The following is a 72,089-nucleotide window of genomic DNA, read 5'->3' as shown; positions in this document are numbered from 1 at the left end:
GTTTGTGTGGGCAAAGTGCTTGCATCATGAATGCTATCAGAGTGCCAGCAGAGAGATTCACCGATTGTAGTTATGCAGATTTTACAAAGACCGCTTTCAACCAGGGATCGTGTCTGCACAATCCTCCAATTCCAGGGACAGTCTTTATGCTGGAGCACTGTGGGAATGGTGTGGTTGAAGGAGAAGAGAAGTGTGACTGTGGATCTGTAAAGCAGTGTAAACAAGATCCCTGTTGTCTGCTGAACTGCACGCTGAGGCCTGGGGCTGCTTGTGCTTTTGGGCTTTGTTGCAAAGACTGCAAGTTCATGCCATCAGGGGAACTCTGCAGACGTCAGGTCAATGAATGTGACCTTCCGGAGTGGTGCAATGGCACATCCCATCAGTGCCCAGAAGATGTATATGTGCAGGATGGGATTCCCTGTAGTGAGCGTGCCTACTGCTATCAAAAGAGCTGTAATGACCATGATGAACAGTGCAGGGAGATATTTGGTGAAGGTGCAAAGAGTGCATCCCAGAGTTGCTCCAAAGAAATCAACTCCCAGGGAAATCGTTTTGGCCACTGTGGCATCAATGGCACAACATACCTAAAATGTCCTATTTCAGACAGCTTTTGTGGGAGAATTCAGTGTGAGAATGTGGGAGATATTCCCCACCTGAGGGATCACTCAACTTTGCAGTACACCCGCATCAATGATGTCACCTGCTGGAGTATCGACTATCACTTAGGGATGAATACACCTGATGCTGGTGAAGTGAAAGATGGCACAGTGTGTGGTCCAGGAAAGCTCTGCATACACAAGAGGTGCGTCAGTCTGTCTCTCCTGTCACAAGTCTGCCTGCCTGACACCTGCAACATGAATGGGATCTGCAATAATAAGCATCACTGCCACTGCAGCCATGGGTGGTCCCCACCCTACTGCCTACACAGAGGCAATGGAGGTAGTGTTGACAGTGGCCCGGCATCCGCCAGAAGAGTTTTCTTGCCACTGGTTGTGACTCTTAGCTTGTCTCTTTTGCTTTTACCTTTGGCTGCTATATTTATGCACCTTCGACAACGTTTTGGGCCCAAGAAGACTACGGCTCATTCTTCAGATTAAGAACATGCCTGTAACTTAATATCCTCTACACGATTAAGTTTTAGTCTATTGGCAGTAGAAGTTTTACTACATACCTGACACTGAACCCATTTCTGACAGTTGACAGAAAAATGCAGAGAGACCTTCCCTTCTGTCAGTATCAGAAACTTTGCCATCAAGCAAAGGTAACCCCTAACACTTTCCTATCTACGGTTCATTGTCGTAAGCTGCAAATAAAGCTCCGTTTTCCCCCTGAGTTAGCCCTCTTTGTGTTTCTTGAGCGTAGATATGACTCATGGGAAAGACAGGAGACAGACATCTCAGGACCCAGGGCAGGGGGGCGGGGAGCGGGGAGCGGGGGTGAGTCTTGCCTCTCTCCTTTTATTCCCAAAGTAACATCTCAGAGGTGCAGAGGATGTGTCTGTGTGGTCCGCAGAGTGGATTCCATTTATCAGGAGTTGTGTTCTTAGGTGATTTTGACTGGGACTGGCCGTTGGAATCATGGCAATGTTTTCTCAATGAAGAGCTAGAACAGGCAAAGACTGCAAGGTAGCTCGTGCAATCAGGGGAACTCTGTAGACATCAGGTCAATGAATGCGACCTTGCAGAGTGGTGCAATGGGACATCCCATCAATGTCCAGAAGATGTTTATGTGCAGGACAGGATTCCCTGTAGTGACAGTGCCTACTGCTATCAAAAGTGATATAAAGAGTTCCCATTGTGCCACAGCAGAAACTAGGAACCGTGAGGTTGTGGATCGGTCCCTGGCCTTGATCAGTAGGTTAAGGATCCAGCGTAGCCGTGAGCTGTGGTGTAGGTTGCAGACATGGCTCAGATCTGGCACTGCTATGGCTGTGGTGTAAGTTGGCAGCTGCAGTTCTGATTAGACCCCTATCCTGGGAATCTCCATATGCTGCAGGTGTGGCCCTAAACAGCAAAAAGAAAAAAAAAGTGATGTAATAACTATGATGAACAGTTCAGGGAGATTTTTGGTGAAGGTGAGGCAGTACATCTCAGAATTGCTAAAGAAATCAACTCCCTAGGAAACCATTCAGCCCAAGTGGCCCTTATCTCCTAGAGGGCAGGAGAAATTGTGGCTGAGGAGCAATCATAGGTAGAGATAGAATCAAAGAGCTCTAAACTTCTACATGCTCATGCAGAGCAAGTCTGTTACATTGTCATGGCTCAGATGGGAAAGCCCAGGATCATTTTACAGGAGATGGTGACATCTAAGTGGATGCCCCTAAAGATATTGGCTGTGCAGATTGATAGGAACCCTTAAAGACTCTCCCCATTTCTCTTCCTGGCTGCCATACTTTATATCTGTGCTCTTGTGCCAGATCTAGCACAATCTGGTAGAAGATATACAAGCCCTGATAAGGGAGGGATGAGATTACACAGTCATGTTGCTGCAAGAATTAGGTAGCGTGTAGTGGCTAAAGACAGGACAGTATACCTGAGATTGGATGATGAGGCTGTTATTATATAAAAGAGTGCTAGATATAAATTGAGGTAAGCACGAATTAATTGATTTGGGGTGCTTTCTTGAGATGTGAGACTTGCCACCTTAGCAAAGATCCCACCCCAGATGAGGCACATTCACTTCTAGAGAAGTTATTAAATACAGGGAGAAAGTAATAGATCATCCTAAACAAAGTGGAAATGCTAAATTGGAAGAACAAGGCTGAGATTAGTGGGCATACCACATCACGTGTATTATGTCAAGCTCGAACCCATCAAGAATGCAGTGATGCAAGGAGCAGCAGCATATAAAAGGAGTTCAGTTTTATCTCTTCTATAGGATAGTTTGTTGATAGTACAGCTTATCGCAGAGTGGTGTCTGTTAACTTGGTCCCTTGATGTTATAGAAGCCAGGAGGCTATGCTTAACAGCCAGAAGCTATAGGACCACAATTACTATAGAGATTTCCAAGGTTAGAGAGGCAGCTAAAGGGATTTATATGTAGGGACTTTTGAGGTAGTAACAAATCATGGTATCTCAGGTTGCAAAATATGAGTAAACAAAAAGTATGTTGCCTGACATCTATAATGAGAAGGCAAAAATGGAAGAACAAGAGGCTAAGAATTGTGCCAATTAAAATTCATGATCCCTGTTCAGTTGGTGGAACAAAGCTGATTTTCAGATATGATTGACTAAGGAGATCACTAGGTTCCTAGAAAGGGCATTTCAACCTCATGTATGTATGTGTGTGTGTGTGTCTAGGTTCCTAGAAAGGGCATTTCAACCTCATGTGTGTGTGTGTGTGATGGTTCTTGCAGTCCTTTTACCCTTATCTATAACCATTTTCTTGGGAATCTGTGTGCTAGGGATAATGAAATACCTAGACTTTGAGAAGGTTGTTGGAACAAAGTGTTTGCATTAATAATAATCAGAGCTCCAGAGTATCATCTTGGACCCTCTTATAGTGGGAGCTTATGGATGTTATGCAATAAGTGGAGTTAGGCTTAAGTCCAGTTTATGGTGGGTTTAGTGGTCTGCAGTCCCACCAGTGGTCACTTCTCCAGGTCCTAAGGTTTTTAATTGGGATTGATCTCTTTGGTAGTTAAAATAACCTCCTCTTAGCATTTTGGCCTATGAAATAATAACTGTCATCATTATACTACAGGTGGGAGACTCTTCAGTGTCCTTCTTCTCCTGACAGAATAGTAAATCAAAGACAATAAATTGTGTTTGGGGTGGGAAGATGAACATAAGTGGCACCATTAAATGATGTGGCAGTTATTGTTTCTACCAGATCTCCATTTTAGATTGAAGTATAGTTGATTTACAATATTATGTTAGTTTCAGGTATACATCATAGTGATTCAATATTTTCCTAGATGATACTCCATTAAAAGTTATTACAAGATAATGGCTATAATCCCTTATGTTATAAAATATATCCTTCTTGCTTATCTATTTTATACATAGTAATCGATATCTCTTAATCCCATACTCCTATTTACCTGTACCCTTTCTCTCTACCTACTGGTAACAACTAGTTTGTTTTCTCTATCTGTGAGTTTCTGTTTTGCTATATATATATTCATTTGTTATTATTTTTTTAGATTCCATGTATAAGTGATATCACACAGGATCATTCTCTGACATTTCACTAAGCGTAGTATTCTGTAGGCCCATCCACGTTGATGAAAATGGAAGAAATTTCATTATTTTTTATGACTGAATAATATTCCATTCTCTCTATATACAATATCTTTATCCATTTGCCTTTTGATGAACACGTGGGTTGCTTTCATGTCTTGTCTATTGTAAATAGTACTGCTATGAACACTGGGGTCCATGTATATTTTTGGATTAGTGTTTTCATCATTTTCTGGATGTATACCCAGGAGTGGAATTGCTGGATCATATGGTAATTCTATTTTTAGAGGGTGTCTATAGTGTTCCCACACCAATCTACATTCCCACCAAGACTGTACAAGGGTTCCCTTTTCTCCACATGCTCTCCTCCATTTGTTATTTATAGACTTTTTGATGAATCCCATTCTGACAGGTTTGTGAAGTGATATCTTGCCGGAGGCCTGCTCTGGAGGCCAGGGAGTATACATCCCGATCGGAGAGGGACACGTGTCGGCAAATGTACATACGGAGACAGCCTCTTTGTCCCTTCTTTCAGGGCGCTGGACCGCTCAAATTTTATTGGCAACAGTGGTTGATTATATAGACAGTTTTTCACTACACATTACATCACAGTGTTAAAAGTACATTGGTTAACTATTACATGGTATAGCAGCTATACATCATGTTTTAAGATCTTTGTTTTAACTAAACTTAGTGGGTACAATTTAGGGGCAATTGGTACAATATATCATGTTTTAAGATCTCTATCTTAACTAAACTTAGTGAGTACAATGTAAGGGCAGTTAGGTACAATACATCATGGAAAGGAGGAGACAGTACAAGTCATCCCATGGCCAGCCAGTCTTTACAATTTGAAGAGTTCACAGAAGAATTTGGCACTCACAGATTTTGTTTTTAGACTGGTGCTTATCTTTAAAGCATTATGGCAGGGAGACAGTGTAAGAAAATATAAACCAACTTAACTAGATATCACTTAAAAGCTTCTATAACTCATAGCTGGGTGTCTTTTGGTCAAGAATAATATATGTCTAACTTCTATGAACCTCATTAAAATCCTAACTCTAAAGTTTACTGTATAACTAATTAATAGATAAACACTATGTTTTAACTAAGTTGGATTTAAATAGGGGAAAGTCCTTCAGGATGAAATTCTTATTATATTATTGTTGTAATTTTGTTAAATCACAAATCACCACAGGAAAATAAGAATGGGAAATAAGAATAATAAGTAAATAATCAGGAAAGACTGAGGAAAACTGAATATCAGCAAGTGAATAACAGAAAAGACTAAGTTATCCATGGAACACTCCCCACTCAGCAACACAAAATGAAAATTATTTCCTGGGAAATTTAGTTTTCCACCTATGTCAGCAGGCGAACCTTATTGTCTTCTGGGGCCTGTCCTCGGAATTGTGCCGTACAGGCAGGCATCCCCTTGTTTAGGAACCTTCCCTTGGAATTGTACCGTTCAGACAGGCCCCTTTTCCTGATTAGGAGCTTGTCCTCAGAACTGCACCGTTCAGGCAGGCCTCTTTTTCTGATTAGGAGACTGCCCTCGGAATTGTTCTGTTCAGGCGAGCTCCCTTCCTCAGCTTCTTGTATCTTCTCAGCTCCCCTCAATATCTTGTTTTGATTTGTATTTCTCTGATGATTAGAGATGTTGAGCAACTTTTCATGTGCCTGTTGACCATCTGTATGTCTTCTTTCGAAAAACATCTATTCAGGTCTTCTGCCCATTTTTGATTGAGTAGTTTTTTATGATATTGAGTTATATGAGCTGTTTATATATTTTGGAGATTAACCTCTTGTCAATCATATCATTTGCAAATATTTTATCCTGTTCAGTGGGTTGTCTTTTTGTTTTGTTGATGGTTTGCTTTGCTGTGCAAAAACTCTAGTTTAATTAGGTCCCATTTGTTTCTTTTTGCTTTTTTTTTTTTGCCTTGGAAGATGAATCCAAAAATATATTACTACTCTTTATATCAAAAAGTATTCTGTCAATGTTCTGTTCTAGGAGTTTTATGGTTTAAGGCCCTGCATATAGGAATTTCATCTATTTTGAGTTTATTTTTTTGTTTTTTATATGAGGAAATGTTCTAATCTCATTCTTTTACGTGTAGCTGTCCAGTTTTCTCAGCACCACTTAGTGAGGAGTCTATCTTTTATCCACTCTTTATTCTTGCCTCCTTTGTCATTAAAAAACTGACCATAGATCCATGGATTTATTTCTGGAGTCTGTATTCTGTTCCATTAAACTATGTGTCTGTTTTTGTGTGAGTACTTGCAGTATTGATTGCTATAGCTTTGTAGGATAGTCTGAAATCGGGAATGTGATACCTCCAGCTTTTTTTTTTTTTTCTCAAGATGCTTTGGTTATTCAGAGTTTTTTGTGGTTCTCTATGACTTTTAGGATTATTTGTTGTAATTCTGTGAAAAATGTCAAAGGTATTTTGATATGGATTGCCTAAAATCTGTAGACTACTTTGGGTAGTATGACTATATTAACAATATAAATGATTCCAATCCAAGAGCATGAGACATATTTCCATTTCTTTGTGTAATTTTTAATTTTCTTCATCATCATTTTAGTTTTCAGAGTATAGGTTTTTTATCTCTTTGGATAAGTTTATTCTGAGGCATTTAATTCTGTATGAGGCTATTTTAAACAGGATTATTTTCTTGCTTTCCCTTTCTGATAGTTCATTATTAGTGTATAGGAAAACAATAGATTTCTGTATATTAATATTCTATCCTGAAACTTTACTTAATTAATTTATTCTAATCATTTTTGGTGGAGACTGTAGGGCTTTCTCTATAGTATCATTTCATCTGTAAATAATGACAGTTGTACTACTTCCCTTCCAATTTGGATAACATTTTAAAACGAGACTAAAAATAATTTCACTATAGTAAATACTAAAACATACATAACATTAAATTTACCTTTTTATTTTTTAAGTTTTATTGAAATATAGTTGATTTACAGTGTTATGATAATTTCTGCTGTACAACGAAGTGATTCAGTTATAAATATATACACATCCATTATTATAAAATTCAGTGGTGTTAAGTTCACTCACAATTTTGTACAACCATCACCACTGACCATTTCCAAAATATTTTTGTCATCCCAAAGAGAAGTCCTGTACCCATTAGACAATAACTCTTCATTTTTCTGTTTCCCTCAGTCCCTGGTAACCTCTACACATTTACCTATTCTAGTGTTTTATGTAAGTGGAATCATACAATATTTTCCTTTTTTGTCTGGTTTATTTCACTTAGTATAATGTTTTCAAGGTTTACCCATGTTGTAGCATGTATGAAAGTGTCATTTCCTTTTATGGCTGAATAATATTTTATTGTATGAATGTACCACATTTTGTTTATCTGTGTGTCTATTGATGGATACTTGGGTTGTTTCCACATTTTGGCTACTGCAAATAACTTTACTATGAACCTTGATGTGTAAGTATCTATTTGAGTCTTTGCTTTCAATTCTTTTGAGCATATACCCAGAAGTGGAAGTGGTAGATCGTATGGTAATTCTATGATTACCTATTTGAGGAACTGCCAAACTGTTTCCCTTTGTGGCTATACCATTTTACATTCCCACCAGCAATGCAGAAAGGTTCAAATTTTTCTATATTCTTGCCCAGACTTGCTATTATCTGGGGAGTTTGTTTGTTTGTTTAATGTAATAGCCATCCTAATGGTTGTAAAGTAGTATCTAAGTATGTTTTATTAAAGTGTAGTTGATTTACAATGTTGTGCTGATACACATATACACATTCTTTTTAAAAATTTTCCTTTCCATTATGGTTTATCCCAGGAGATTGGATATAGATCCCTGTGCTATACAGTAGAGCCTCTAGATGTAATAGTTTGCATCTACTACCACTAAACTCCCAGCCCACCCTTCTCTCCCACCTCCACCCCGCCCCTTGGCAACCATAAGTCTGTTCTTGTCTGTGGGTTTATTTCTATTTTGTAGATAGGTTTGTTTGTGCCATACTTTGGATTCCATTTATAAGCGATATCATATGGTATTTGCCTTTCTCTTTCTGACCTACTTCACTTAGTCTGATAATCTCTAGTTGCATCAGTGTTGCTGCTAATGTCATTATTTCATTCTTTTTATGCCTGAGTAGTATTCCATTATATGTATATATTTCACATCTTTATCCATTCCTCTTTCAATGGACATTTAGGTTGTTTCCAAATATTGGCTTTTGTGAACAGTACTGCAGTGAACACTGGGATTCATGTATTCCTTTGAATTATAGTCTTGTCCAGGTATATGCCCAGGAGTGGGATTGCTGGATCGTATGGTGGTTCTCTATTTATATTTCTGAGGCACCTCCATACCGTTTTCAATAGTTGTTGCACTAGCTTGCATCCCACCAACAATATAAAAGGGTTCCCTTTTCTCCACACCCTTTCCACCACTTCTTACTTGTAGACTTCTTAATGATTTGCCAATCTGGCTGACATGAGGTGGTACCTCATTGTAGGTATTTTTTCTTTCATTTTTTTTTAAAGGCTGCACATGTGGCATATGGATGTTCCTGGGCTAGGGGTCAAATCAGAGCTGTGGCTGCCAGCCTTCACCAGAGACACAGCAATACCAGATCCATGACACATCTGTGACCTATGCAGCAGCTTGTGGCAATGCCAGTTCCTTAATCCACTGAACAAGGCCATGGATCAAACCCCCATCCTCATGGACACTATGTCAGATACTTAACCCGCTGAGTCACAATGGGAACTCCCCTCATTGCAATTCGGATTTGCATTTCTCTATAGTTGGTCATGTAGAGTATCCTCTCATGTGCCTATTAGCCATTTGTCTGTCTTCTTAAGGGAAATGTGAATTTGGGTCTTCTGCCAATTTTTCGATTGGTTTGTTTGGTTTTTTATGTTGAGTCTTACCTGCTGTTTTATATTTTGGAGATTAAGCCTTTGTTGGTAGCATTTTCTGCAAATATTTTATCCCATTTTATAGATTTTTTTTTTGGTCATTCTTTTGGCATGCAGAAGTTTCTAGGCCAGGGATTGAATATGCGCAACAGCAGCGACAAGGCTGGATCCTTAACCCACTGGCCCACCAAGGAACTCCCTTATAGGTTGTCTTTTATTTCTTTTATGGTTTCCTTTGCTGTGCAAGTTTGATTAAGCCCTGTTTATTTATTTTTGCTTCTTTTTACTCTTTTACAGCTGCACTTGTGGCATATGGAAGTTCCCATGCTAAGAGTTGAATCAGAGCTGCAGCTGCATGCTATGCCACAGCCACAGCAACACCAGAGTCAAGCTGCATCTACTTGCAGCAACATTCAATCCTTAACCCACTGAGTGAGGCCAGGGATCAAACCTACATCCACACAGAGACAACGTTGGGTCCTTAACCCTCTGAGCCACAATGGGAACTCCTATTTTTGCTTTTATGACTACTGCCTGGGGAGATTGGCCTAAGAAAACATTGGTACAATTTATGTCAGGAAATGTTTTCCCTATGCTCTCTTCTAGGAGTTTTTATGGTATCTTGTCTTATAAGTCTTTAAACCACTTTTAGTTTATTTTTGTGTGAGGTGTGAGAATGTGCACTAACTTCATTGATTCACATGCAGCTGTCCAACTTTCCCAGCACCACTTGCTGAAGAGACTCGCTTTCTCCCATCTTATGGTCTTGCCTCTTTTGTTGAAGGTTAATTGACTGGGTTTATTTCTGGAATCTCTATTCTGTTGTATTGATCTGTATGTCTGTTTTTCTATCAATAGCACACTGTTTTGATTACTATATCTTTGTAGTATTATCTGAAGTCTGAGAAAGTTTTGCCTCCTACTTTATTTTTTTCTCCCTCATGTTGGCCTTAGCAATTCTGGGTCTTTTATGGTTCCATATAAATTTTTGGATTATTTGTTTGATTTCTGTGAAAAATGCCATGGGTAATTTGATAGGGCTGCACCCACAGCATATGGAAGTCCCCAGGTTAGGGATCAAATCAGAGCTGTAGCTGCTGGCCGACACCACAACCACAGCAACACCAGGTCCAAGCCGTGTCTGCGACCTACACCACAGCTCACAGCAACACCAGATCCTCAACCCACTGAGTGAGGCCAGGGATCGAACCTGCATCCTCATGGATGCTAGTCAGATTTTTTCCACTGAGCCATGATGTGAACTCCTATCTCTATTTTTAAAATTTCCTTTCTTATCTTTATTATTCCCTTTCTTCTACTGACTTTGGGCTTTTATTCTTCTTTTTCTAATTCCCATAATTAGTAAGTTGGGTTGTTTATTTGAAGTTTTTCTTATTTCTTACAAAAGGGCTGTATCACAGTTAACCTCCCTCTTATATATGCTTTTGTCGAATGCTATAGTTTTTGGTGTGTTGTGTTTCCATTTTCATCACCCAAGGCATTTTCTGATATCCCCTTTGATTTCCTCATTGACCTGATGGATTTTAAGTAGCATATTGTTTAGTCACTGTGTGTTAGTTCTTTTCCATTTTTCTTCTATAACTGACATATTTTCAAAGAGTTGGTTTTAAAAAATGTTTGATATAGTTTCTAAACTCTTAAATCTGTTGATGCTTATTTTGTGGCCTAGCATGTGACCTATCCTGGAGAATGTTCCGTGCACCCTTGAAAAGAATGTGTAGTCTGCTGTTTTGGATGGAATGTCCCATAGGTATCTATTAAGTCCAAGTGGTCTATCATGTCATTTAAGTCCTGTGTAGCTTTATTGATTTTTTAGTATGGAGTATCTGCCCATTGATGTAAGTGGGGTGTTAAAATCCCCTACTATTGTTGTGTTATTGTAAATTTCTCCATTTATGTCATTAGTATATGCTTTATATACTTAGAGCTCCTGAATTAGGTGCATATTTGTTAATGAGTGTAATATCTTCTTTTGTATTTTTCCCTTTATCCTTATGTAATGCCCGGCTTTGTCTTTTTTTTTTTTTAAGTCTATTTTGTTTTATACAAGTATTACTACCCTGGCTTTCTTGTCATTCCATTTGCATGAAATATCTTTTTTCATCTCCTCACTTTCAATGTGTGTGCCTCTGGTTCTAAAGTGAGCGTCTTATAAGTAGCATGTAAATGGGTCTTATTATTTTGTCCAAAAAGCAACCTTATGTCTTTTGATTGGATCATTTAGTCTATTGACATTTATGGTAGTTATTTTTTAAGTTTCTTAAAAATTAATTTTATTGAAATGTAGCTGATTTACAATGTTTGTTAATTTCTGCTGTGTAGCAAATGATTCAGTTATACACACATACTCATATACTTTTTATGGTTTAATCATAGGATATTGAATAGAGCTCCCTGTGCTACACAGGAGGACCTTATTGTTTTTCCATTCTATATATAATAGTTTATATCTCCTAGTCCCAAACTGCCACTTCATCCCTCCCATCCTTGGCAACCACAAGTCTGTTTTCTGTGTCTGAATCTGTTCCTGAGTTGTAGATAGGTTCATTTTTGTTGTATTTTAGATTCCACATATAGTGATGTTATATGATATTTGTCTTTCTGTCTAGCTTACTTCAGTTAGTATAATAATCTCTAGATCCACCCATGTTGCTGCAAATGGCATTATTTCATTCTTTTTTTTTTTTGTCTTTTTAGGGCCACACTTGTGGCATATGGAATTCCCAGGCTAGGGGTCGAATCAGAGCTGTGGCTGCTGACCTATGCCACAGCCACAGAAATACAGGATCCAAACCACATCTGTGACCTACACCAGAGCTCACAGCAGTACTGGATCTTTAACCCACTGATTGAGGCCAGGGATTGAACCCATATCCTCATGGATCCTAGTCAAGTTTGTTACCACTGAGCCATGACAAGAACACCTATTTTATTCTTTTTAATGGCTGAGTGATATTCTGTTGTATATATGTATCACATGTTCTTTATCCATTTCTCTGTTGATGGATATTTACGTTGCTTCCATGTCTTGGTTATAGTAAATAGTACTGCAATGAACATTAGGATGCGTGTGTCTGTTTTTGTACTTATTTTTTTGTTAAAGTATAGTTGATTTACAGTGTTGTGCCAATTTCTGCTGTACAGCATAGTGACCCAGTCATACATATATATACATACATTCTTTTTCTCATACTTTCTTCCATGATGTTCTATCCCAAGATTTTGGATATAGTTCCCTGTGCTGCAGTAAGACTTCATTGCTTATCCATCCCAAATGTAATAGTTTGCATCTACCAACCCCAAACTCTCCATCCATCCCACACCCCCTCCCCCTTGTCAACCAGAAGTCTGATCTCTGTCTCTGTGAGTCTGTTACTGTTTTGTAGATAGGTTTATTTGTGCCATATTTTAGATTCCACATATAGGTGATACCATTTTGTATTTGTCTTTCTCTTAATGACTTACTTAATATGAGAATCTCTAGTTGCATCCATGTTGCTGCAATGCCATTACTTCATTCTTTTTTATGACTAAGTAGTATTCCATTGTATATATGTACCACATCTTCTTAATCTATTCATCTGTTGGTGGACATTTAGGTTTTTTTCCATGTTTTGGCTATTGTGAATAATGCTGCAATGAACATGGGAGTGCATGTATGTTTTTGAAACCATATGATGCAGCAGTCCCACTCCTGGGCATGTATTTGAGCAAAACTATAGTCCATTGACATTTAAAGTAATTATGGATAGGTATGTACTTATTACCATGTTTAAACTTGTTTTCTGGTTGTTTTCATAGTTCTTCCCTGTTTTTTAATTCCTCCCTTATGTTCTTCCCTTGAAGTTTGATGATTTTTAGTAGTATGATTATGTTTCTTTCTTTGTTTTTCTGTATCTATTGTCATCTTTTTATTTATCTTCTATGTACTTCTACCATAAGATTAGTATTTATTGACCTATAGCTTTGCATAGACCTATTATTTTCTACAAGTAGTCCATTAAGTTCAAACATATTCTTAAAGATCTACATTTTTAGCTCCCCTTTTCCATACTTTGTGGTTTTTTTTTTTTTTTGGCCACCCATGGTATGTGGAAGTTCCCAGGCCAGGGATGGAACCCACACCACAGCAGCAACCCAAGCTGCTGCAGTGAAAACACCATATCCTTAAACACCAGCACCACAGGAGAATTTCCCACACTTTGTATTTTTAATGCCATATTTTACATCTTTATGTTTATCCCCTTACTGTTTACTACAGTTAGGATAGTTGATTTTAGGATTCTGTCTTTTAATCTACATACTAGCTTAATTAAGTGGTGATCCTCAGTACTTACTGTTTATTTCCCTTTTCTAGTGGGATTTCCCAATTCCTATAGATTTTTACTTTGTTCCATTTAGAAAAGACCCTTTAACATTTCTTTTAGGGTAGGTTTATTATTGATGAAATCTGTTAGTTTTTACTTATCTTGGAAGTTATTTTATCTTTCCTTATATTCTAAATGACAGTCTTGCTGGATGGAGTATCCTAGGTTGCAGATGTTTCCCTTTCAGAACTTTGAATATATCATGCCCCTCCATTATGACCTGCAGAGTTTCTGCAAGTAAGTCAGCTGATAGCTTTATGGGGATTGCCCTAAGACTTTTTTCTTTGTATCTATAGAATTCTCTCTTTAATCTTAAAATTTTTTATTTTAATTATAACATGTCTTTTTGAGAGTCTCATTGGGTTCATCTTGTTTAGGATCATTTTTGTTTCCTGTAACTGGATGTTTGTTTCATCTTCAGATTTTGGAAGTTTTCAGACATAATTTCCTTAAATACATGTTCAATTCTCCTTTCACTCTCTCCTCTTTCTGGGACCCCCTATAATGCATATGTTGGTATGCTTAATGTTATCCCAGAGATCTCTTAAATTGCATTCATTTTTTAAAATTTGTTTTTCTATTTGTCGTTCTGACTAAGTGACTTTCATTTTTCTATTTTCAGGATTACTTATGTATTCTTCTATAACACTTAGTCTACTATTTGATCCTTTTAGTGTGGTATTTATTTCAGCTAATGAATCATGCATTTTTGATTGGTCATATTTTATAGTTCCTTGTTAAAATGTTCACTATTTACATCATTCTTTTCCCTAATTCAGTTAACATTTTTATTACCAATGTTTTGAATTCTTTATCTTGTAAAGTGTTTATTTATGCTTTATCCTTTACTTTTTCAGGGGTTTTCTCCTGCTCTTTTAATTGAGAGTAGTCACTCTGCCATTTCACTTTGCTTACTTTCTTTGCTTCTATGAATTTATGTGAAACAGTTACATATTGCAGAAGGGGTTTTCTTAAGTTGCAGCATCCCTATACAGGTAGCATGTGCCCAATGCCTTTGGTGGGAAAGCTGGATTTAACATACTCTAAAATCATGTCTTTCCTCAGGGTGTGGTGATAGCTCTCACCTTAGTAGTGGGAGAGCGGACCCAGATGTGAGGCAGGAGTTCCCCTCGGCTGTGTAGCCATCTCTGCCCTATTCAGAGTGAGGTCTGATCTCAAGTTGATAGAGCAAGAGCCATAAGGGTCAGGCCCAAACTAGCTCTACTCCTTTAAGCAAGTGCTTTACCTTTGCCCAGGACAGAGACTATTGCCTCAGAAAGGGGGATTGCTAAAGCAAGGGGGTCCCATGTGGGCTCTCTGTTTTGTTGGCCACAGACAAAATCCAAGCTGTCTCTGATTTGCTGCCTATATAGACACCCATAATTGTTTCCCTCATCCTGCTCAAATGCAATCTTGGGTGAAGACTCCCTTTTAACCTCACAGCCAGTTACATCCCCAGCCTCCACCACTCCTGCACTATTGTGGAGCTGCACTGCAAGGGCCTTCATGGACTCCTGGTGTACATTGGGTGTGAGCTGTGGTGGGGCAGCTACTATCAGAGTTCTGGGTTTCTTCTGATGTTTGCTTACCTATGCACCAACAGTGGCTGCAGTTGCCCCACCCAGATTTCACCCCAGGACAAGGTCACATCTACATCCCATAGTTAAGTTTTCTTTCCAATCATGGTATCCTGAGATCCAGTGCCATGCTGTGATGTGGACAGCTGGGGTATTTCCTTGACTCAGGCTAGGGCATGTACTGAGGTGGTTGTAGAAAACCTCTATATGCCCTCTCTGCCCTGCTTCAGAGGCAAACCAGCACTTGATCCTCAAAAGCAGAGTCCAGGCTTCCCACAGCTCTCCTGATACTCCTGAAAGTCCTCCATCCAATTAAGGGGGCTCATCACCACTGTGTAGTTCCCCAGGACTGGGATCCTCAATCTCTGACTCTCACCATTCGCTCCGTAGAGGGAGTCTCCACTAGTGTATCCTCCCTTTTTTCTTTCAGTTCTCTTCTAGGGGCACAGGTTCAAACCTGATTGCTGTTTTTCCCTTCCTACCAGAATATGTGTGCTTTTTCTTATAGTTTTTGTTGTACAGGATTCTTTCTGTCAGTTTCCAATTATTTTTCATTGAGAACTTCCCCACATGCAGATATATGTTTGGATGTGTTCATGGGACAGATGAGTTTCATGTCCTCATATTCCTCCATCTTCATTGATTCTTCTCAAGGGATTTTTGAATTTTCCTACAAAACTCTGATTTAAAAAAATCAATGCAGATTTAAGTAAATGGAGAGATGTTCCCTGCTCATGGGTAAGAAGACTAAATATTGTCAAAATGTCACCTCTTTCCAATTTGATCCAGGGCTCCAGTGCAACCCCAATTAGAATGCCAACAGTTTGTTTTGTGGATATCAACAAAGTGACATAAAGTTTATATGGAGAGGGGAGGACCCAGAATATTCAACATAATATTGATGGAAAAGAACAAAGTCCATCAAAGGATGAATGGATAAAGTAAATATATGTTATGGAATATTCTTCAGCCATTAAAAAATAGAAGTCTTACCATTTGCACCAACATGGATGAATCTTCAGGTCACTACATTAAGTGAAATAATTCATATAGAGAAATACAGGTACTGTATATAATCTCACATATATGTGGAATTTTAAAAAAACCCTCAAATTTATAGATATAGAGAGTGTATTGGTGGTTGCCAGAGGCAGGGGTTAGAGGGTGGGCAAAATGGGTAAAAGTGGTCAAAAGGTACCAACTTCCAATTGTAAGATGTATTACCCTGGGAATATATTATATAACATGGTGACTATTGTTAACAGTACTGAGAGAAGGATCAAGATAGCAGAGGAGTAAGAAGTGGCACTCATCTTCTCCCACAAACACATCAAAAAAAAACACATCTACATATAGAATAATTCACACAGAACATCTACTGAATGCTGGCAGAAGAACTTCAACCTCCAAAAAGGACAAGATACACTTGACATAACTGGATAGAACAAAAGAGAAAAGGAAAAAAGAGTGAGAGAGAAAAAAGGAATCAGGACCATACTAGCATTCATGAAAGGGAGCTATGAAAGAGAAAAGGAACCCACACCCTGGGAAACCACCCAGCTGTTGGGGAGATCAGCCGAGATGGAGGGACTTCCAGTCGCCAAGAAAAGCAAAGAAGCTGGACTGAGGGGGGCAAATGGAGCGAGAGCTGCACAGATCATCTGTACCACCACTCTGGACACCACAGTCCGAGATGCTTAGGTGGGAGTTGGGTGCTGAGACTCAGGCTCGAGAGGTTAGTTCAGGGGAGGACTGTGATTGGCTGTGTTGAGATAGCATGAGGGCTTAAGGATCAGTGTGCCATGGGCTGGGGAGCTGTGTGCCACAGAAGAGGGAACCTGGGAGGAGGTCTGGGCCCAGAGGAGAAGCAAGGTGCCATTATTGGGGAGGGTAGGAGGAGGGGCAGACCACTAGGAATCTCCCTGTGCACACAGACTCTCAGAGGGTGGAGTGTCTCTGGGGTAGGTTACGAGTGGTGAGAGGCCACTTGCTGGAGCTACAGGAGACTGGGTGCTTCTTGTGCGGGCTACAGGTGGCCAGACACCTCTTGTGTGGGCTCAGGGCAGCAGAGGCTAAGGCCAATGTGGTGCCTCTTGCATGATCTGCAGGCAGCAGGGACAAACCACAACAGTCATGGAAACCAGAGAGAGGCGTGTCCTGCCACCACTAGGAGTCTGTGAACAGGCTCCAGCTGTGCTCCAGTCACCTCAGAGGTTGGCAAAAAAGAGAGTACAGCAACCCGAGCACCATACATTGTTGCTCTCACTCCCTTGGGAAAACACCCACCCTGTTGCTGCCACTGCCAAACTCTCCAGACAATGTCAATACATGCCTGATCACTGTCCCTTCCCAGGACCCTACAACTAGGAGCAGCCTGTTCAGCACTTCCTACATAGGCTGTGTGGGATGGGGTGCTTCTTGCATGGTCTACAGGTGGCAGGGGCAACCAACACAGTTAGCTCTCCCCAGAGATGGGAGTGGCCCACCACCACTAGCGGTCCAAAAACAGGCACTGCTTGTGGCCCCAGTCACCTCAGAGGGCACCGCAGAGGAGAGCATTGCAACCAAACCCCACTGGTTGATGTTCTCACTCGGCTGGGAACTCACATACCCTGCCACTGCCACAGCCAAATGCTCTGTGCACCATCTAAATCTGCCCAAGGCTCATTACCACTTCCCTGCAACTAGCACTAGCCTGTACCACCTTCCTGCAGGTCCTTGCTACTGTCAAGAGTCCAGCAAACAGCTACCAACTACTAGCTCTGCCCATTGACTTTTTCTCCCTGGAAACACACTCAGTACCCTATTAAGGGGATAATAGCGCACACTGAAAAAAGAGACAGCAAGTAGATTGATAATAACTCACACTGAAAAAAGATACAGGAAAAAAAAACCCTCCAACACAAAAATAAATAGTAACCCCCTACAAAATACAAAGGGGCACTCTTGGATAGAAATAGCCCTCCAAAACTACAGTACTTTGTTTCCCTAAACTCACAGAAAAAGAAAGAGAAAAGAAAAATGAAGAAGCTTGGGAACCATTCCCAGTTAAAAGAAAAGGAGAAATCACCTGAAGCAGCAAACAATGAAACAGATCTCTGCAGTTTTATAGAGACTAAGTTCAAAAGACAGATGGTGAAAATACTGAGGAATTAAGGATGCATATGAAGGAATTAAGAGCAGATATAAACAGTAATGGAGATTATTTTAGAAAGGAACTAGAAAATATAAGGAGCCAAGAAAAATTAGAAAAATTCATTTGCGGAGACACAAACTGAGTTAAAGGCACTAAAGAGCAGGTTGAATAATGCAGAGGAATGAATTAGTGACTTGGAGGATAGGCTAATGGAACTCACCCAATCAGGACAGCAGACAGAAAACCAAATGAAAAAAACATGAAGGCAACATAAGAGATCTATGGGACAATGTAAAGTGGGCCAATCTATGTGTAACATGAATTTCAGAAGGAGAAGAAAAAGAAAAGGGAATTAAAAATATATTTGAAGATATTATGTCTGAAAACTTCCTAAATCTAGAGGAAACAGATATCAAGATATAGGAAGCACAAGGGCCCCAGACAAGTTGAACCCAAACAGGCCCACACCAAGACTTATTATAATAAAAAAGGAAAAAGTTAAAGATAAAGAGAGGATTCTAAAGGCAGCAAAAGAAACACAAAAGTGTAAAGTATAAGGGAGCCCCCATAAGGCTATCAGCTGATTTCTCTACAAAAACACTACAGGCCAGAAGATAGGGGCAACATATATTCAGTGCTCTAAAAAGGAAGAATTAGCAGCCTAGAATACACTACCCAGAAAGAATATCATTTAAAATAGGAGGAGATTAAGAATTTCTCCAACAAACAAACACAAAAAGAGTACAACAATACCAAACCCATTCTAATAGATACACTGAAAGGGCTTCTCTAAATAAAAAAATAAGCAAGATGGATGATATCACAATTGGAAATCAATCACTTAAATAAACCAGTATACAGATCTAAAAGGAAAAAAAAACCTATTGCAGAAGTGATGATAAACAAAAGAAAGAGCAAAAGGACAATCATGAGGATGTTAAAAAAGGACTTCAAAATCATAGACTGTGAGGAAGGAAAGTACGAAATTCTAGACTCTTAGTTTTTAATAGAATGTTTTTGAGCCTATATGACTATCAGGCTAAGGCAAGCTGATACAGGAAGGGGTTACAGGTACTGGAAAAGCAAGGCAACCACAAGTCAAACCAAACATTACATTCAGAAAACCTAAAAAGAAAAATGGGCACAAGCATAAAACAAAAGGAAATCATCCAACCAAGGGAAAAAAAAAGGAGGGAACAAAGGAGAAGCATAGGAACAACTGGAAAACAAGGTTTAAAATGCAATGAATATGTATTTTTCAATAATTATCTTAAATGTCAATGGACTGAATGCTCCAATCAAAAGACGCAGAGTGGCAGATTGGATAAAAAATCAAGAGCCTACAATACACTGTCTATGAGAGACTTACCTTAGGGCAGAGGACACATATAAATTGAAAGTGAGGGGATGGAAAAAGATATTTCCTGCCAATGGAAAAGACAGGAAAGCAGGAGTTGTGATACTCATATCAGACAAAACAGACTTTAAAACTAAGGCCATAAAGAAAGACAAAGAAGGACACTATTGAATGGTTAAAGGACCCATTCAAGAAGAGGATATTACACTCGACAGTATATATGCCCCTAATATAGGAGCACCCAGATACATACAACAAATACTAATAGACATAAAAGGAGAACTTGATGGGAATACAATAATAGTAGGAGACTTGAACACCCCCCTCACATCAATGGACAGATCCTCTTGACAGAAAATCAGTAAGGCAACAGAGATCCTAAATGATACAATAGAAAAGGTGGACTTAATTGACATTTTCAGGACATTACATCCAAAAAAATCAGAACGTACAATCTTTTCAACTGCACATGGAACATTCTCAAGGACTCACTGCATTCTGGGGCACAAAACTCACTGCAACAAATTTAAGAATATAGAAATTATTTCAAGTATCTTCTCTGGCCACAATGGCATGAAACTAGAAATCAACCACAGGAAAGGAAATGAGAAAAAAACTGACTACATGGAGACTAAACCACATGCTACTAAAAAACCAATGGGTCAGTGAGGAAATCAAAAAGGAAATTTAAAAATACCTGGAGACAAATGATAATGAAGGCACAGACATTCAAAATCTATGGGATACCACAAAACCAGTTTGCAGAGGGAAATTCATAGTGATACAGGCCTTCCTCAAAAAAGAAGAAAACTCTCAAATCGACAGTGGAACCCACCCCAGAAAGGAATTAGAAATAGAAGAACAAACAAAACCTAAACTCAGCAGAAGGAAGAAAATCATAAAGGTCAGAGAGGAAATCAATAAAATAGAGATTCAAAAAACAACAGAAAAAAATCGATGAGACCAAGAGCTGGTCCTTTGAAAAAGTTAATAAAATTGAAAATCTCTGGCCAGACTCACAAAGACGTGGAGAGAAAACCAAGTAAACAAAATGAGAAATGAAAAAGAAGAAATCTCAATGGATACTGCAGAAATACAAAACAAACGAACAAACAAAACAACCCATGAGAGGATACTATGAACAATTATATGCCAACAAATTTCACAACCTAGAAGAAATGGACAACTTTCTAGAGACATACTGCCTGCCAAAACTGAATCAAGAAGAAATAGATCAACTGGACAGACTGATCACTGGAAATGAAATTGAATATGTAATAAACACAAACCAAAGTCCAGAACCAGATGGCTTCCCAGGTGAATTCTACCAAACATCCAAAGAACTTATACCCATCCTTCTTTAACTTTTCCAAAAGGTTGAAAAAGAAGGAACACTCCCAAAGACTGTCTGTGAAGCCACCATCACCCTAATACCAAAACCAGACAAAGATACTATCAAAAAAAGAAACTTACAGGCCAACATCTTTGATGAATACAGACGCAAAAATCCTCAACAAAATTTTAGCCAACCGAATCCAACAGCATGTAAAAATGATCATACACCACGACCAGGTGAGATTCATCCCAGGTTCACAAGTATGGTTCAACGAATGCGAAGCAATCAATGTCATACACCACATTAACAAAAGATAAGTCAAAACCCACACGATCATCTTGGTAGATGCAGAAAAAGCATTTGACAAATTTCAACATCCATTCGGGAATAAAAACTCTTACCAAAGTGGGTATAAAAGGCACTTATGACAAATGCACAGCAAATGTAATACTCAACGGAGAAAAGCTGAAAGCCTTCCCGCTAAAATCTGGAACAAGACAAGGGTGCCCACTCTCACCACTGTTATTCACTGTTATTCATCAGAAGTCCTAGCCACAGCAATCAGACAAACAAAAGAAATAAAAGGTATCCACACTGGGAGAGAATAGGTAAAACTGTCCTTCTGTGCAGATGACATGATACTGTATATAGAAAACCCTAAGGACTCCACACAAAAACTACTCAAACTGATCAAAGAATTCAGCAAGTAGCAGGATACAAGATTAACATTCAGAAATCAGTGGCTTTTCTGTATACCAACAATGAAATATTAAAGGAATATTTAATAAATATTAAAGGAATACAAAAATACAATGCCTTTTAAAATCTCACCCCCAGAACTTAAGGACCTAGGAACAAACCTGACCAATGAGACTGACTGTATATGTAGTTACATATTGAGAACTATAAAACATTAATCAAAATTAAAGAGGATCCAAAGAAATGGAAAGATATTCCATGCTCCTGGGTTGGAAGAATTAATATCGTAAAAGTGGTCATACTACCCAAAGCTATCTAGGGGTTCAGGGAAGTCCCTATCAAATTACCCATGACATTTTTCACAGAACTCAAACAAACAATACAAAAATTTATATGGAATCATGAAAGACCCAGAATTGCCAAAGCAATCCTGAACAACAAAAACCAAACAGGGGGCATAATTCTCCCAGACTTCAGGCAATGTTACAAAGCCACAGTCATCAAGACAGTGTGGTACTGGTACCAAAACAGACGTACAGACCAATGGAACAGAATATAGAGAACCCAGAAATAAACTCAGACACCTATGGTCAATTAATCTTCGACAAAGGAGGCAAGAATATAAAATGGGTAAAAGACAGTCTTTCCAGCAAGTGGTGCTGGGAAAACTGGACAGCCACATGTACATCAATGAAACTGGAATACACCCTCACACCGTGCACAAAAATAATCTCAAAATGGCCTAAAGACTTAAACGCAAGACAAGACACCATCAAACTCTGTTGGAGACCATTGAAACTGCTGAACAATGCAGTACACAAATTTGGCACACATGTGAAAGAACAACCACTAAGAGATAGCTTTATCACTACCTGCACTGGATTTTGCTCATTAACCTACATCACCTTCCCTACCAAAAGTCATGAGGAGTAAAGCCTAGGGGGCCTTTGTTCTGCGGAACAGAGCGCCTCCTGGTCCCCCACTTTTCTAAACGTAAGCATCTTGTGTGTTCTGTTATACCATGCCATCCCTCTTCCAGGATCTCCTATTGCCCTGCAGCGCTGGATGCGGCAGAGTGGCACCCAACGTGGGGCTGGAAGAGAAGGTTTGCCACAAGCAGAGAAAAGAAAAATTAAGGTCTAAAATTAATCTCTAAAATATACAAACAATTTGTACAACTCAACAGCAAAAAAAGCCAACAACCCAATGGAAAAAATGGGCAAAAGACCTGAATAGACATTTCTCCAAGGAAGATATACAGATAGCCAACAAGCACATGACACAATGCTCAACATCCCTGATTATTAGAGAGATGCAAATCAAAACTGCCATGTGATACCACCTCACACCAGTCAGAATGGCCATGATTAATAAGTCCACAAATAACAAGTGCTGGAGGGGGTGTGGAGAAAAGGGAACCCTCCTGCACTGTTGGTGGGAATGTAAGCTGGTACAACCACTGTGGAGAACAGTATGGAGGCACGTTAGAAATCTATACGTAGAACTACCATATGACCCAGCAGTCCCACTCTTGGGCATATATCCAGACAAAACTTCCCTTGAAAAAGACACATGCCCCCGCATGTTCATTGCAGCTCTATTCACAATAGCCAAGACGTGCAAACAACCTAAAAGTCCATTGACAGATGATTGGACTAAGAAGATGGGGTATGTATACACAATGGAATACTGCTCAGCCATAGGAAAGACAAAATAATGCCCTTTGCAGCAACATGGATGGAACTAGAGACTCTCATACTGAGTGAAGTCAGAAAGAGAAAGACAAATACCATATGATATCACTTAAATCTGGAATCTAATATACAGCACAAATGAACCTTTCCAAAGAAAAGAAAATTGTGGACATGGAGAATAGACTTGTGGTTGCCCGGGGAGGGGGGGGGATGGCCTGGGAGTTTGGGGTTTGTAGATACAAACTATTGCATTTGGACTGGGTAAGCAATGAGATCCTGCTGTATAGCACAGGGACCTATATCTAGTCACTTGTGATGGAATATGATGCGGGATAATGTGAGAAAAAAGAACATATGTTTGACTGGGTCACTTTGATGTACAGTAGAAATTGACAACACTGTAAACCAACTATAATGGGAAAAATAAAAATCATTTTAAGAAGGACAAAATAGTGCCATTTCAGCACCTTGGATGGAACTAGAGACTCTCATATTAAGTGAAGTAATTCATAAAGACAAAGACAAACACCACGTGATATCACTTATATGTGGATTCTAAAATATGACACAAGGATCTATCTACAAAACAGAGACAGATCACATATAGGGATATCAGACTTGTGTTTTCCAAGGGGTGGGGGGGGGTGAAGGTGATGGATGGAGCATTTGGAAATGGTAGATGCAAACTCTTAAGTTTACAATGGATAAGTAATGGGGTGCTACTGTGTAGCACAGGGAACTGTGCCCAGTCTCTTGAGTTAGAACATGATGGAAGATAGTATCAAAAAAAAAGCAAGTGTGTGTGTGTGTGTGTGTGTGTGTGTGTGTGTGTGTATACATACACATTCACACACTATGCACACACATATATGATTTGGTCACGTTGCTGTTCAGCGGAAATTGAAGGAACATTGTACCTCAACTATACATTAATTTTTTTAAGCATAAAAAATAATAAAACTTGGAGTTCCCATTGTGCCTCAGTGGTTGACGAATCCGACTAGGAACCATGAGGTTGCGGGTTTGATCCCTGGCCTTGCTCAGTGGGTTAGGAATCCAGCGTTGCCGTGAGCTGTGATGTAGATTGCAGACGTGGCTCGGATCCCCGTGTTGTGTGGCTGTGGTGTAGGCTGGTGGCTTCAGCTCTGATTTGACCCTTAGCCTGGGAACCTCCATAAGCCGCAGAAGCAGCCCAAGAAATGGCAAAAAGACAAAATAATAAAAATAATAATAAAAGTAATGCCTAACTGTAAAGAAAACTATAACATTTAGAATGGATAAGCAATGAGGTCCTCTTGTATACTACAAGGAATTATCTCCAGTCTCTTGGGATAGATCATGGTGGAAGATACACTAAGAATGGGAAAGTACGTATACGTATGACTGGGTCACATTGCTGTGTAGCAGAAATTGGCGCAACATAGCAAATCAACTATACTTTAATTTTTAAAATGTCAAATAATACAAATACAGAAAAAAAATTAGAGTACTATTTAGATCAAAGCTAGTTGATGAGCACATGAGTGTACCTTTTATCACTCCCTTCACTTTCCTGTGTGGTTGCACACGAGTAATTCCCTAATAAAAAATAAAATAAAATAGTGAAGCAATACTGAAATAAAACAACAAATTGTGCGATCATCTAGGACAGAAATACTACATTCTTCCTCCGCATATGAGGAAATATTCCACATGCGTAGAAGGTATATATTTTAATGTATATACTAAATATACAATACAAAACAAACAAACAAGACTATAAAAAAATAAATGCTTGATAGGATATGGAGAAAAGGGAACTCTCCTTCACTGTTGCTGGGAATGTAAACTGGTACAACCACTATGCAAAACAGCATGGAGTTTCCTCAGAAAACTAAAGGTAGAACTACCATACGATCCAGCAGTCCCACTCCTGAGCATATACATCCAGGAAAAAAACCCTTAATTTGAAAAGATCCATGCACCCTAATGTTCATAGCAGCACTATGTACAACAGCCAAGAACTGGAAGCCACTTAAATTAAATGTCCATTGACAGAGGAATGGATAGACACAATGTGGTACAGATACACGACAGAATATTACTCAGCCATAAAAAGAACAAAATGCTGCCATCTGCAGCTCATGCATGGACCTGGAGATCACCATACTAAGTGAAGTAGCCCAGACAGACAAGACAAACATCATATGATTTCACTTCTCTGTGGAATCTTTTAAAAAAGTATACGGATGAACCTAATTTACAAAACAGAAACAGACACACGGATTTTGAAACTAAATTTCTGGTTACCAAAGGGGACAGGTGTTGGGGGAGGGATGGATGGTGTTTGGGTCTGGGACTGGCATGCCCACCTTAGTGTATATGGAATAGATGGTCAGTGGGGACCTGCGGTATAGCACAGGGAACTCTACGCAATAGTCTGTGGTACTGTTATAAGGGGAAAGAGTCTGGAAAAAAAGGATATGCATATATGGGGAACTGAATCACTTTGTCGTGCAGCAGAAATGATAACAACGTTAACTCAACAATGCTTCAGTAAAACTTTCAAAAGTGGGGGAAAAGTAATGTAAACATTGGAGAGAAGATGTAGAATTGTTGCTGCCATTGTTGTTCACTGGGAACATGATTCTTTATTTAAGAAATCCTAGGAGAGTTATCCAAAATTTTTAATTGATAAGTAAATGTGGCCCAAGCCGCAAGTACAATGTCAAATTTTATTTTGTTTCCACAACCTCAACGTAAACGTTTGGAAAATTAAATTTGGTGAACACTACCTTTTTCATGATCACTGTGGTAGGTTGTACGCAAAGATGCTCATCAGTAATTCCTTGCTGACATCCAGACTGACTGTGAATCCACAGTGATCAAGATAATATATATTGTTATGAAAATGGTCAAATAGGTCAGCCGAAAGAAATAATGTCCGGCAATAAACCAATACACCCAAAAAAAGTCCCTTAACTTCTCAAAAGGCAGGCAGAATAATGCCTACCTCCCCAAAGATGACAGTGTCCTACTAGCAGAAGGGATTTTACAGACACGATTAAAGATTAAGAGCCTTGAGATGGGGTGATTATCCTGAATTATACAGGTCAACCTAATCTAAACACATGCGTTCTTAAAAGGGGAATAGTCTTTCTAGGCTGTGGTCAGAGGGGGACCACAAAGGAATAGTGAGAGAGGTGCAGTGCTGCTGGCTATGACGACACAGGAAGGGGGCCACGAGCCGAGGAATGTGGGTCACCTCAGAAGCTGGATAACGCAAGGAAACAAGTGCTGGAGCCTCAGCAGATGCCACTCAAAATGAACAGGCAAGCCACAAATTGGGAGAAAATATTTGCAAAATGCATAGGAACAAAAAAAATGTGTATCCAAAACCAAGACTCCGAGACTTTGACAACAAACTTACCATTGCTGAAGGGGAAAGGTGTGTGTATGTCGGGGAGGGGAGGAAATGGATAGATGACGAGGTGGGGTTTAACATATACACCCTACTATATGTAAAATAGATATTCATCAGGGACCTACTGTATAGCACAGGGAACGCTTCGACTCAACATTCTGTAATAACCAACAAGGGAAACAAATCTGAAAAAGAATGGAAGTTTTTATCTGAACGGAATAACTGAATCACATTGCTTTACACCTGAAACTAACACAGCATTGTAAAGCACCTATACTTTAATGAAAAACAAGGGTTTGAAAAATAAAAGTCATCCTCCAAGCTGAAAAAAACGTATCCAAAATATATTCACAACTCAATGAAACCAAGATAAAGAGCCCAATACAAAAAACGAGCAAAAAAACTTGACCTGTTACTTCATAAGTGAAAGTATACAATCCCCCCCCCAAAAAAAGCCTAAAATAGTGATGAGTACTGCCTTTTGTTATCAGGGAAATGTCATTATAACTGGAATAAGCTACTGCTTCCCTTCCTCCGGAAGGCCTGAGATTAGTCGGTTTGGTTGAGGAAGTGGAGCAACTGAAACTCACTGGGGGAAAAAAAAAAACCTCATTGGAAAATAAAACTTTGGAAAGAAATTGGCAGGTTTTTTTTCCTAAACATTAAACTTATCCTACTCTATGGCCTAGCAGTTCTTCTCCTAGAAACATATACCTGAACATGTAATATGCAAAAATCTTCATTGCAACTCCATTCCTAACAGACTAAATCTGGAATGAACCCAAGGGTTGGTCAACAAGTAGAATGCTAAGCAACACTGCATATTCATTAAATGATATGACACAGCAGTAACAATGAACAAGTGTGGAAACACACAAAGACATGGATTAATCCCCATGACATTCGGTTGTATGCAAGAGGCCAGACACACATGATTGCACATGGAATGGAATTATTATGTGGATAGGAATTTCTAGAGCAGGTTAAACTAACCTTTCATGAAAGAAACGAGATCACTGGTTGTGTGGGTCAGAAGTGGGGAGAGATGGCTTGAAAACGAGCATGAGCACCTCCTTAAACATAAGACAGGACACCCCAAAACTCCTAGAAGAGAACATAGGCAAAGCGTTCTCTGACATCAACCCTACAGATGTTTTCTTAGGGCAGGCTCCCGAAACAATAGAAATGAAAACAAAAGTAAACCAATGGGACTGCCCGATTCAAAACAAAAGCATACCGGAGTTCCCCTCATGGCTCACTGGTTAGCGAATCCGACTAGAAACCATGAGGTTGCGGGTTCCATCCCTGACCTTGCTCAGTGGGGGTTCATGATCCGGCGTTGCCACAGACGCGGCTCGCATCCAGCGTTGCTGTGGCTCTGGTGTAGGGCGGCGGCTAGAGCTCCGATTAGATCCCTAGCCTGGGAACCTCCATATGCCATGGGAGTGGCCCAAGAAATGGCAAAAAGACAAAAAACAAAAAGCAAAAGCATCCCGTCCACACCACCCAGAGAAGATACACTTTGTTTTCACCAAGTGCCTTTGTATCAACAGGAAATAACCAAGTTAACAAATGGTCATCCAGCTTTGATTTTAATAGATACCGGTGCAAAGAGCAAATGCTGTAACCCATGTTTGACAAGAGGTAGTAAGACAGGGCTCAAACGGGTCACGGAAGGAGATCCAGATCAACCCCATGGACAAGAAGTGCTGCCTAACAGAACTCTATAGATGGGGAAGTTGGACAAATTATCCTCCTCCACTAGGTTAAGTGGATTCTCTTCTGCTGCAGCCTTCCGCTGCCTTTAGAGAGCTACCCTCCTCTGGACTCCATGTTTTCAGAGAGGGGTTTGATGCAAGGTCTGAGGCATTTAAGTAGCACGACTAGAACACAGCTCGCTTATGAGACCTGCTTCTAATATTCTCTTATGTAGCGTTTGCTTCCTCTTTCCTTTTATGTCAATTTTGGCCGCTGTATATGTATCAGACACGCAATTCCATCCTGTACTGTACAGACAGGCTGTGTTTAGGCCAATCCTAAGATTTTAAATGGGAGGTGGTAGGACATTAATAAATAGGGGCCTTGGGAGTTGATGTATTCAGAGATCAATGTCTCCTTGTGGGGTGGTTGGACCATAAAAGATACAAAGTTCCAAGGATTTGGGAATACTTGCAATACTTAAGTTTTAATGCAACCCAAGGTAATTGTGAGACCAATGGGAATGATAAAGTCAATGTTTATTAAGTGCCCAACATATTCTAGGTCCTTCTGAGGTCCTTTCTTTTAGCCATGACAAAACCCTGGCAAAGTACCTTTCATCTCTCAATATAACATGTCAGATAGAGCTTTGATTCTCTGAAAGCCAATGACTTTGGGCAAGATCACGTACTCAGCAGCTTGTTGAACTACATTTCACATTCATGTGCCTGTGACACCGAGTTGTTTTCTCTTCCTATTGTATCTGCCAAGGTGTCTTGTATGCCATCTATCATGTCGGGCTTATTTAACACTGGCAAAAATTGTGAACCCGTAACAAAAATCTAGCATATCACCAGCTAATGAAAGGTCTAATAAATTAGTAAACAAGTACAAACCAGTTCAAACAAGATGTGCTGCTGGCGCATGGATAAAACGTTAGTATCACTGCCTAAATAAGTACAGGTATTCTGCTGGTGAATCGGATAGGTCCCACTGTCCTCTACAAGAGCAGTAAAACTATGACCAGATGTAAAATACTAAATGCATTTAAACAACACGGACTCTTTTTAAATTGCCAAGTCATTTTATTTCAAGACAATGACTTCAGGATAGCTATAGGATTCTGTGACTATCAGAGTGCTTCTAGATGATTTCTCCCAGTGTGCGCCAATGTGACTTTCTCCATTTTGTGTGTTCCGGTTTGTATTTACTTAGGCTTAAGGCATTACGACTTTTCAGAAGCTGTTTCCTCATACCTCTGATCTACAACTTCTTTCAGTTGGAAAAGGCTACCAATAATACCTGAAACGAAAAGAAGGGCAAAACGAGCAAGTAGGAGAGCTAGTTCGATTTTTACACTCATTCTTATTTTGGCTCGAGTCTCTTTTCTTTTGTCAGGTGGTGGGCCACTATCTACACTCCCGCCGCCTCCTTCAACATCGCAATTTGGTGGTTTCCAACCTTGCTGACAGTGACAGTGTCTTCTGTTGTTGCAGACACCTCTGAAATTGCATGTGCTAACATCACAGCTAAAGTTCAAGTCTGGATAAAAGGTACAGTTTTGGTCCTTGCAGAATTGTCCTGGGCCACATGATGCACCATCAACTACAAGACCCAATTGTGGTGTGAGTGTCCCAAAGTGGGCATCAAACCCAAAGCAGGTTTTTGGTGTAACATCGTGTACTACTATATGACGAAATGTAGTATGCGCCCCGCCGGCAGGAATTTTCTGCACATTAGCACAGTGCAGCATTCCACACATGATATCATCTTCTTCACATTTTACAGGTTTTCCTCCTCCTTCGACCACCCTCACCCCACAGTTTCCAAATCGATCGCCTCTCATATTCAATGTACTATAGCATATCGGTGCAGCCTCTTTTACTTTGACGCCAAAGAGGGCTTGGCACTGCATGTCACGGTCACTACAGTTTCCCTTCACACAAACAGCCAGTGGTGAACAAGGGGTTCCATCCTGGATATAAAAGTCATCTGGACAAGTGTGTGTTAGCCCAGTGCAGTATTCTGGAAGATCACAAATACCAAGAACATCTCTGCACATTCTTCCAGGCTGAGCATAATTACATCCAACACAGCAAGATCCTTCATTGCATGTACTACCAAGCGTGAGGATGCAACTGTTCTCACAACACGGGTCTTCAGCACAGTCTTTCATGGTGCCACAGTCACATTCCTCCCTCGCATCTAACTTCTTGTCGCCACAACGATTAGCTACATAAGGAAAATTATCATATGGTACATTTGGAGCACTCAAACAAGGATCCCATCTATGCACCACTTCATGCAATGCCACATACGAACAATTACTTAGCATATCCAGAAGACCAGTCTCAGGAGCCATGACACATTTATCTCTTCGAAAACAACGACAACCTGGTACATCATGTGTACAGCCCATAACATGACCTAGTGCATGTGCTGCAAGAGTTGAAGCTAAAAATATGTGATTATTCCCAACACATACAAATGATGCACCCCAATTGGGGTTGCATATTCCTGAGTGGCTTCCAAAATACATGTCATTACCGAATCGACGTCCTGTTAAAAGCAATGCAGTGTCATGAGGAATTGAATAATACCAACGATACATTTTCCATAAACCAAAGTCACTAACTGCAGCTCCGCCATTGGGTACATTGTCAAAATTAATTCTTTCCCCGGCATTCCATATGCACAAAACGCGTATACAAACATCAAATCCAGCCTGGAAGAAAATACTATGCAATATGTTGTTCATAATCACGACATTCTCTATTACACTTGTTTGATTTGGGTTGAGAACAAAATATGAGTTGGCAACTGTATAGAGAAGTTTTACGTATTTTCTATGTGGCCACCACATATACACAGGTCCTGCTCTGGGCATCTCAGCAAGCAAGGCCTCCTCATCTGCTTGATTTGTATCTTCCCCTCCAATCTTACATTTTTCATCCTCTCCGGGTGTTTTTTGTAACACAAGCAGAGAAATCACATGCTCAAATTTGGAAGACGCTTCCAGGGGTTTGATTTCGTAAGTGAAGTCGTCCACCTGGAGCATGCCACGCAGACCCCCATGGCAGGTGTCCAGTGTGCCCATGGACCCAGGAACCCCTTCCAGGTAGCCATAGTAGTAACAGTCTCGAGGGACAAAGGGGTAGTCCTCCTGCATGGCGCCTTGGTCATTATCGGTGATGACAGGGAAATGTCTGGGCAGCAAGCTTTTCTTGACTCTCATGTGAACCACATGTCTTTGGCCACCGAAGCGAATCTTGTAGGAGAGCTGGCCTTGTATCTCAGCTGTACTCACTCTGTGGGACACCTTCCTGGGGATCACAATTTCAGAGGCAGTGAAGCGCCATCCTGGTGGGGCATAGGAGCAACAGATCGGGCCCAGGAATAACCAGAGCAGAGGCAAGCAGGGATCACCTCGCAGCTGGGCCTGGGCAGAGGCAGGTCCCATGAGCGGGGAAGCCTGGGGCCAAAGAAACTGCAGTCAAGCGGGAGGCAGGCAAGGCTCTCCCTGGAAGAGCAACCTCAACGGCAGTATGGTCCTGAGGAGAGCAGAGAGAGGCTGGAGGCCTGGCATCCCCAGAGAGGTGGAGCAGGGACAGGGAGGCTGTTACATAACAATGGTGGACTCATGAGTGGGCGGGGCCGTGCTCAGTCCTCCTAGGGATCCTGGCACGGGGGTATTAGAGAGGAGAAGGCAAGGGAGAAATTAGGAAAAACAATGTCTCTCTGGGCTGAGAGGTGGCCTGGTCTCTTGGAGAAGTCACGGGGAAGGATAAGTGGGTTTGGTGCCATCTTTAGACAGTTACTGACGTTCTTTTTTCCCAACCCCAAGTGAGATAAGACATCAATCTGTAGCTAAAGCATGAAGTGGAGAGGAGAGTGGATGCTTCCCCTTGTGAGAATTTTGAGGACAGAGTCAGAGTCTCTCACCCTTTAGAGAAATGGAATGTGCTAGGCCTGATTAGCGGAACCAAAGAAGAAACAGCGTCATGAGTAGAAAAGCGAGGGTGGATGGCAAGAGTTTATTACAAAGTGACACTTATACCTGCCCTATGACGCCTATGACACCTATACCTGCCCTGTTTCCTTTGTTTCTTGGGTGCACCTGCAGCATGCAGAATTTTCCAGGACAGGGGTTGAACCTTCAAATGGAAGGCCAAGAATGAAGAATTCCACACTCTGCTTTTCAAAAGTTCAAGCTGTCCTACGTTCAGGAGATGCTTTTACTTCAAACTAAATACAGCCAGCCCTCCTTATCCCTGGGTTTCTCACCCACAGATTCTACCAAGAGACTGGTGATTCGACCTATGATCTGTGGTTGGTTGAATCCGCAGATGTGAAATTCAAGGATATGAATGCTGACTGGATCTAATCAAAGTCATTTATGACAAACCCACAGCAAATATAATACTCAGTGGAGAAAAGCTAAAAGCCTTCCCACTAAAATCTGGAACAAGACAAGAATGCCCACTCTCACCACTGTTATTCACCATAGTACTGGAAGTCCTAGCCACAGCAATTAGACAAACAAAAGTAATGAAAGTCATCCAAATAGCAAGAGAAAAGGTAAAACGGTCACTGTATGCAAATGACATGATACTATATACAGAAAACCCTAAGGACGCTACACAAAAACTACTCGAACTGACCAAGGAATTCAGCAAAGTAGCAGGACATAAGATTAACATTCAGAAATCAGTCGCATTTCTGTATACTAACAATGAAATATTAGAAACGGAATACAAAAATACAATACCTTTTAAAGTTGCACCCCCCCAAATCAAATACCTAGGTATACACCTGACCAAGGAGGTGAAAGACTTACATGCTGAGAACTATAAAACATTAATCAAGGAAATTAAAGATGATGTAAAGAAATGGAAAGATATCCCATGCTCCTGGGGTGGAAAAAAAAATGGCTATACTACCCAAAGCAATCTACAGATTCAGGGCCATCCTAATCAAATTACTCATGACATTTCCACAGAACTAGAACACACAATCCAAAAATTTATATGGAACCACGACAGACCCAGAATTGCCAAAGCAACTCTTGAGGAACAAGAAACATGATAGGGATTTTATCGAATATGTAGATTGCCTTGGGTAATATATTCATTTCGACCATGTTGATTCTTCCAATCCAAGAGCATGGTATATATTTCCACCTGTTTGTTTGTTTGTTTGTCTTTGTCTTTTTAGGGCCGCACCCATGGCATATGGAGGTTCCCAGGCTAGGGGTCTATTTGGAGCTGCAGTGCTGGCCTACACCACAGCCACGGCAATGCAGGATCCGAGTCGCATCTGTGACCTGCACCACAGCTCATAGCAACGCCAGACCCTTGACCCACGGAGCAAGGCCAGGGATCAAACCTGCAACCTCATGGTTCCTAGTCTGATTCATTTCCGCTGTGCCACGATAGGAACTCCCTCCACCTGTTTGTTTCACATCTGATTTCTCTCATTAGCATATTATAGTTTTCAGGGTATGAGTCTTTAGATACACCCCTTTAGATAGGTTTACTCCTAGGTATTTTATTCTTTTTGATACAGTGCTAAATGGCATTTTTTCCTTATTTCTGTTTCTGATCTTCTGTTTCTAGTGTATAGGAATGCATGAGATTTCTGTGTGTTAATTTTGTATCCTGCAACTTTACTAAATTCATTGATGAGCCCTAATAGTTTTCTGGTAGCAGCCTTAGAATTTTCTACATGTAGTATCGTGTCATCTACAAATGGCGACAGTGTATACACCCAGAAGTGGGATTATTGGATCATATAGTAGTTCTATTTTTAGTTTTGGAAGACCACAATACAGTTTTCCTTTGTGGCTGTATCATTTACATTCTCACCAGCCAGGCACAATCGTTAAGACATAACGTTAAGATATATCTCCCCCCGCCCCCACCAGCAATTGTTATTTCCTTTCTTCTTGATGATAGCCATTCTAAGAGGTGTGATGTGATATCTCATTCTGGGTTTGATTTGCTTTTCCCTTACAATCAATGAAGTTGAGGACCTCTTCAAGGACTTGGCCATTTGTATATCTTTTTGGGAGATGTCCATTCAGCTTCTCTGCTCATTTTTCAATTGTGGTTTTATCTTATTTGCTTTTTGTTTGGGGGCAGTTGCTATTGAGTTGTATGAGTTCTTTATATATTTTGGATATTAAAACCCTACCAGATATATGATTTGCAAATGTTTCTCCCATTCAATAGCTAGCCTTTTAGTTTTGTTTCTTTTTCTGAGCAGAAGCTTTTTGGTTTGATGTAGTCCCAGTTTTTAATTTTTGTTTTTCTCATTTGTACTTTTAGCATTATATCCAGAAAAGAGTTTCCAGACCAGTGTCAAGGAGGTTTTCCTCTGTTTTCTTCTGGGAGTTTAATGGTTTTCGATCTTACATTTAAGCCTGTAATCCATTTTGAGTTCACTTTGTGGGTAGTGTAAGATAGGGTTACCATTTTATTCTTCGGCATGTGGTTATCCAGGTTCCCCAGTACTTCTATTGATTATTCTTGGCTCCCTTGTCAAGTATTAGTTTATCCCATTTGCAGGGGGTGTCTTCTGGGCTCTTTACTGTGCTCTACGGAGCTATGTGTCTGTTTTTAATGCCAGTACCATACTGTTTTGATTACCATAGTTTTGTATGTAGCTTTAAATCAGGAAGCATGACTCCAGCCTTGTTCTTCTTTCTCAAGATTGCTTTGGCTGTTTGGGCTCTTTATTGGTTCCACATAAATTTTAGGATTGCTTATTCTATTTATGTGAAAAATACTATTCTCATTTGATAGCGATTGCATTGAAATCTATAGATTGCCTTGGGCAGTATGAACATTTTAACAATACGAATTCTTACAATGTATAAACACGGCATGTCCTTCCATTTGTTAGTGTCTTATTTGATTCCTTTCATCAAAGTCTTATAGTTTCTGGTGTAGAAAATTCACTTATTTGTTTAAATTTAATTCCTAAGTATTTTATTATTTTTGATGCTATTTTGTTTTGGACTATTTTCTTTCTTTTTTTTTCAGATTTTTGCCATTGGTGTTAGAAATGCAACTATTTTTTCTATGTTGATTTTGTACTCTGAAACTTTATTAAATTCATTGACTAGTTTTAGCGGGGTTTTTTTTAATGTAGTCTTTAGGACGGTCTATATATATACTATATATATATAATATAATGTCATCTACAACTAGTCACAGTTATACTTCTTCCTTTCCTATTTGGATGCCTTTCCTTTTCCTTTCCTTATTGCTCTGACTGTGACTTCCAGTATTATGTTTTAGGGGTTCCAGTATTAGAGGTGTTGAAAGTGAGCAACTTTGCCTTGTTTCTGATATTAGAGGAAAAGTTTTCAACCTTTCACCATCGAGTCTAATGTTGGCCATGGGTATATTACTAATAAGGACTTTAATTTTAAGTATGTTCCTTACATATCCAATCTGTTGAGCATTTTTTTTTGTCTTTTTGTTGTTGTTGTTGCTATTTCTTGGGCCGCTCCCGCGGCATATGGAGGTTCCCAGGGTAGGGGTTGAATCGGAGCTGTAGCCACCGGCCTACGCCAGAGCCACAGCAACGCGGGATCCGAGCCGTGTCTGCAACCTACACCACAGCTCTCGGCAATGCCGGATCATTAACCCACTGAGCAAGGGCAGGGACCGAACCCTCAACCTCATGGTTCCTAGTCGGATTCATTAACCACTGCGCCATGACGGGAACTCCTGTTGAGCATTTTTTAATCATGAAGGGATGTATTTTGTCAGATAGTTTTTCTGCATCTACTAATATGATCATATGACTTTTCTATTAATGTGGTATATCACATTGAGTGATTTGCATACATCTGTCCATCCTCATATCCCAGGGATAAATCCCACTTGATTATGCTGAATAATCCTTTTAATGTGCTCTGCTGTTGAATTTGAGATGTTTTTATGTATATTGATCAAGGATGTTGGCCTGTAATTTTTTTTTCCTTGTCATATCTGTGTCTGGCTTTTGTATCAGGGTAATGCTGTCCTCATAAAATAAGTTTGTAAATGTTTCCTCCTCTTTCATTTTTTGGAAGAGTTTTAGAAGATCAGTGCTAATACTTCTTTAAATATTTGGTAGACTTCACCAGTGAAAGCTTCTGATCCTGTGCTTTTTGTTGGAATCAGTCTCCTTAGTCATAGCTAATCTGTTCAGACTTTCTGTTTCTTTGTTGTTCAGTCTTGGTGGATTAATATGGTCCTGCTGAGAGAGACTGACCTCACAAAGGATAGCCATATCTGTGTGCCTGAACTTCCACCATTAGTACTCATCCCACTGGCTCATCCCAGACACTCACTCAGTGTCTCTCTGGATTGGGTTCTATGAGCACCAGGCTAAGCTGACTTGGTGAACTCAGTCTGGAAACAGAAATGGACAAGGCCAATTGCTGGTGAGGTTTGCTATGATGGATTGAGCAAAAGGCAGATGCTGAGGGAGATGTGACCTCTGGCTCAGCAGCCCTAGTCACACTTGAACAGAGGGAGTTGAGGGAGTGTTGAAGGCACAAAGGCTAGCAGCCACCTGCTCCTGCCACCTCTGCTCCAGAAGCTCCACCAGGCCATCTCCATGTCTCCTCTCCAGGCTGCTAAAGGAATTCGGGCAAGAGTTACTTCTCACTCCTGACATGGCTAATCCCTTCCAGGCTGTGTGTGTGAGGCAGTCAGAACCCCCAGGGCCATTCTGAAATGTGTACATCTGTCCCCACCATCTGTGGGGCATCTGTTCTACCATCTATTCTCAGAAGTTAACATGGTTCCTTGTCTGTCCAGCTTGGGCTAGGGGCTAGAGATCCAAGATGAATGAGATCCATCCCAGAACCCAAGGCCTCTCTAAACTGGGGGCCAGAGGCCTGGGTTATGCTTGGTGTGTGACTTTGGCTGAGTCTCTGCCCTTCTCTGGGCCTCAGTACCCTCACATGAGCAGTGAGAGGTAGATTCACACAATGGGTTTTCACTTCCTGCACCCTGCACTTAAATGAAGGAACTATATTATCCTCATTTTAAGAGCAGTAGAAAAGGTGGTATATGGAAGTTCCAGGCCAGGGATCAAATCTAGGCCACAGCTGTGACCTATGCCAGAGCTGCAGCAGCCTGGATCTTTAACCCACTGCACTGGGCCATGGATCAAACCCACAGCTCAGCAGCAACCCAAGCCGCCCTGGAGACAGCATCGGATCCTTAACCTACTGCACCACACCAGGAACTCAATCACAGTAGTTTTGTTGGAATACTCAACATGCCTCATTACAACATCTTTTCCTATGTAAGGTGACACCGTAACACAGGTAACAGCCAGACCGTTAACTCTTTATATTATTCAATAAGATATTTTCCACTGTAACTTCTCTTTTTTTTCCTCTGTTGATTACCTTGGAAGTGGAAAAGAAAATAGTAAACAAACAAGCAAACAAAAGGCTGGGGTAGATTCCACGACCGTAGTGAGTAAGATGATGCAGGCACCAGTTTGACCATGGTCTGCTGCCAGTTTGGGAATCTGCTGGGGATGGAGCATGCAGTCACCTTGTTGCCCATTTCCAACAGTGTGCCTTCCTACACTGCTTCAACAATGGCATCCTCAACATGCTGCACTGCACTCAGGTGTCCACCCTTCACAGCACATTGCCATATGTAGTGTGTTAGCAGGTGTACACATGGGGAAACTCTGAGAAATCCAAGAGCAAGAACCCAGATATTTACGAAAATCACAAATGAGCAACTCATATTAATAATGTTAATATGAAAGACCCTTCTCTGGGAGAGAAGTCTACATTTATAGGGTCTTAAAGACACAATAAACTTATGGGAGACACACACACACACACACACACACGCACACACACACACATCTTTTTAAGCCATGCAAAGTTACAAAGAGAACTGGCCCGTCTGCAGCCCTGAAGACAGTTCTCACCAGAACCCAACTATGATGGCACTCTGATCTTGGACTTCTAAGCCTCCAGAACTTTAATCACTCTAGAAAGAGGTGAGACGCTATGTTGAACATTGGGAGATGATGACTAGAGTAAATAGGAATAAGAGATGATTAAAAGGTGACATCAGTTGCATAATGGCCCAGATGAATCCCAACACCCTCTGTCAAAGCCTCAATCTTTATTTTTCAATAATATGATATTTTCTGAATAATTTTTTAAATGATGGATGTGTTGCCAAAGTACAGTGGTGGAACAGGCATAGGATAGACACTCCTATCACCCAAGGGAGAAATTGGAAAGAAGAAAGGAGTGACAGGTCTTAAGTATATCTAGAATCTTATGGCAAGAGAAGAATTAATCCCCTTTTGCCTCCATGTTCTTCCCTTTAGGCACACTGGGGATTCTGTTCCACTTCCCGCCCCATTGGGGTGGAGGTCCTGCCTTGCAGGACCCGACAAGGTTGGACACCCAAGACTCCTAGAGGCCTTCCCCAAGGCTTTGGTGGATGCAGCCCACACTGCAGTTCTCATGGGCTAAAGTTGTTTGCCTGTGGCTGTCGGGGCTGAAATAATGCACGGTGGCTCCACCAGTCTGGGGTCATAGAAATGGCCTGCCCCCATGGCTCTGCTGGGGATGACCCTAGAGGGTGCTCCCTGTGGTGGCCTGCTTCTCCAGGGTCATGGGCCCATAGCTCCAATAATCTCCATCCTTCAAAATCTAGGTGGAAGTAGCCACATTCCTTGCCCCTGCATCTCGTGCACTTTACGCACTCATGGAGATGGCCCGGCATGTACGCTGCCCAAGCCTGCCACCTGTGTCCTCCAGAGGGGTGGCTACTGTGGCCTGTGGTGCTGTGTTGGTGGAGGAGCTCAACTTCCTGGAGTAAAGTGCTGGGAAAGGAGTCCACAGGTGAGGCAACTCTGACAAAGCATGCCAAGGTCCTGCAGGCACAGGAGACCCCTTCTCTGAAACTGATCTAATGATCTCTGGATCACCTGTGAGTCATGGGGGTCATTCTGCCACCGTCTTGCACACAGCTCAAGTGCTGTTTTTGCCACATTCTCACAGTTCTTTTCAGACCATGCCTTCTCAAACTTTTCCACATGGATAGGCTGGGAATTTCCCAAATCTTTTAACTTCTGCTGCTCTTTGAGGAACAAGTCCATCTTTAAATCAGTTTTCTCTTCCTACATTGTACTAGAAGCTTACAGCAAAAGAAGGGAACCTAGACACTTCTTCAACACTTTGCTCAGCTATTTGCCCAGCTAAACATCCAGTTTATTCTTACAAATTCTACATTCCACAACACACAGGACACAACTCCCCGTCAGCCAAGTTCTTTGCCACTTGATGACAAGGATGGACTTTCCTCCACTGTTCAATAACATAATCCTTATTGCTGTCTTCACTTCATTACTATGGCTTTTCCAGTTCATGTCCTACCAATCTGTTCAAGAATACTTCGGTGTTTTCTGAGAATGTTAAGGTTGCCTATACCACTCTTTTCTTTCTAGGCTCTCACCGAGAGTCTGTCCACAGCACTGTGGGTTTTCTAGTTTGCAACTCAAAAACTCTTCCAGTCACTACCAAATACCTAGTTCCATGCCGTTCGCACAATTTCAGGTGTTTGTTACCTATAGCAAAACCTCCGGGAACCAATTTTATGTTCTGTTCTGTTAAGGCAGCAAAATACCATATTCTGGGTCACTTCCACAAAAGAGAACATAATGTCTCAGTTCCAGAAGCCAGTAAGTCCAAGAATAAAGCACCAGGAGATTGGATACGGTAGGATTCACTTCCTGGTTCATAGATTGACACCGTCTCACTGTGACCGAACAGGGCAGAAGGAGTGAAGAATCTCTCAGAGCCTCTGTTAAAAGACACCAATCCTCCCTTCCGCCACCCCCCGCCAAACAAAAACAAACACAAACGCAAACACAAAAACAAGAGACTAGTCCCAAGCATGAGGGCTCTTTCCTCATGACCTAATGCCCTCTCAAAAAAGATGCCAATAGCATCTGCTAAGAGCATCACCTTGGCAGTTAGGAGTTCAGCATGTGGATTTTGGAGGGAAACGCTCATCTAGAGCACACCCCAATCAGATTCAGAAGCTCCATGACACTCCAGTAATTTGCCTCCATTCCTTCACTCCCTCACATCAGGAAAACAGTGATTTAAATTCTGTTCCCAAATACTACTTTGGACTACTACAGAACGTCATAGAGTGGAGGGTCTTCACAAAGTTCCTTTGGTCTGATTTCTTTCCACCATCATCATCATATCTATGAGACCCATCCACGTTCTTCCATGTGTCTGAAACTTGCTCAGATTTACTGAGGAGCATCCCACGGAATGAATAGGCCAGTCTGTATGCCATTCATCTATTCGGCACTGGCTGTTTGTTTCCAGTCTGTGGAATGCATTCATCAACGATGCTGCTAGGGGTTCCAGAAATCATTGTGGGGGACTTCCTGTGGCTACGATCCCTGCATCATAGGGCAGGTATAAGTGTCACTTTGTAATAAACTCTTGCCATCCACCCTCGCTTTTCTACTCATGACGCTGTTTCTTCTTTGGTTCCGCTAATCAGGCCTAGCACATTCCATTTCTCTAAAGGGTGAGAGACTCTGACTCTGTCCTCAAAATTCTCACAAGGGGAAGCATCCACTCTCCTCTCCACTTCATGCTTTAGCTACAGATTGATGTCTTATCTCACTTGGGGTTGGGAAAAAAGAACGTCAGTAACTGTCTAAAGATGGCACCAAACCCACTTATCCTTCCCCGTGACTTCTCCAAGAGACCAGGCCACCTCTCAGCCCAGAGAGACATTGTTTTTCCTAATTTCTCCCTTGCCTTCTCCTCTCTAATACCCCCGTGCCAGGATCCCTAGGAGGACTGAGCACGGCCCCGCCCACTCATGAGTCCACCATTGTTATGTAACAGCCTCCCTGTCCCTGCTCCACCTCTCTGGGGATGCCAGGCCTCCAGCCTCTCTCTGCTCTCCTCAGGACCATACTGCCGTTGAGGTTGCTCTTCCAGGGAGAGCCTTGCCTGCCTCCCGCTTGACTGCAGTTTCTTTGGCCCCAGGCTTCCCCGCTCATGGGACCTGCCTCTGCCCAGGCCCAGCTGCGAGGTGATCCCTGCTTGCCTCTGCTCTGGTTATTCCTGGGCCCGATCTGTTGCTCCTATGCCCCACCAGGATGGCGCTTCACTGCCTCTGAAATTGTGATCCCCAGGAAGGTGTCCCACAGAGTGAGTACAGCTGAGATACAAGGCCAGCTCTCCTACAAGATTCGCTTCGGTGGCCAAAGACATGTGGTTCACATGAGAGTCAAGAAAAGCTTGCTGCCCAGACATTTCCCTGTCATCACCGATAATGACCAAGGCGCCATGCAGGAGGACTACCCCTTTGTCCCTCGAGACTGTTACTACTATGGCTACCTGGAAGGGGTTCCTGGGTCCATGGGCACACTGGACACCTGCCATGGGGGTCTGCGTGGCATGCTCCAGGTGGACGACTTCACTTACGAAATCAAACCCCTGGAAGCGTCTTCCAAATTTGAGCATGTGATTTCTCTGCTTGTGTTACAAAAAACACCCGGAGAGGATGAAAAATGTAAGATTGGAGGGGAAGATACAAATCAAGCAGATGAGGAGGCCTTGCTTGCTGAGATGCCCAGAGCAGGACCTGTGTATATGTGGTGGCCACATAGAAAATACGTAAAACTTCTCTATACAGTTGCCAACTCATATTTTGTTCTCAACCCAAATCAAACAAGTGTAATAGAGAATGTCGTGATTATGAACAACATATTGCATAGTATTTTCTTCCAGGCTGGACTTGATATTTGTATACGCGTTTTGTGCATATGGAATGCCGGGGAAAGAATGCGTATGGACCTTTGGCGTGATGGTAGAACTCTTGTTACTCAGTTTGGTTTATGGAAAATGTATCGTTGGCATAGTATGATTCCTCATGACACTGCATTGCTTTTAACAGGACGTCGATTCGGTAATGACAGGTATTTTGGCCACCACGCAGGAATATGCAACCCCAATTGGGGTGCATCATTTGTATGTGTTGGGAATAATCACATATTTTTAGCTTCAACTCTTGCAGCACATGCACTAGGTCATATGATCGGCTGTACACATGATGTACCAGGTTGTCGTTGTTTTCGAAGAGATAAATGTGTCATGGCTCCTGAGACTGGTCTTCTGGATATGCTAAGTAATTGTTCATATGTGGCATTGCATGAAGTGGTGCATAGATGGGATCCTTGTTTGAGTGATCCAAATGTACCATATGATAATTTTCCTTATGTAGCTAATCGTTGTGGTGACAAGAAGTTAGATGCGAGGGAGGAATGTGACTGTGGCACCATGAAAGACTGTGCTGAAGACCCGTGTTGTGAGAACAGTTGCATCCTCACGCTTGGCAGTACATGCAGCGAAGGATCTTGCTGTGTTGGATGTAATTATGCTCAGCCCGGAAGAATGTGCAGAGATGTTCTTGGTATTTGTGATCTTCCAGAATACTGCACTGGGCTAACACACACTTGTCCAGATGACTTTTATATCCAGGATGGAACCCCTTGTTCACCACTGGCTGTTTGTGTGAAGGGAAACTGTAGTGACCGTGACATGCAGTGCCAAGCCCTCTTTGGCTTCAATGTAAAAGAGGCTGCACCGATATGCTATAGAACATTGAATATGAGAGGCGATCGATTTGGAAACTGTGGGGTGAGGGTGGTCCGAGGAGGAGGAAAACCTGTAAAATGTGAAGAAGATGATATCATGTGTGGAATGCTGCACTGTGCTAATGTGCAGAAAATTCCTGGTGGCGGAGAGCATACTACATTTCGTCATATAGTAGTACACGATGTTACACCAAAAACCTGCTTTGGGTTTGATGCCCACTTTGGGACACTCACACCACAATTGGGTCTTGTAGTTGATGGTGCATCATGTGGCCCAGGACAATTCTGCAAGGACCAAAACTGTACCTTTTATCCAGACTTGAACTTTAGCTGTGATGTTAGCACATGCAATTTCAGAGGTGTCTGCAACAACAGAAGACACTGTCACTGTCAGCAAGGTTGGAAACCACCAAATTGCGATGTTGAAGGAGGCGGCGGGAGTGTAGATAGTGGCCCACCACCTGACAAAAGAAAAGAGACTCGAGCCAAAATAAGAATGAGTGTAAAAATCGAACTAGCTCTCCTACTTGCTCGTTTTGCCCTTCTTTTCGTTTCAGGTATTATTGGTAGCCTTTTCCAACTGAAAGAAGTTGTAGATCAGAGGTATGAGGAAACAGCTTCTGAAAAGTCGTAATGCCTTAAGCCTAAGTAAATACAAACCGGAACACACAAAATGGAGAAAGTCAATTGGCGCACACTGGGAGAAATCATCTAGAAGCACTCTGATAGTCACAGAATCCTATAGCTATCCTGAAGTCGTTGTCTTGAAATAAAATGACTTGGCAATTTAAAAAGAGTCCGTGTTGTTTAAATGCATTTAGTATTTTACATCTGGTCATAGTTTTACTGCTCTTGTAGAGGACAGTGGGACCTATCCGATTCACCAGCAGAATACCTGTACTTATTTAGGCAGTGATACTAACGTTTTATCCATGCGCCAGCAGCACATCTTGTTTGAACTGGTTTGTACTTGTTTACTAATTTATTAGACCTTTCATTAGCTGGTGATATGCTAGATTTTTGTTACGGGTTCACAATTTTTGCCAGTGTTAAAAAAGCCCGACATGATAGATGGCATACAAGACACCTTGGCAGATACAATAGGAAGAGAAAACAACTCGGTGTCACAGGCACATGAATGTGAAATGTAGTTCAACAAGCTGCTGAGTACGTGATCTTGCCCAAAGTCATTGGCTTTCAGAGAATCAAAGCTCTATCTGACATGTTATATTGAGAGATGAAAGGTACTTTGCCAGGGTTTTGTCATGGCTAAAAGAAAGGACCTCAGAAGGACCTAGAATATGTTGGGCACTTAATAAACAAAATAAACAAAATAAAATTTGACATTGTACTTGCGGCTTGGGCCACATTTACTTATCAATTAAAAATTTTGGATAACTCTCCTAGGATTTCTTAAATAAAGAATCATGTTCCCAGTGAACAACAATGGCAGCAACAATTCTACATCTTCTCTCCAATGTTTACATTACTTTTCCCCCACTTTTGAAAGTTTTACTGAAGCATTGTTGAGTTAACGTTGTTATCATTTCTGCTGCACGACAAAGTGATTCAGTTCCCCATATATGCATATCCTTTTTTTCCAGACTCTTTCCCCTTATAACAGTACCACAGACTATTGCGTAGAGTTCCCTGTGCTATACCGCAGGTCCCCACTGACCATCTATTCCATATACACTAAGGTGGGCATGCCAGTCCCAGACCCAAACACCATCCATCCCTCCCCCAACACCTGTCCCCTTTGGTAACCAGAAATTTAGTTTCAAAATCCGTGTGTCTGTTTCTGTTTTGTAAATTAGGTTCATCCGTATACTTTTTTAAAAGATTCCACAGAGAAGTGAAATCATATGATGTTTGTCTTGTCTGTCTGGGCTACTTCACTTAGTATGGTGATCTCCAGGTCCATGCATGAGCTGCAGATGGCAGCATTTTGTTCTTTTTATGGCTGAGTAATATTCTGTCGTGTATCTGTACCACATTGTGTCTATCCATTCCTCTGTCAATGGACGTTTAATGTTATATATATATACATATATATTTATTTATTTATTTATTTATTTTCCCACTGTACAGCAAGGGGATCAAGTTATCCTTAAATGTATACATTACAATTACATTTTTCCCCCACCCTTTCTTCTGTTGCAACATGAGTATCTAGACAAAGTTCTCAATGCTACTCAGCAGGATCTCCTTGTAAATCTATTCTAGACTGTGTCTGATAAGCCCAAGCTCCTGATCCCTCCCACTCCCTCCCCCTCCCATCAGGCAGCCACAAGTCTCTTCTCCAAGTCCATGATTTTCTTTTCTGAGGAGATGTTCATTTGTGCTGGATATTAGATTCCAGTTATAAGGGATATCATATGGTATTTGTCTTTGTCTTTCTGGCTCATTTCACTCAGTATGAGATTCTCTAGTTCCATCCATGTTGCTGCAAATGGCATCATGTCATTCTTTTTTATGGCTGAGTAGTATTCCATTGTGTATATATACCACCTCTTCCGAATCCAATCATCTGTCGATGGACATTTGGGTTGTTTCCATGTCCTGGCTATTGTGAATAGTGCTGCAATGAACATGTGGGTGCACGTGTCTCTTTTAAGCAGAGTTTTGTCCAGATAGATGCCCAAGAGTGGGATTGCGGGGTCATATGGGAGTTCTATGTATAGATTTCTAAGGTATCTCCAAACTGTTCTCCATAGTGGCTGTACCAGGTTCCATTCCCACCAACAGTGCAGGAGGGTTCCCTTTTCTCCACAGCCCCTCCAGCACTTGTTATTTGTGGATTTATGAATGATGGCCATTCTGACTGGTGTGAGGTGGTATCTCGTGGTAGTTTTGATTTGCATTTCTCTTATAACCAGCGATGTTGAGCATTTTTTCATGTGTTTGTTGGCCATCTGTATATCTTCTTTGGAGAAATGTCTATTTAGGTCTTTGGCCCATTTTTCCATTGATTGATTGGCTTTTTTGCTGTTGGGTTGTATAAGTTGTTTATATATTCTAGAGATTAAGCCCTTGTCGGTTGCATCATTTGAAACTATTTTCTCCCATTCTGAAAGTTGTCTTTTTGGTTTCTTTTGGGTTTCCTTTGCTGTGCAAAAGCTTTTCAGTTTGATGAGGTCCCATGGGTTTATTTTTGCTCTAATTTCTATTGCTTTGGGAGACTGACCTGAGAAAATATTCATGATGTTGATGTCAGAGAGTGTTTTGCCTGTGTTTTCTTCTAGGAGCTTGATGGTGTCCTGTCGTATATTTAAGTCTTTCAGCCATTTTGAGTTTATTTTTGTGCATGGTGTGAGGGTGTGTTCTAGTTTCATTGCTTTGCATGCAGCTGTCCAGGTTTCCCAGCAATGCTTGCTGAAGAGACTTTCTTTTTCCCATTTGATGTTCTTGCCTCCCTTGTCAAAGATTAATTGACCATGGGTGTCAGGGTTCATTTCCGGATTCTCTATTCTGTTCCATTGGCCTGTCTGTCTGTTTTGATACCAGTACCACACTGTTTTGATGACTGTGGCTTTGTAGTATTTCTTGAAGTCTGGGAGAGTTATGCTTCCTGCTTGGTTTTTGTTTCTCAGGATTGCTTTGGCGATTCTGGGTCTTTTGTTGTTCCATATAAATGTTTGGATTGTTTGTTCTAGTTCTGTGAAAAATGTCCTGGGTAATTTGATAGGGATTGCATTGAATCTGTAGATTGCTTTGGGTAGGATGGCCATTTTTACAATATTGATTTTCCCAATCCAGGAACATGGAATATCTTTCCATTTCTTTACATCTTCTTTGATTTCTTTGATGAAAGTTTTATAGTTCTCGGCATATAGGTCCTTTACCTCCTTGGTCAGGTGTATTCCGAGGTATTTGATTTTGTGAGGTACAATTTTAAAAGGTATCGTATTTTTATATTCCTTTTCTAATATTTCATTGCTGGTATACAGAATGACTTCTGAATGTTCATCTTATATCCTGCTACTTTGCTGAATTTATGAATCAGTTCAAGTAGTTTTGGGGTTGAGTCCTTAGGGTTTTCTATGTATAGTATCATGACATCTGCATACAGTGACAGTTTGATCTCTTCTCTTCCTATATGGATGCCTTTTATTTCTTTTGTTTGTCTAATTGCTGTGGCTAGGACTTCCAAAACTATGTTGAAGAGCAGTGGTGAGAGTGGGCATCCCTGTCTTGTTGCAGATTTGAGTGAGAAGGCTTTCAGTTTTTCCCCATTGAGTATTATATTTGCTGTGGGTTTATCATAAATGGCTTTGATTGTACTCAGGAATGTTCCCTCTATACCCACATTGGTGAGGGTCTTGATCATGGACATTTAATTTAAGTGGCTTCCAGTTCTTGGCTGTTGTACATAGTGCTGCTATGAACATTAGGGTGCATGGATCTTTTCAAATTAAGGGTTTTTTTCCTGGATGTATATGCTCAGGAGTGGGACTGCTGGATCGTATGGTAGTTCTACCTTTAGTTTTCTGAGGAAACTCCATGCTGTTTTGCATAGTGGTTGTACCAGTTTACATTCCCAGCAACAGTGAAGGAGAGTTCCCTTTTCTCCATATCCTATCAAGCATTTATTTTTTTATAGTCTTGTTTGTTTGTTTTGTATTGTATATTTAGTATATACATTAAAATATATACCTTCTACGCATGTGGAATATTTCCTCATATTCGGAGGAAGAATGTAGTATTTCTGTCCTAGATGATCACACAATTTGTTGTTTTATTTCAGTATTGCTTCACTATTTTATTTTATTTTTTATTAGGGAATTACTCGTGTGCAACCACACAGGAAAGTGAAGGGAGTGATAAAAGGTACACTCATGTGCTCATCAACTAGCTTTGATCTAAATAGTACCCTAATTTTTTTCTGTATTTGTATTATTTGACATTTTAAAAATTAAAGTATAGTTGATTTGCTATGTTGTGCCAATTTCTGCTACACAGCAACGTGACCCAGTCATACGTGTACGTACTTTCCCATTCTTAGTGTATCTTCCACCATGATCTATCCCAAGAGACTGGAGATAATTCCTTGTAGTATACAAGAGGACCTCATTGCTTATCCATTCTAAATGTAATAGTTTTCTTCTGCAGGAAGGTGGTGAATGCTACTCCTAGTTGCAGGGAAGTGGTATTGAGCCTTGGGCAGATTTAGATGGTCCCCAGAGCAATTGGCTGTGGCAGTGGCAGGGTATGTGAATTTCCAGAGGAGCATCAAAGGGTGGTGTTTGGTTACAATTACCTCCTCTGTATTGCCCTCTGAGGTGACTGGGGCCACACATGGTGCCTGTTTTTGGACCCCTAATGGTCATGGGCCACACCCACCTCTGGAGTCAGAGATAACTGCAGATATTTGCCCCTGCCACCTGTAGACCATGCAAGAAACACCCCATCCTGCTTATCCCACGTAGGAGGTGCTACACAGGCTGCTCCTAGTTGTAGGTTCCTGGGAAGGGACAGTAATCAGGCATATGCACGCATTGCCCAGAGCACTTGGCAGTGGCAGCAGCAGGGTAAGTGTGTTCCCAGGGGAGTGAGAGCACCAACGGGTGGTGCTTGGGTCACAGTGTCCTCTTTTTTTCCGACCTCTGAGTTGACTGGGACCCTAGGTGAAGCCTGTTCACACACCTCTAGTGGTGGTGGGCCATGCCTCCCTCTGGTTTTTGAGATGACAGCTGTGGACTATTCCCTCTGCCTCTAGATCACACAAGAATTGCTGCATTGTGCTAAGCCCCCACTGCCCTTAGCCCACACAAGAGATGCCTGGCCACCCCCATCCCACATAAGTGGTGCCTGGTCTCCCACAGCACAAGCAACTGGCCTCTCGCCACCTTAACATGTATCAACAGTGCCCCACCCTCTGAGAGCCCACACATGCACAGGGAAAGTGATTCCTATGTTGGTCTGCCCCTCCTCCTCTCGACCTCCCCAACAATGGCGCCTTGCTTCTCCTGTGGGCCCAGACCTCCTCCTGGGTTCCCTCTGCTCTGGCATTCTCCTCCTCAGCCCATGGCACAGTGCTCCATATGCCCTCATGCTGTCTCCACACAACCAACCCTAGTCCTTTTCCTGGAACTGACCTCTGAAGCCTGAGTCTCCATGCCCAGCCCCTGCCTGAGTTTCTCAGGTGTGGTTTCCAGGGCAGTGGTGCATATGATCTCTGCAGCTCTCACTTTGCATTGCCATCATCAGTTCAGCTGCCATGCTTTTCTCAGCGACTTTGAGGTCCCTTTGTCTTGGCAGATCTCCCAGTTGGTTAGGTGGCTTCGAAGGGTGTGGGTTCCTTTTCTCTTTAACAACTCCCTCTCATGAATGCTTGTCTCATCGTGTTTCCTTTTCTCTCTCTCCCCCTCCTTTTTTTCATTTCTTTTACCCAGTTATCTGAAGGGTTTCTTGCCCTTTTTTTGGAGATTTAAGTTCTTCTGCCAATGTTTAGTAAATGTTCTGTGCAAATTGTTCTACATGTAGATATGTTTTGTTTTGTTTTGTTTTGTTTTTGATGTGTTTGTGGGAGAAGGTAAGTGTGATGTCTTAACTCCTCCACATTTTGATCCTTGGCCTCTTTTTTGCCCTTTTAATGGCTGAAGAGTATTCCATTGTATTTGTGTATCACATCTTCTTAATCCATTCGTCTGTTGATGGACATTTGGGATGTCTCCATCTTGGCTATTGTGAATAGTGTTGCAGCGCAAATACAGATACAAGGGATCTTTTTGAATGAATGTTTTGTCCAGGCATATATCCAGGAGTGGGATTGCTGGATCATATGGTAGTTCTGTATTTAGTTTTCAGCCATACCTCCATACTGTTTTCCATTGTACCAATTGGTTTTACCAATTTATATTCCCATAGACAGTGCAGGAGGGTTCTCTTTTGTCCACATCCTCACCAGCATTTGTTGTTTGTTGACTTGTTAATGATATGGCCACTCTAACTGGTGTGAGGCTGTACCTCATTTTAGTTTTGCTTTGCATTTCTCTAATAATTAGTGATTTTGAGCCTTTGTTCATGTACCTGCTGGCCATGTCTTCTTTGGAGAAATGTCTATTTAGGTCTTCTGCCCATTTTTTGATTTGTTTGTTTGTTTGTTTTTGTTACTGAGTTGTATGAGTTGTTTTTATATTTTGGAGATTAAGCCTTTGTCAGTTGCATCATTTGTAAAGATTTTCTCCCATTCTGTGGGTTGTATTTTATTTTTTAATGGCTTCCTTTGCTGTGCAAAAGCTTTTGAGTTTAATTTGGTCCCCATTGGTTTATTTTTGCCTTTGTTGTCATTATTCTAGGAGGTGGATCAAACAAGATGTAATTGTGATTTATGTCAAAGAACGTTCTGCCTGTGTTTTCCTCTAGGAGTTTTATAGTATTTGGCCTTACATTTACGTCTTTAATCCACTTTGTTTTTTGTATGGTGTTAGAGAAAGTTCTAATTTCATTCTTTTGCAAGTACCTATTCAATTTTCCCAGCACCACTCATTGAAGAGACTGTCTTTCCTCCATTGCATGTTCTTGCCTACTTTGTCATATATTAGTTGACCATACACGCTTGGGTTTATTTTAGAGCTTTCTATCCTGTTCCATTGATATATATTTCTGTTTTTGTGTCAGTTCCATACTCTTTTGATGACTGTAGTTTTGTAGTATAGTCTGAAGTCAGGGTACCAGTTTCCTCCAGTTCCATTTGTTGGAACTATTTGGAGCCTTTTGTGTTTCCATACAAATTTTAAAATATTTTGTTCTAGTTCTCATAATTTCTGCTGCACAAAAAGTGATTCAGTTATCCACCTACACATATCCCTTTTTATAAGATTATTTTCCCAAATAGGTTATAATAGGATATTGCATCGAATTTGCTATGCTATACTGCAGGTCTCCACTGACCATCTATTCCATATACAATAGTGTGAACATGGCAATCCTGGACACCAAATCCTCACTCCTCCAACACCTGCTCCCTTTCATAACCATAAGTTTGTTTACAAGTTCTGTGTGTCCATTTCTGCTTCATTTTGTAAATTAAGTTCCCTTATATCCTTTTTCTAATATTCTACATAGAAGTGATATCATATGATATTTGTCTTGCATGTCTGAGCTATTTCACTTAGTATGATAATTTCTCCATTCATTCATATTACTAAAAATGGCACTATTTCATTCTTTTTATGGCTGAGTAATATTCCATTGTGTATCTGTACCACATCTTCTTTATCCATTCCTCTGTATGTGGACATTTATTTTGCTTGCAGGTTTGACTATTGTAAACAGTGCTGACATGAACATGGGGCCAAACGAATCTTTTCAAGTTGTGTTTTTTTTTTCTGGATATATGCCCAATAGTGGGACTGCTGGATCAAATGGTAGTTCTATTTTTAATTTTTTGAGGAACCTCCATATGGCTTTCCATACTGGTTTTACCAATTTACATTCCCAGCAACAGTAAAGGAGAGTTCCCTTTTCTCCATACCCTATCAAGCATTTATTTTTGTAGACTTTTTATGATGGCCATTCTGAACAGATGTGATGTGATAACTCATTGTGATTTTGATTATCACTTCTCTAATAATCAGCAATTTAGAGCATCTTTTCATGTTTTTTTTTTTTTGCCATCTGTATGTATTCCTGGATAATGTCTGTTTAAGTATTCTTCCAATATTTTGATTGGGTTGTTTGCTTATTTTTATTGAACTGCATGAGTTATTTGTATAGTTTGGAGATTAATCCTTTGTCAGTAGCTTCATTTGCAAGTACTTTCTTCCATTCAGTAGGTTGTCTATTCGTTTTGTTTATTGTTTCCTTTGCTGTGCAAAAACTTAGGTTTTACTAGGTCACATTTGTTTATACTTGTTTTAATTTTAATACTCCAGGAACTGGATCCAAAAAGATATTGCTTCAGTTTATCTCAGAATGTCTTCTGCCAAAGTTTTGCTCTAAGAGTTTTACAGTATCCAGTCTTACCTCTAAGCCTTTTAAAAAAATTATGGCCACACCTGTAGCATATGGAAATTGGGCCAGGGATTGAATCCAAGCCACAGCTGCAACCTATGCCACAGCTGTAGCAACAACAGATCCTTTAACCCGCTGAGCTAGACGAGGGATTGAACTCACATCCCTGCAGAGACAAAGCTGGATCCTTAACCTGGTGCACCACAGCAGGGTGAAATTTCTGTGCCAAAACCAGATCATTTTAACAGAATAATCAGTAGAAGTGGTACAATTTGTCATAGAAAAATCTCTGTGCAATCAAATGTTCTGGACCCATAAAATCACTGGAGAATCCTGCCAAACATCCACAGAAGAGCTTATACTGATCCTTCTCAGAGTATTCCAAAAATTGAAGTGGAGCACATACTCTCAAATTCATTCCATGAAGCCAATATCACCCTGATTCCAAAAACAGAAAAGGATAGTACAAAAAAATAAAATTACAGACCAGTATCATGGATGAATATAAATGCAAAAATCCTCAACAATATAATAGCAAACTGAATCCAATAATATATAAAAAGGATCATATACCATGATCAAGTTGGTTTCATTCCAGAGTCACAAGGACATTTCAACAGATGCAAGTCAATCAATGAGTAACAAAAGATAAAATCAGTATCAAAAGACAAAAATCACATGATCATTTCAAAAGACATAGAAAAAGCATTTGACAAAAGTTTAACATTGATTCATGATAAAAAATAACTCTCATCAAAGTGAATATAGAGGGAATATATCTCTCTGAAAGCTATATATGGTAACCCTATAGCCAACACAATATGCAACAGTGAAAGGCTGAAAGTCTTCCCAATAAATTGAGGACCAAGGCAAAGATGCTGCTCTCACCACTCTATTCGATATAGTATTGGAAGCCCTAGACACAGCAATCATTCAAGAAAAAGACATTAAAAGTATTCAGGGAGTTTCCGTCGTGGCGCAGTGGTTAACGAATCCGACTAGGAACCATGAGGTTGCGGGTTCGGTCCCTGCCCTTGTTCAGTGGGTTAACGATCCGGCGTTGCCATGAGCTGTGGTGTAGGTTGCAGACGCGGCTCGGATCCCACGTTGCTGTGGCTCTGGCATAGGCTGGTGGCTACAGCTCCGATTCGACCCCTAGCCTGGGAACCTCCATATGCCATGGGAGCGGCCCAAGAAATAGCAACAACAACAACAAAAAAAAAAAAGACAAAAGACAAAAAAAAAAGTATTCAGGTTGGAAGAGAAGAGGTGTGTAAATCTCCCACTATTTGCAGATGACATTACATTTTATAGAGAGAAGCCTTAGATCTCCACACACAAAAATATTAGAAGTAATGAATAAACTTATTAGGATACATAGTAGTCTACAGAACTCAGTTGCTTGTCTTTACACTAATAATGATATATCAGAAAGAAACTTTTAAAAAATCCCACTTAAAAGTGTTTAATAAAAATAAAATACCTAGGAGTAAACTTAACCAAGAGGGTGAAAGACCTTGACCCTGAAAAATATAAAACGTTGAAAAATGAAAGTGAGTCACAGAAATGGAATGGTATATCATGCTCTAGGATTGGATGAATGAACATTGTTAAAATGCCCATTCTCAGTTTTTGTTTTAGATTTAGAACCCAACTAGTATGCATCAGGATGTGGGTTCTATCCCAGGCCTCTCTCAATGGGTTAAGATTCTGGCATTGCTGCAAACTGTGGCTTAGGACACAGATGTAGCTTGAATCCAGCATTGTAGTGGCCATGGAGTAGGCCAGCAGCTGCAGCTCCTATTCAACCCCAAGCCTAGGTACTTCCATATGCCACACGTGCAGCCCTAAAAAGAAAATAAATAAATAAATAAAATGGCCATTTTCCACAAAGCACTCTACAGATTAGTTGCAATCCTATCAAAATACTCATGTCATCTTTCAAACAATTAGAAGAAGTAACCCAAAGATTTATATGAATTCACAAAAGGCCCAGAATTACCAAAGAAATCCTTAGCATAAAGAACACAGCTGGAGGCATAACCTTTCCAGATTTTAGCCTGTAATACAAAACTACAGTAATCAAAACAGTGTGGTATCAGCACAAAAACAGACATATAGATCAATGGAGTGGAATAGAGAGCCAGAGCCCATGCTTTATTTCTTTTCAATCTTTTTTCTCTTTTCTATTCCACATCAGTGATTTCCAATAGTCTGTCCTCCACCTCGCTTATTCATTCTTCTGCCTCCTGTATTCTGCTGTTGGTTGCTTCTAATGAATTTTTTATTTCAGTTATTGTATTTTACATCTCTGCTTGCTTAAGTTTTATATCTTGTATTTCTTTGGTCAGTGTTTCCTGTAAATTATCCATCTTTGCCTCCAGTTTATTTCCAATGTCTTGCATTATCTTCAACATCAACAGTCTAAAGTCTTTTTCCTGGAGGCTGAGAATCTCCTGATCACTTAGATTTTTTCTGGGGTTTTTTCTTCCTCCCTTATCTAAGTTATAGTTCTCTATCTTTTCATTTTTATAGGTTTTTCGTGTGGTGATCCTTTTATAGCTACTAGAGTTGTAGCCTTTCTTAGTTCTGGTGTCTGCCCCCCCTCTTGTCTGAAGTTGGTATGGGGGCTTGCTGTAGGCTTGCTGATGGGAGGGACTGGTGCCTGCCCACTGTTAGGTGGGGCTGATTCCTATCCCTCTGGTGGGTGGGGCTTTGTCTCTGGGTGAGATTAGAGGAGGCTGTGTGCCTGGGGGGTGGGGCTTTAGGCAGACTATTTACTGATGGGTGGGGCTGTGAGCCCATCTGGATTATTGTTTGGCCTGGGGCGTCTCAGTACTGATGGGTGGGGCCAGATTTTCCCAAAATGTCCACCTCTAGAGAAAGGCACGGCTGATGAAAATTCCCAAGAACTTTGCCTCCAATGTCTTTCCCCCACAATGAGCCACAGTCTCCCCCTGTTTTCCCAGGAAGTCCTCCAAGAACTGCAGTGATGTCCAACCCAGATTCCTATGGAGGCTTTGCTTTGCCCTGGGTCCCAGTGCACATGAAAATCTGTGTGCACCTTTTAAAAAATGGGTATCTGTTTTCCCCAGTCCTGTGGAGCTCCTGTGCACAAGCCCCACTGGCCTTCAATGCAAGATGCTCCATGGGTTCTTCCTCAAAATGCCAGATACCCAAGCATGGGGATTTGAAGTGGGGCTCAGAACTCTCACTCTAGTCTGTGGCCTTCCCACCCAGGAAGTATGGGGTTGTTTATAGCACATAATCGCCCCTCCTACCTCTTGATGTGGCCTCCTCTTTTTCTTCTGGAGTAGGATATCTTGAAAGTTTCCAGTCTATTCGGTTGAAGGTTGTTCAGCATTTGGTTGTAATTTTGTTGTTTTTAGGAGAGAAGTTGAGCTCCAGTCCTTCTATTCTGCCATCTTAATCCCATCCCCTAAATGTGTTGCTAATGTGTTCTAAATGTAGTAGTTTGCATCTACTAACTCCAAACTCCCAGTCCATCCCTCTCCCTCTCCCCTCCCCCTTGGCAATCACAAGCCTGTTCTCTATGTCTATGAGTCTCTTTCTGTTTTGTGGATAGGTTCATTTATGCAATATTTTAGATTTCACATATAAATGATATCATATGGTATTTGTCTCTCTCTTTCTGACTTCAGTTAGTATGAGAATATCTAGTTGCATCCTTGTTGCTGCAAATGGCATTATTTTGTTTTTATGGCTGAGTAGTATTCCATTGTATATACATACCACATCTTGATCCTTCATCTGTTGATGGACATTTATGTTGTTTCCCTGTCTTGGCTATTCTAAAAAGTATTGCAATGAATATTGGGGTGCGTGTATCTTTTCAAATTATGATTTTCTCTGGATATACACCCAGGAGTGGGATTGATGAATCATATGGTAGTTCTGTGTTTTGTTTTCCAAGGAACCTCCATACTGTTTTCCATAATGGTAGTACCAATTTATGTTCCCACCAACAGTGTAGGAGGGTCCCTTTTTCTCCACACTCTCTTCAGTATTTGTCATTTGTAGACATGTTAGTGATGGCCATTCTGACTGGTATGAGGTCATACATCATTGTAGTTTTTATTTGCATTTGTCTAATAATTAGTGACACCGAGTATTTTTTTCATATGCCTACTGACCATGCATATGTCTTTGGAGCAATGTCTAGTTAGGTATTCTCCCTATTCTTTTGATTGGGTTTTTGGTTGTTTTTGTTATTGTTGAGTTATATGAATTGTTTGTATATTTTGGAGATTAAGCCCTTGTCAGTTGCATCATTTGCAACTATTTTCTCCCATTCCATAAGTTGCCTTTTTGTTGTTTAAAAAAATTCAGTGAAGCGTAGTTAATTTACAGTGTGATAGTTTCATTTATATACATATGAGTTCTTTTTCAGATACTTTTCCATTATAGGTTATTATAAGATAATGAATTAGTTTCCTCTGCTATACAGTAGGCCCTTGTAGTTTATTTTATATATAGTAGTGTATATCTGTTTTATCCCAAACTCCTAATTTTTCTCCCCCCACCATCCACCAACTATCCACTTTGGTAACCATAGTTTTTTTTCTATGTCTCTATTTTTGTTTTGTAAATACATTCATTTTATCTTCTTTAAGATTCCACATATAAATGATATTATATGATGTTCATGTTTCTCTGATTTACTTCATTTAGTGTAAAAATCTCTAAGTCCATCCATTATGTTGCAAATGGCAATGTTTCACTCTTTTTATGGCTGAGTAATATTCTATTGTGTATTGCTGAGACCAGCTCAGCAAGCAGGGGTGAAGAATGGGTGCTGCAAAGCTTAAGAAATGTTAAACAGCGACAAAGAAAGACATACACACAGAGTAAAGTATAAAGATGTGTTGTGAGACATGTTTCTACAATATTTTCTTAGCCTCTTTGCTGAAAACTCCATCTTGTCCTGCTTTACTTTACCCCATATTCCTGCTTTAAAAACAGTCACAGTGCTAGTAAATGACTTAAGCTTAATAACAAAGACATAAAGGCATAAGTTATTCATATGGTCAGATGAATGAGGACATAATGCGTTGGTCTAGGCGGGCTGGACCTGTGCAGATTGGCATGCCATTTGCACAGCATGATATGTCCTCTTAAGAATAAGAGAAAGAAGAACCTCATGGAACCAAGTGGTTTATGAGGGGTCATTAACAGAATATGCATTAGCAAAGAGAACCAAGGTGCAAACCTAGGCTTGCTGGGTTGCTGGGTTGCAGCAGATGGGCATCCCATTTGTGGAAGCACAGTGATGATTCTCTAGATGCTATGCATAGTTAATGCAAAGCTCCTCAAATGAGAATGATTGTTGAATGCCTAAAGGTCAGAGTAAAAGCTTAACCATCTACCAGCTATGTGACTTTTAAAATAATAAAAGAACTTATAAAATAATAATAAAAAAACTATATCCTGTACCTATAGCCCCCTCCTCACTTGAGTAATCCCAAAGAGCACAATAAAAGCAGTGTGGTTTCTTGAGGCGAGGCTCTTGGTCCCTGAGACCTTGACTCCCCTGGTTCCCACCTTTAATTAAGATAAATGTCTCTGTGTCTTGTTTTATGTTAACATTTTCCTTAAGTTTCACAGCACCCATTCTTCAGCCCTAACCTGCTGAGCTGATCTTGGCAAAGATGAGACCAGGGGACTCAAGACATCATGGGTCAAGTGCCCTTAATGCTGATGCCTCATCATCTTTATTGTGCTCTCAGGAAGGTAAACAATGTGAGAAAATAGAAACCCCAAGGCCTTCTGCCTCCAATCATGTTGAATTTTAACTCTGACCTTTACGCTAAAAGGCATCGATAAGGTTGGCATTAGCTATCTATGCATAATATCTTGAGGAACAAATCAGTGTTTGCCCAAGCAGTTTTCTGACTTGAGCTGGCCCGGTTTTCCAAAGTCAACCCCTTGTCCTCTCAGTTAGTGCCTAACTTGGAGCCAGTTCCCTCTAGCCCCTTACTTATAATTTCCTTAGGGTTTAGAAAATACGACAGGAAGATTTCTGCCTGTGGAAAGTAACATAATGTCTTTTCTAATAAAGGAAATCTTGGTTACTCCATTTTGCTCTGGTTTTGACTGCCTTCCTGCCACCCCCCTCCTCTTTCCCTCTTCTCCCAGTAACAATTTGTTTCAAATTAGCCAACCAGGAAGAATGTGTGCCCAGACCTGACCAATGGAAAGGGGACAGGTAAATCACCTGCTTTAGGGATAAATAGGGGAGGGTCCTTTGCTTGGAGCGCGAGCTCTTTGGAGTACCCGTGCCCTTCTGCAGAAGTAAAGAGCTTTGTTGAGATCTCCCCATGTTTGTGTGTCTCATTTTTTGATACTGATCATCTGAGCCATGTCCCCAACAGATCTGGGGACTTGTCCAGGATTTGGGGTCCACTGGAGCGAAGATTCTCAAGGAGGGGAGACATGTCCCATGGCCTATTGTGGTGGCCCTAAATTGAGAAGTCTGCGCCTGTGAACTTCAAACCCATGGAGGGTTCTCGACAATGTGGGAAATCATGCAACTGACCAGGCAACTTCCATTAATGGACCAAGGTACGAAAGATTGTGGGTGCGATTGAGTACCTCCTTGGTGGTCGGGGATGGGGGTCGGTAAGCCCCAAAGAGTCTCGGGTGAGACTGGCAGTTTTGGGTGAAACTGGCGATTTTGGGTGAAATCGTAAAATGAGCATGACCTTCAAAAGGTCTCAGGTGAGACCAGTGGTCTTGGGTGAGACCAGTGATTTTGGGTGAAATTGGAGGATCAGAACATGATCCTGGGAAATGAGAAGTAAGTCTTCCCGACCTATACCTCCACTTGGAGGATCAAATGGGGGAGGGGACCAAATTCCTCCAGACTGCCCTCTGGGGTTGATATTAAAGTATGGGGGCAACAATCCACGGACGAAGGACAAAAAGAAGGGAAGAATGATTAAATAGGATGAAGGACAAAAAGAAGGGGAAAATGATTAAATAGGATGAAGGACAAAGAAAAGGGAAAAACAATTAAATATTGTTTTATCTGGACACAGACATCTATTCTCGCCCCATCCATCTTCTGGCCAAAGTTCGGATCAGACAAGGATTGGGTCTGTCAGCTGTTCATTCAGTTTATCCAGGACAAGTCACTGGGGTCTCAGGAGGAATCTTATTAAGCTTTCTGTTGGCAGCAGGGACCAGTGGTCTTATTTCCCCTCAGAGCATGGGACCAAAAGGGAAATGAGGAGGAAACCCAAGAACATTCTGGGACCTCCTCCCCTCCAATGGGACCCTCTTGACTCATTGCTGCCCCCTTACAATCCCCCAAATGGTGCTGGCCCCCCTCCAGCCACAGCCACCACCGCTGTTGCTGCCAGGGCAGCGCAGGAGGGGGAGGGGCGCCGAGCGCACCACCCAGGCACAAGCGCACTGCTTGTGCTCACAGAGTTAACACAGGAGGGGAGGGGACACAATCCTGCCCAGGCACAGGAGCATTGCTGCTGCTGGCAGAGTCAGAACAGAAGGGTTAGGCTACAGGCACAGAGTGCTGCCTCGCCCATGGGATCAAAGCCCACCACCTCAACAAAACCAAAGGATATGGCAAGGGCTTTTTCAGAGTTAGGTGAGAGTTAAAACAATGTCAGGAGTTCTTGTCATAGCACGGTGGAAGCAAATCTGCCTGGGAACCATGAGGTTGTGGGGTTGGTCTCTGGCCTTGCTCAGTGGGTTAAGGATCTGGCGTTGCCAGGAGCTGTGGTGTAAGTTGCAGATGTGGCTTGGATCCCGCATTGCTGTGGCTGTGGTGTAGGCTGGCAGCTGCGGCTCCGATTGGACCCCTGGCCTGGGAACCTCTGTGTGCTGCGGGTGTAGCCCTCAAAAGACAAAATAATAAGTAGAAATAAATAAATACATAAATAAATATAAAATAAAGGATTGGAAAGATAAACTATTAGAGAACTTACTAAGAGAGACATAAAAGGTATATGTGAGAAGGAATGAGGAATGGAATTCTATTTTATCAAGGGAAAAGAAGAGTAAATCTGTCTTCTAGTGAAACGGAGTTTTAACTAAAGAACAACCCCCACCCCCTTGGCTATGAAGGCAGCTGCAAGCCTTTCCAGCTGTGCTCATCACTATGCCACCCTTCTTGTAATAATGTAACAACTGTGTGCCCTCTGTCCAAGCCAGCAGCCCTGCTAATCATGTACCCAGCATTGCTTATCAGTTCCGCTTCTGTAACCTTGCTTGCTCAGTTTCTTAGGAGGAACACTGTCTGCTTGGGGATGGGGGAGGTCCGGGATGCTTACATGGGAAAATCAAGACCTTGTAGTGTATAAAAGTTACTGAGAACAAAGACCTGGTGCTCAGACTCTGGAGGGGACTCCTCTGAGCCCGCACCGGTGCTGAATAAACCTTGCTTTTCCATATCTCCGAGTGCTGTTTGTCTCCTTCCGTTGCCACAGTTTTTGTGGTTTCCACAACACTAGCTTGTTTTAAATGGAAAATGGGGACAAACTAATGGATACAGAAAGTGCTAGAAGGTTTGTGGGAAGTAGACATTGAGAGAAGGGTTATACATTGTCAGAACTCAGTTTAAAATGAGTTTAAGTAAATTAATTTTAAAATAAGCTGGTAGAAAACTTGAACTTGTCCTTTCTTTGTTAAGAAAACTAATTTTCCTTGGAATGCTGCTTTGAAAACAGATTATATAATGTTCTTTTAAGTGATCTGCTGTATTTGCTTTTGAGATCTCTTGTAACTTTGGTTAAGAAAAAAGTATTATCCACAGCGACCTATGATTCTATCTGACCAAATTTAAAAAAAAAGATTTATTTATAAACACTATGAAATTCTAATTAAAGTGCTTTTAACTCAGCTAACTTTAAAATGCTTCACGGGATCCTTGAGACATTCAAAAAAAAAGTTAAATTTACTAGGATTATTTGGAATGTTAAAATACATAGAGTATTATCGAATGAGTGATAAACCTCAGATTATAGATATTTCTAATAGAGATATTCTAGAACTTTTACAGTTTCTGAAATTTGGCTATATACTGGTACTATGTTATAATCCTTTTTGTTCTCTAGTTATTTCAAATTGTTATGTCACAACAGTTACCAAGTTTCATTGTCAATTTGCATTGCAGTCAGATTTAAAATGTCTTAAGTCTTTTGTCACTGTTAGTTAATAATGGCATTACTCCAATACCTTTGCAAGAATGTTTCCTTTTCTACAAGATCTATAGAAAAAAATTTTTTAAGAAATACAAGTTTCTGACTTCCACACCTTAATGATGAGCTGAGTAAAAAAATTTTTTTTTTAATTCTAAAAGGGAAATTGATGATTTCATAAACAGTTAAACAAAAAGGATTGGTTACATTGGACTGTGTGAACTGGTAAATATGGTTATAATTTTATGGTTTCTATTTTAAATAATACTGGCTTTTAATCTGTGTTTTCCAGGTATAAAGAAATTCTCCCCAACAAACAATTTGATAAATTACACCTTTGTAAGCAGAACTGATACATTTCTCTCTTCTCTACCTGATTTCTTCAGAGAATGGAAACTCTCAGGTTCCCAGAAGTTTTATCAGATAATTAGGAAGGCCACCTTGTATGTAGCCTGTAAAAACCTCAAAGTATCTGGGTTTTTAAAAGGGAAGGAATTCACCAAAATCTTTAAGATAAAAATCTTTAAGACAAACCCTTGGCATGACTTTCCTAGCCCTGAGGTGCCTTTTAAAAGCTTAGTCTAAGATTCCTCATAAAGTTCTAACAAAGCCAATTTTAAAAAAATCTATATGATCAATTTTATTCACATAAATCATCAGGCCAAGGTTGTTGACACCAGACTTAGTTGGCAAATAAATTAGTCTTGGTTTTGCTAATATTTGATAAACATGAGAGTAATTTTAGAGAGAAAGAGATGTTTCAATGAAAACTTGCTAAATCTGTTAATTTTATTCTTTTAATTGTGATCAATAGCACTAAGACTTATTTCCTAGATAGTTCTTTGCTATTATGTTATATTGCTGCAAAGTTTAACTGAGCTTCTAAAAGAACATTCTAAGCTTGTTTCTAAAGTTTGTCCCAGTAATCTATTTTTGAATAAAAATCAGATGCCCCAAAACCTGAAACAAGGGGACTATGTATACTAAAAAGGACATACTATAAAAGAACTATTTCCAAGCTTGTAGAGGAAGACTCTGATACCTTACTATGGAGCCAGGAGGAGGTACAACAATTTAGGGGTTTAAGGGAGGTGCTTACAGGTGCTCCTCTTCTGGCTCTACCATCCTTTTGAAAAACATTTTCATTTATTTGTAAGCATGAGCCAGGGGATGGCTCTAGGGGTCCTTACACAGAAACATGGGAAAAGCCACCAGCTAGTGGCCTTCCTTTCCTACCTCCTAGACCCTGTCACTAGAGGATGGCTGAATACATAGAGTCAGTAGCCACTACTGCCCTATTAACTAAAGGAAACAGAAAACTCACCTTTGGAAGAAGGCTGACTGTAAGTATAAAAACAGGATATGGGGACACAAATGCGTTGTTAAAATGGATAAAATATTCTGTGGACATACTACACAAAGGCAGCTGTTACACTTGTGCCACAGGGAGACCAGAGGCCCAAGTGGTTCCCTTTCCTCTGGGATGGTCATCAGACCCACAGGGTCTTGAATGTGTGATGGCCCTCTTCCAGGGCAAAACAGCTTGAGATAATGAGTCCAGTCGGACTTTGTCACTGCTATTCCCTGAGGTCAAAATTCTGTGGGTCAGCCCCTGAGAACTGTTCAGCAGCCAAATGAAAATATCTTTGCCTCATGTCTAAAATGACAAGAGGCAAAGGCGACTTTCTTAGGTGACCTGACCAGGTGCAGTGAAAGCCAGTCCTACATCACCCCCCCCCCAAATAAATCCCAGTTCCAAGTGCCCCAGGCAGATGTCTGGTGGTATTGTGTCCACTGACGGACATCCTTCCAGGATATCAAAGTGACACCTGTACTTTGGTGCAATTGGCCATCCCTTTCGCCCTGGCATTTAGGCCGCAATCTCAAACTCAGCCAATCCTGAGGAAACAAGACATCGTCCCCATGGGAAGGGTGGTCCTTTGACCCCCCAGGTCTATATTGACTCAATAGGTGTTCCAAACAAATTTAAGACAAGAATTCAGGTAGCTGCTGGGTTTGAATCTGCCTCTCTTTTGGTGGTCAACCATAAACAAAAATGTTAGTTTGATAAACTACACCTTTTACAAACATAAAGATTTGTTAATTATACTAGAGATGCCATTAAAAAATAGCTGAACAGCTAGGGCCAACTAGTCAAATGGCTTGGGAAAATAGACTTGCTTTAGACATGATGTTGACAGAAAAGTGTGGAGTCTGTGTAGTGATTGATATCCAGTGCTGAACATTCATTCGCAACAACAGCCCCCAGATAGCACCATCACCAAGGCCCTACACAGATTAATGACCTTAGCAGATGAGCTTTCAGAAAATTCTGGTTTTAATGACTCCTTCACAGACCTTTTAGAAAATTGGTTTTAAAAAAATGAAATGGACTAACAGCTTAAATCTTTACCCCTCAGTCATGCAGGGAGATGGGATTAAAATAGTGGAATAGAAGGACTGGAGCTCAACTTCTCTCCTAAAAACAACAAAATTTACAACTAAATGCTGAGCAACCTTCAACCAAATGGACCAGAATCCTTCAAAAAGATACTCTATTCCAGAAGACAAAGATGAGGCCACTTCAAGAGGTAGGACAGGTGATTATGTGATATAACCAACCCCATACCTCCAGGGTGGGAAGCCCCACAGACTGGAAAGTAACTGGTTCACAGAGACTCACCTACAGGAGTGAGAGTTCTGAGCCCCATATCAAAATCCCATGTGTGGGGATCTGGCACTGGGAGAAAGCCCCCAAAGCATCTGGCATTGAAGGCCAGTGGGGCTTGTGTACAGGAGCTCCACAGGACTGGAGGAAATGGAGACTGCATTCTTAAAGGGTGCACACAGATGTTAACATGCACTGGGTCCCAGGGCAAAGCAAAGTCTCCATAGGAATCTGGGTTGGACATCACTGCAGTTCTTGGAGGACCTCCTGGGAAAACGGGTGAATGTGGCTTGCTGTAGGGGAAGGACATTGGAAGCAAAGCCCTTGGGAGTATTTATCAGCATGCCTTTCTCTGGAGGTGGCCATTTTGGGAAAATCTGGCCCCACCCATCAGCACTGAGATGCCCCAGGCCAAACAATAATCCAGATGAGATCACAGCCCCATGCAGCAGTAAATAAGCTGCCTAAAGACAACCCCCCCAGGCACACAGCCTCCTCTAATCTCACCCAGAGACAAAGCCCTACCCACCAGAGGGATAGGAATCAGCTCCACCTACCAGTGGACAGGCATCAGTCCCTCCATCAGGAAGCCTACAGCAAGCCCCCCCCATACCAATGTCAGCCACAAGGAGGGCAGACACCAGAAGTAACAGAGGCTACAACTCTATTAGCTGTAAAAGGATCACCACACGAAAAAGCTATAAAAATGAAAAGACAGAGAACTATAACTCAGATGAGGGAGAAAGGAAAAACCCCAGAAAATCAGCAAAGTGATTAGGAGATTCTCAGCCTCCAGGAAAAAGACTTTAGACTGTTGATGCTAAGGATGATGCAAGACATTGGAAATAAACTGGAGGCAAAGGTTGACAATTTACAGGAAACACTGACCAAAGAAATACAAGATATAAAACTTAAGCAAGCAGAGATGCAAAATACAATAACTGAAGTAAAAAATTCACTAGAAGCAGCTAACAGCAGAATACAGGAGGCAGAAGGACAAATAAGCGAGGTGGAGGACAGATTAGTGGAAATCATGGATGCAGAACAGAAAGGAGAAAAAAGGTTGAAAACAAATGAAGAGAGTTTCAGAGAACTCTGGGACAACATATGATAGGGGTGCCAGCAGGAGAAGAGAGAGCGAAGGGACAGAAAAAATATACCAAGAGATAATAGCCAAAAACTTCCCTAACATGGGAAAGGAACCACTCACTCAAATTCAGGAAGCACAACAAATACCATATAAAATAAACCCAAGGAGGAATACCCCAAGACACATATTAATCAAACTGACCAAAGTTAATGACAAAGAGAAAATCTTGAAAGCCTCTAGGGAAAAGAAACAAATAACATAAAATGGAACCCCGATAAAGTTATTGGCAGATTTTTCAGCAGAAACTCTGCAGGCCAGAAAGGAGTGGCATGATATACTTAACGTGATGAAAGGAAAAACCTCCAACCAAGATGACTTTACCCAGCAAGCCTCTCATTCAGATTTGAAGGAGAAATAAAAAGCTTCACAGATAAGCAAAAGCTGAGAGAATTCAGCAACACTAAACCAGACTTAGAACAATTGCTAAAGGAACTTAGAGTCTCTAGGCAGAAAAGAAAAGGCCACAACCAGAAACAAAAATACCGCAAATGACAATGCTCACAAGTAAAGATATATATACAGTAAAGATATGAAATGATCCATGCAAAATTATGCCACCAAAATTAGAAATCATGAGAAGAGGAGGGAACAAATGCAGAACACTGGAGATGCACTTGCAATCAAGAGCCAACAACTTAAAAACAAATACATTTATATATACATATAGATATATAGATAGACTCATATCAAAACTTCAGAATAACTGCAAACCAAAAATCTACAATTGATACACAAACAAACAAGAAAAATCAATGCAAGTATGACACTAAAGATAGTCATCAAACAAGAAGAGAAGAGAACAAGAGAAGAAGGAAAGAAAAATGAGCAACAAAAACAAATCCAAAACAATTAATAAAATGGCAATAAGAACATACATATCGATAATTACCTTAAATGTTAATGGACTAAACGCCCCAACCAAAAGACATAGACTGGCTGAATGGATACAAAAACAAGACCCATATATATGCTGTCTTCAAGAGACCCACTTCACTTCTAGGGACACATACAAATTGAAAGTGAGAGGAGGGAAGAAAATATTTCATGCAAATGCGAATCAAAAGAAAGCTGGAGGAGCAATATTCATAACAGGCAAAATAGACTTTAAAATGAAGCATATTTTAAGGGACAAAGAAGGTCACTACATAATGATCAAAGGATCAATCCAAGAAGAAGATGTAACAATTTTAAATATCTACGCACCCAACATAGGTTCACCACAATATATAAGGCAACTGCTAACAACCTTAAAAGGACAAATCAACAATAACACAATCACAGTGGGGGACTTTAACACCCCACTCACAGCAATGGACAGATCATCCAGACAGAAAATCAATAAGGAAACACAGGCTCTGAATGATGCATTAAACCAGATGGACTTCATAGATATTTATAGGATATTCCATCCAAAAGCAACAGAGTACACATTCTTCTCAAGTGCACATGGAACATTCTCTAAGATTGATCACATCCTGGGCTACAAGTCCAACCTCAGTAACTTTAAGAAAATTGAAATCCTGTCAAGCATCTTTTCCAACCACAATGCTATATGACTGGAAATCAACAAGAAAAAAACTGCAAAAAACACAAACACGTGGAGACTGAACAACATGCCACTAAACAACCAATGGATCACTGAAGAAATCAAAGAGGAAATTAAAAAATACCTAGCAGCAAATGACAATGAAGATACAACACTCCAAAACCTATGGGATGCAGCAAAAGCCATTCTAAGAGGAAGGTTTATAGCAATACAAGTCCACCTCAGGAAACAAGCAAAAGCTCAAATAAGCAACCTAACGTTACATGGAAAGCAGCTAGAGGGAGAACAGATAAGACCTAAAGTTAGTAGAAGGAAATAAATCATAAAGATCAGAGCAGAAATCAATGAAATAGAAACGAAGAAAACCATAGAAAAGATCAATGAAATGAAAAGCTGGTTCCTTGAAAAGATCAACAAAATTGATAAACCCTTAGCCAGACTTACTAAGCAAAAAAGAGAGAGGACTCAAATCAATAAAATTAGAAATGAAAAAGGAGAAGTAACAACACATCACAGAAATACAAAGGATCATAAGAGACTACTATATGCAACTATATGCCAATCAAATGGAAAACCTAGAAGAAATGGACAAACTCTTAGAAAAGTACAATCTTCCAAGACTAAACCAAGATGAAATAGAAGAGATGAATGGACCAATCACAAGAACTGAAATTGAAACTGTGGTTAAAATCTTTCAACACACAAAAGTCCAGGACCACATGGCTTCACAGGCAAATTCTATCAAACATTTAGAGAAGAGCTAACACCTATCCTTCTGAAACTATTTCAAAAAATTGCAGAGATAGGACTGCCAGCTCCAGGCAGGACCCCCTGCAGCCCAGAAAAGCTGCAACAAGCTTGGCTGAGTCGGGAAAAGATCTCAGATGGTCTTTCTGAGTCAGGCTGCCCTGGGGAGGAGCCTCGGGTTTCCAGCGGCCCTGCTACCCGCCCAAGCCCCCAGGGGGTGCCCCACTCCCACGGAATAGCTGCTCAGCACCACCAGCCCCCTGGAAGAGCCCCTGCAGCCCAGAAAAGCTGCAACAAACTTGGCCAGACTGTGAAAAGATCCGCCTACATTCTCAGGCCATCCTTCTGAGTTGGGCTGCCCTAGGGAAGAGCCTCTTAGGTTCTCAGTGACCCAGATAGCTGCTCCCAGCCTCCAGGGGGTGCTGCACTCCTGAGGAACAGCTCCCAACACCGCCAACCCCCTGCAAGAACCCCACAGCCTAAAAACACCAGAGCAAGCTCTGCATGATCGAGTGAAATCTGCTACCATCGTGGTGTGGGCCTCCCAGTCCTGTCTGCCCTCAGGAAGTCCTCCTTTGCTTCAAAGAAACACTGTTAGCCCCATCAACACTCCAGAAAAGCCACACTGCCTCAAAAAAGATTGACCAACAACGCTAGCCCTCAGGAAATATTCCACGGCAGTGACAAGGCAAACACTGCCCGATAATGGAGAGTACAACTCCCTTAGGAGAAAGAAAACAACAAGCAAGATGAAGAAGCAGAGAAACCACCCCCAGTCAAACCAACAGGAGAACTCACCTAAAACAGTCAACAATGAAACAGATCTCTGCAGTCAGACAGACCTGGAGTTCAAAAGAGAAATAGTGAAAATACTGAAGGAATTAAGAGAAGATATGAACAGTAATGCAGATACCCTCAGAAAGGAACTAGAAAATACAAGGAGGAGCCAAGAAAAACTAGAACATTCATTTGCAGAGAATGCAAACTGAACTAAGGCAGTAAAAACCAGAATGAATAATGCAGAAGAACGAATCAGTGATATGGAAGATAGAATAATGGAAAATCACTCAATCTGGTCAACAGACAGAAAACCAAATCAAAAAACTGGGAAAGCAATATAAGAGACCTATGGATAATATAAAGCGGGCCAATCTACGCATAATAGAATTCCAAAAGGAGTAGAAAAAGATAGGGGATGGAAATATATTTGAAGAAATTATCGCTAGAAACTTCCCAAATCTAAAGGATACTGGGTTCAAGATACAAGAAGCACAGAGGGCCCCAAACAAACTGAACCCAAACAGACCCACACCAAGACACATCATAATAAAATGGCAAAAGTAGTGATAAAGAGAGGATCCTAAAGGCAGCAAGAGAAAACAGAATGTTACCTACAAGGGAACCCCCATAAGAATATCAGCTGACTTCTCTACAGAAACACTACAGGCAGGAGGGAATGGCAAGAGATATTTAAAGTGCTAAAAGGAAAAAATATGCAACCTAGAATACTCTATCAGCAAGAATATCATTTAAAATAGAAGGGGAAATAAAAATTTTTTCCAACAAACAAAAACTTAAAGAATACGCAAAACAAAACCCAGGTTAAAGGAATATTGAAAGGGCTTCTCTAAACCAAAAAGAAGGAAGGAAGGGAAGAAAAAGAAAAAAAAAAAAAGAAGAGGAAGAACTAGGACTGAGGAAACCACAATCAGAGAGCAGTCACTCAAATAAGCCAGCATACAGATTTAATCATGAACATGCTTCAAACAAAATAAAATTAAAAAGAAAGAAATAAAAAAAAAAAGTCATCAAAACCATAAAATGTGGGCAAGGGATGTAAGGAAATAAATAACCCTTTTGTTTGTTGTTTGTATGTTTCTCTTCTTAATTTTAATATAGTAATGAAGTGTTTGAACTTACAGGACCATCAGGCTAAAACACACAATTATGGGAAGGGGTTAGCATACTTAAAAAACAGGGCAACCACAAGCCAAAACCAAATATTGCATTTGCAAAAAATGAAAAAAAATACACTCAAGCAGATAATAACAGGAGACATCCAACCAAAAAAAAAAAAAAAAAAAAAAAGAAAGGAAGAATGGAGAACCATAGAATCAACTGGAACAAGGTTCAAATGGCAATAAATAATCATCTATCATATCACCTTAAATGTCAATGGACTGAACGCCCCAAGCAAAAGACACAGAGTGGCTGAGTGGATAAAAAGGCAAAAACCTTCAATATGCTGCCTACAAGAAACTCACCTTAGGACAAAAGATACATATAGATTGAAAGTGAAAGGGTGGGGAAAAATATTTCACGCCAATAGACAGGACAGAAAAGCAGGAGTCACAACGCTCATATCAGACAAAATAGACTTTAAAACAAAAGACATAAGAAAGACAAAGAAGGACACTACTTAATGATTAGGATCCATCCCAGGAGAGGATGTTACTATGTCAACATATATGCCCCAAATACAGGAGCACCCAGATACATACAACAAATATTAACAGACATAAAGGGAGATATTGATGAGAATACAATCATAGTAGGAGAACTTAATACCCCCCTCACATCAAAAGACAGATCCTCTAGACAGAAAACCAATAAAGCAACAGAGATCCTAAAGGAAAAATAGAAAAGTTAGAATTCATTGATTCTTCAGGGCACTACATCCAAAAAACAGAATACACATTCTTCTCAACTGCTCATGGAACATTCTCAAGAATCGACACATATTGGGACACAAAGCTAATCTCAATAAATTTAGGACATAGAAATATCTCAAGTATCTTCTCTGACCCACATGCCATGAAATTAGAAAACACCATGGGAAAAGGAAAGAGAAAAAACCTACTACATGGGACTAAACAAACATGCTACTAAAAAACCAAGGGTCAATGAGGAAATCAAGAAGGAAATTAAAAACTACCTTGAAACAAATGATAATGAAGACACAACCGCTCAAAATCTATGGGATGCTGCGAAAGCAGTGCTCAGACGGAAATTTATTGCAATACAGGCCTTTCTCAAAAAAGAAGAAAGATCCCAAATTGACAACTTAACCCTCCATCTAAATGAATTAGAAAAAGAAGAACAAAAAAGTCCTAAGTTAGCAGAAGGAAGGAAATTATAAAGATCAAAGAAGAAATAAAAAAATAGACTCAAAAAACAATAGAGTAAATTATAAAACCAAGAGCTGGTTCTTTGAAAAGGTGAACAAAATTGACAAACCCTGGCCGACTCACTAAAAAGAGGAGAGAAAGAACCAAATAACCAAAATTATAAATGAAAAGGAGAAAGAAAATCACAACGGATACAGCAGAAACACAAAAAACCATAAGAGAATACTATGAACAACTATATGGCAACAAGTTTGACAATCTGGAAGAAATGGACAATTTTATAGAATCTTACAGCCTGCCAAACTGAATCAAGAAGAAACAGACCAAGTGAACAGACCGATCACTAGAAATGAAATTGAAGAGGTCATAAAATCACTCCCTACAAATAAAAGTCCAGGACCATATGGCTTCATAGGTGAATTTTATCAAACCTATAAAGAGGAATTGGTGCCCATCCTCCTTAAACTCTTTCAAAAGGTTGAAGAAGAAGGAATACTCCCAAAGACATTCTATGATGCCACCATCACCCTCATTCCAAAACCAGACAGAGATAGCACCAAAAAAGAAAACTATCAGCCAATATCATTGATGAATATAGATGCAGAAATTCTCAACAAAATCTTAGCCAACCGAATCCAACAACATATCAAAAAAATTATACACCATGACCAGGTTGGGTTCATCCCAGGTTCACAAGGATGGTTCAACATATGCAAATCAATCAGCATCATACACCACATTAACAAACAAAAAATCAAAAATCATATGATCATCTCAATAGACGCAGAAAAAGCATTTGACAAAGTCCAACATCCATTCATGATCAAGACTCATGCCAAAGTGGGTATAGAGGGAACATTCCTGAATATAATCAAAGCCATTTATGAGAAACCCACAGCAAATATAATACTCAATGGGGAAAAACTGAAAGCCTTCTCACTCAAATCTGCAACAAGACAGGGATGCCCACTCTCACCACTGCTCTTCAACATAGTTTTGGAAGTCCTAGCCACAGCAATTAGACAAACAAAAGAAATAAAAGGCATCCATATAGGAAGAGAAGAGATCAAACTGTCACTGTATGCAGATGTCATGATACTATACATAGAAAACCCTAAGGACTCAACCCCAAAACTACTTGAACTGATTCATAAATTCAGCAAAGTAGCAGGATATAAGATGAACATTCAGAAGTCAGTTGCATTTCTGTATACCAGCAATGAAATATTAGAAAAGGAATACAAAAATACGATACCTTTTAAAATTGCACCTCACAAAATCAAATACCTCGGAATACACCTGACCAAGGAGGTAAAGGACCTATATGCCGAGAACTATAAAACTTTCATCAAAGAAATCAAAGAAGATGTAAAGAAATGGAAAGATATTCCATGTTCCTGGATTAGAAAAATCAATATTTTAAAAATGGCCATCCTACCCAAAGCAATCTACAGATTCAATGCAATCCCTATCAAATTAACCCATGACATTTTTCACGAACTAGAACAAACAATCCAAACATTTATATGGAACAACAAAAGACCCAGAATCGCCAAAGCAATCCTGAGAAACAAAAACCAAGCAGGAAGCATAACTCTCCCAGACTTCAAGAAATACTACAAAGCCACAGTCATCAAAACAGTGTGGT

The 72,089-nt window shown here is 40.6% G+C and overlaps 3 protein-coding genes across 3 annotated transcripts in view; 2 read left to right on the top strand and 1 right to left on the bottom strand.

The window, feature by feature from the left end:
* Nucleotides 1-1,265, top strand: part of LOC125136750 (disintegrin and metalloproteinase domain-containing protein 21-like) — a gene marked incomplete at its 5' end in the record, with an annotated part of 1,494 nt that extends 229 nt beyond the window's left edge. Inside the window, one exon of the mRNA XM_047797541.1 lies at nucleotides 1-1,265. This exon is cut by the window's left edge and continues 229 nt beyond it. Within this exon, the coding sequence (XP_047653497.1) occupies nucleotides 1-1,097 (1,097 nt within the window).
* Nucleotides 1,266-29,611: 28,346 nt separating this feature from the next.
* LOC125136749 (disintegrin and metalloproteinase domain-containing protein 20-like) lies at nucleotides 29,612-32,233 on the bottom strand. The gene has a single exon (XM_047797540.1). It carries the CDS (start codon nucleotides 31,844-31,846, stop codon nucleotides 29,612-29,614), a length of 2,235 nt encoding a protein of 744 aa, XP_047653496.1. The 5' UTR covers nucleotides 31,847-32,233.
* Nucleotides 32,234-41,464: 9,231 nt separating this feature from the next.
* Nucleotides 41,465-43,699, top strand: LOC125136748 (disintegrin and metalloproteinase domain-containing protein 20-like). The gene has a single exon (XM_047797538.1). The coding sequence runs from the start codon at nucleotides 41,465-41,467 to the stop codon at nucleotides 43,697-43,699; it is 2,235 nt and encodes a 744-aa protein (XP_047653494.1).
* The last annotated feature ends 28,390 nt before the right edge of the window (nucleotides 43,700-72,089 follow it).

The sequence above is a fragment of the Phacochoerus africanus genome, chromosome 9 (genome assembly GCF_016906955.1).
Source record: "Phacochoerus africanus isolate WHEZ1 chromosome 9, ROS_Pafr_v1, whole genome shotgun sequence".
Taxonomy (NCBI): domain Eukaryota; kingdom Metazoa; phylum Chordata; class Mammalia; order Artiodactyla; family Suidae; genus Phacochoerus; species Phacochoerus africanus.
Note: the sequence above shows the minus strand (reverse complement) of the source record. Positions and strands in the feature narration are given on the sequence as shown.

Excerpts from the sequence above, each read along its gene's own strand:
- LOC125136749 (XM_047797540.1), bottom strand. The coding sequence starts at position 31,846 with ATGGGACCTGCCTCTGCCCAGGCCCAGCTGCGAGGTGATCCCTGCTTG.
- LOC125136748 (XM_047797538.1), top strand. The coding sequence starts at position 41,465 with ATGGGACCTGCCTCTGCCCAGGCCCAGCTGCGAGGTGATCCCTGCTTG.